Genomic DNA, 62628 nt, shown 5'->3' on the forward strand with positions numbered 1-62628 from the left:
ATTCTCAGCCATCCAGGTCTTGCTTGTCCCAAAGGTGCTTTTTCAAGAGGCAACTGGACCTTCTGGTTTTCCTTCAGCTTTTCTTCAGTTTCGCTTCAGCTCTGAAGAAGCTTCTTGGATGAGAAGCGAAACGTCTTCAAAGGAAAGCCAGAAAGTCCAGTTGCCTCTAGATTCAAACCTCTTTTCTCTCTCTATAAATCTTTCAACGCAATAGGTTAAAAGTCCTCACCAGCAAACAGGTTACCCTTCCAAAGCGAGCTGATCCCGCCACGTTTCGGCTGAGCCCAAAGCCTCGTGGGGACCATGGTCACGCTAGATCGGTTACAGTTGGCGGAGGATCGGGGCTTGAAGGTGTGCCTGCCGTTGATCGGGTGGCCCGCTCTTGCACGCCGCCGTTTCAGCCTTTTCTGTTTACGGTTGCTGTAGCTACAGAAGAGCCTCTCGGCGTCTTAAACTTCCGTCTTTTTAGCCATTTCGCTCAAGCTCGGGGTAATTTGCTTCCCTCATATACAAATCCTAAAGAAGCCCCGGAGGAGGACGGTCAAAGGCGTGTGGCATGGGTTTGTATAATATTTGCAGGGGTTTTTTCTTCTTCTTCTTCTTCTCCCCCACGCTCCCCTCCTTTTTTTAAAAAAGAGCTCGTTATTGCATCTTCTTTTTACTCTACTGCAAGGGTCCCCAGAGTTGGCAACTTGAAGATTTGTGGACTTCAACTCCCAGAATTCTCCAGCCAGCTATGCCAGCTATGCTGGCTGGAGAATTCTGGGAGTTGGAGTCCACAAGTCTTAAATCAAGTTGCCACGTTTGAAGACCTCTGCTCTAATGGAACCAAAGGATGAGCGCAGAAGAACGAACTGCGAACAGGATGAGCGCAGTGGCTGTAAATAACACGGGCCACCTAGCGTTTCTGATCGTTCCTGGTTTATTTGGGTGCATTCGCATTCCAGACGATAACTCTTGTTCAAACTAAATTCTAAAGCAAAGCCATGATATTGCGTCTTTCTGGGTTGACGGCTCGCGCTTTCAGAGACTACCTACGAAAGTTGGCTTTTAAATTTTGGAAACCACGCGTCTGTTGTAGCTGAACTGAACTGAATTGGACTTCTTTACATTGCACTGCATGCTTAGACCAGGGCTGCAAATAAAGCTGCCTTCGATTGGCAAGTAAGGAAGAACATGTGCGGTACTGCAGTGATTTTTAATCTATGAACACAGTGCCCGCTAACCACTGTTTGCTCAACGTGTAGACCCCTAGTTGCCTGCTTTGTACAAAGGTGTATCTGTATAGCAGCCAGAGAGAATGACTCCCCAAGTCTGCATATTTCAGAGAAGTCTTCTATGGCTCTTGAGATGCTGAAGAATAAAACAGAGGGGGAAAAGTTATTTTAATCCTCATACAAACAGTTTATTTCTTGAAAGTAATAACATAAGTCTGTTGGGGTGGTTTTCTTTTTCATCAGTTGATTCCATGCTGCCAACATTTGTCTTTAGTTTTTTTGTTCATGTTTTATTGATTTGTATCATAATTTCTTTCTTTGATTATCGAGGGCCTCTCAAAATTGTTGAGAGTCTGGCAGTTTACAAGATTAATAATTTATTATTATGACTGGTTGCCCAGGCAGCCAGCTGTTCAGACTGGATTTGGCCTTTTGATCCACTTATCAAGTCCTTCCCAAGGACCTGGAATAGGCAGAAGTTGTTGTTTGATGGTGTTAAAGGTGTTGTTGTACGGTATAAGCTGTTCCAAATAAAGTTGCCTTTTGAATTGATGGATAGATGGTGAATTTGTCAATGCCAATGGTATTCAAGTGGTACTCCAGTTGTCTTGGGATTACACCAAGGCACCTATTATCATTGGTACTATATTTGCCCCCTTTTTTTTTTAACAACAGTCGTTTTACTTCTTTTGCAGGTCTTTCTGTTTTGTAATTTTTTCCAGTTCTTTCTATTTTATTTTGCTATCCTCAAGTATTGTCCACATCCCTATATATTTTTTTCTTTTCAACAGTTATTAAGTCTGGGGTGTTATGTGGTAGGTATTTCTCTACTGGAATTCTAGAATCCCTGAACACTGTAGTTGTTCATTTTCTATGTGTTTATTTTGTGATCCTACCAGTTCTGGCTTGCAGGCAAATGTTATTTCTTGCAGATATTCCAATGCACCATTGTTGCCACTTTGTCCTGCCTTTCAATCATTTGATTTTTCTATTCTGACTTACATTAGTTTGAATAACTTGCTTTGGAGCAGCCAAAAGCAAGACTTCAGTTTCTTTTATTAAGGTTCCAGCTGTAAAGCCTTTGCTCGATTTTATCTTTATTCATTTTCCCCTTGAGGATTGTAGAAATTGGCATTGTAATGCAGTAGTTCATCACCTTTTCTTCACCAAGGACCCTTTAAATAACTTTTGTGGCCACAGAACATAGTCACGGACCACCAAGAATTAACTCAACATTTAAAGTAGTAGCCTGCATCAAATAATCACAGACCCTTATGACAGGGTCCATGGACCACAGGTAGAGAACCACTGATGTAATATTTTTCCTTGCCAGCATTTTGTTCTTTTTATTTTGATGCCCATGTTTTGTTTTCTGCACATTTAATGTTATTAGTTTGCATTAATGCTTTTTCTTTGCTGTCCTTTATGTAATCTGCTAATACAGGTCTTTCTTCTTCAGCAATTTGTTTGACATGAAATAAACCTCTGCCTCCATTTCTGCATGGCAAGTATAATCTATCAATATCACTACAGGGGTGTAATGCAAATGAAGAGTCACTAGCTTTCTCCTTTTTGCGTTTAAGTTGTCTACTTCAACTTGTGTCCAGTTAATAATTTCAGCAGTGTGCTGTATTGAGGGTATGGCCCAGGGTTTGATGGGTTTGATGGTATTTTCACCATTCAGTTTTGATTTTAGCATTGTCCTCACTCTTTGGGTGTGTTCTTTATTAATCACATTTTTAACTTGACCATGCTTGATGCTATCCAACTGTAAAACTGTAAAACGCTACTGAAGGTTTGGCCATTTGGCATTTCAAATTCATTCCTGTATGCCTTTTTATAACCAATCCAGACCATACAGTATGTAAATCAAGTTTTTGCCTTTTGCAACTCTCCAAAATCATTTTATCCATCAGAAGTTGATCTTTCATATCTCTGCTTTTCCTTATGTTCTACTAAGGATATTTTCTTCTAAATAATCTTGGAGGTTGTTTGCTCTTATGCTTGTGAATAAATTAAGCACTGTATGCAAGCATGTTACAGGCCCATAGATTCCTGCTGATGCCTCCTTTGCTGGATGTTTTTGAATCACTATGTTTTGCTGATTATTAACCAGTCCCTGGTTTTCCTTTATTCAATACTTCATTATCTGTTTAGCTATAATTGGATGTAAACCAGATATTTGTGCCAAAAGTCATGTAAGTGATCATTTTTAGAAGATTCCAATTGTAATCAGTTCCATTCAGTCTTAAACCATTTCTGCTGTTTTTATTAGTTCTTCCATTAGATTTTATTTTCTAAATTCATTTTTAAATTATTTTATCCATCAAGCATTTTTATTATAGTCTCTTTCGGTTCCCCATAGACCTTTTCAAACTGTGATTGTTTCCTTTGTGTTTGATTCTCCATTTGTTAGAATCATCTCTGGCTGGATTAAAATAGTTGACTTTTTAACTGTCTGGTAGAGGTAATAATAAACTTACATATCTGAATTATTTACATGTATTTCATCTCTTTAGAAAATCTGTTGCCTTTTAGCTGAGACAAGAAATTGATTCTCATGGGAGCTATAGCAAGGATGATTACATAAATGTACTGTATATAGAGCCGAGGTGGTGTGGTGCTTAGAATGCAGTATTGCAGGCTACTTCTGCTGACTGCCAGTTGCCTGCAATTTGGAGTTTGAATCTAACCAGGCTCAAGGTTGACTCATCCTTCCATCCTTCCGAGGTGGGTAAAATAAGAATCCAAATTGTTGGGGGCAATATGCTGACTCTGTAAACCGCTTAGAGAGGGCTGTAAAGCCCTATGAAGTGGTCTGTGCTATTGCTATATCAGAAATTTCTATACATATGTGGAATATTTAATCTTTACTGTTGAATTGCTCCTGATGTGACTGTTGAATGTTTTTCCAGTTCTTATGGAAGAAAGAAATTTCTTCATCCATGTCATAGACTTTTCTTTTTTAAACTCAAAAGAGATGACGTCAGAATAATTTCCTTGATCTTGGTGAGATGGGTGGCATAAATATCTCAAGCCTGCTGATTATGTATCCTTAATAAATGTTTTGAGAAATGGGAAAGGCAAAACTATAGCTTGGAGAATAAAAAAATGTCAATTCCCCTGGATTTCAAAAGAGTTCGCGGTGAAAGTATTACCTCCTGGAACAAGAGATCAGAAGAAGAGACCTATCATCGGGAAATAGCACTGGCATCCTTCATGGAGCAATTTATACTCCTCAATAATTCTGACAATAGTTGCATGCTGGGATGAGAAGTTGCTATACCTGAGGATCTAGGTAACACATCACTCTTCCTGGATATCAAGACTTTCAGAAACTCGATCAGCTGCATTTCTCCCAAGCATTTCATACCATAAATTGCAGCTGGACTTCTTTCTGCTGTGAAATTTTGGGAAAATCCAATTCTGCTGCTGCAGTTTTCTTCATGAGAATTCAAGAAGCCATATCTCTCAAGGGATGTAGGTAAGAGTCTTCTCTGTCTAAAGTAAGTTACATGTATATTATCACTCAACTACTCAAATAAATTGGGTGAAGTATTGCCAGGGTTTGTTGCAGAAATCACATCCAGAAAGCACACACAGATAACTGATTCAGCAGGATTCATTAAACTCTTTATATACCGTATTTTTCACCCTATAAGACGCTCCGGAATATAAGACGCACCCAATTTTAAAGGAGGAAAATCTAGAAAAAAAAAGATTCTGAACCAAATACTGTAGTAAAATATTTTATATCAACTGTATAAAGTTAACAGCAGTTTAAGAACAATTTTATGTCAACCATGTAACATATTAAGAACTATCTTTACTCTCATTAACAGTCAGTAAAGTCAGTAAACAGTGAAACAGTGACGTGCAGTCAGGTGAGGCAAGTGAGGCACAGCCTCACCACTCTCATCATGAAAAAAAAAAAGGAAAAGGAAAAAGCTGAGCTAGTTGCTGCCTCACCGTGGATGACTCTGCTTAACCTCACTGGTGCTCTCCCTCCCCAAGTGTAGTGACTTCCTCCCCAGGCCCCCATTCATTTCTCTCTCTCACACACACAGCTGGATAAAACTATATGAAAATCTAGCCCAGCTTCACTGATTACAAGTTTGAAAAGGCAACGTGGCTCCAACTGCAATCAAACTACACTTGGGGAGGGAGAGCACAAGCGAGCACTGAGGAGACCACAGGAGGAGGGAGGAAGCCAGGCAAAGAGCCATGCTGTAGTACACACACTTCCCCCCAGCCTCTTTCTTTTGGAAGGCTCCCCTCCGGCTTCTCTGCCTCTCCTCTCACCCCAGCCTGCCAGCAGGAGGTGGTAGGTGAGCTTTATTGTGTTCCAGGCATTTCCCACCCAGACAGCAGGCTGCAATTGCAATGGTGGAGGTGTTTGGGAAAGGCAGCAGAGGAATGGGGGGGATGGCAGAGGAGCTGCTTTCAAGCCACTGGAAAAGATATCCAATCCAACTTTTGTGTGTGTGTGGGGTTGTTTGAGAGTGGGTGAGAGAGGGAAGGGGTAGGAGAGATAGTCCAATCCAACTTCTGTGTGTGTGTGTGTGTGTGTGTGTGTGTGTGTGTGTGTGTGTTTGAGAGAGGGGGAGGAAGGGAGAGAGGGAGGAAGGAGGGGAAGGAGAAGAAAAAGAAAAAGAAAGGAGCAAAGGAGAAAAACAAATGCTGTCGCTTTAAATTGGAACTGACCATGCCTGGCTGTGGAATTCTGGGAGTTGAAGTCCACAAGTCTAAAAATATTTGAAACCCAGCACTGTGTCAGTGCCTCACCAGTCATAAACCTCACCGCACGTCACTGCAGTGAAAGTAACAAAAATAAGGCTGTAATGTTTTTATTCGAACCCCAAGAATTCCTCTTCTTCGCTGCTTTACCTGCCGCTTCTCGGGCGGTTACAGGCGGCAGAGATCGTAGTAATAGCATTTTGGATGGCAGTGCACCGATCTCAGGAGCCAAAGCCTTTGAATCAAGTTTGATTGTGTCCCATCTAGCGTTCTCCACCCCCAACCCCAAATCTCTCCGGATCTGCTTATTGCTATTGCTGCTATTGCGCCCAGCTACTGTATCTCTTTGCTGCATGACAGATCCAGGCGGATTGTGGGTGGGTGGGTGGAGAACGCTAGATTGGGAAGTTAAAAACCTAGAATGGGACACAATCAAACTTGGTTCTAGGTTTTTAACTTCCCAATCTAGCGTTCTCCACCCACCCACCCCCAATCCGCCCGGATCTGTCATGCAGCAAAGAGATACAGTAGCTGGGCGCAATAGCAGCAATAGCAATAAGCAGATCCTGAGAGATTTGGGGTTGGGGGTGGGGAACGCTAGATGGGACACAATCAAACTTGATTCAAAGGCTTTGGCTCCTGAGATCGGTGCGCTGCCATCCAAAATGCTATTACTACGATCTCTGCCGCCTGGAACCGCCCGAGAAGTGGCAGGTAAAGCGGGCGCTGCAGCGATCGTGGTACCAGCATTTTGGATGGCAGCGCACCGATCTCAGGAGCCAAAGCCTTGAGGCACCTTTCGTTTGCAGGAGGAGGGCAGCTTAAAGCAGCGCCCCAGCAATGTGCCACCACCGCCTAAGCCCTCTCGGGAGCCCAGCCAAGCGGGAGCTCTGAAAGCGAAACCTCTCTCCTTTCCAGCCATCACGATCTCTGCAGCCCCCTCTTTGCCTGCCCCATTTTCAGATGACCCAGTGGCTACATTCGGCTTGCAAGATGCACTCAGATTTTTACCCTCTTTTTTGGAGTAAAAAAGTGCGTCTTATAAGGCGAAAAATATGGTATATAATAACACACGAGTAAAGGTACAATACCAACAGTGGATTCTCCAACATGGTAGTAGTTACAGGCAGAGGAGTGATTGGTTTCAGTTCAGAGTTTAGAGGTTAATACAGCTAAGACATGCCCAGACTTTTTATTTAAGTTTCTGTTTCCAAATAAGCCTCATTGGCTGACCTGTTACCATGCTTATTCATTGGCAGACCTTGTTACCATGTCGCTGCTGGTTCATGAATATTCTGACAGGTATAACAGAATACAGACCTAAACAAGAAGGTACTTCTGTATTTTTAATTATTTATTTGCCTTTGGGTTTTGGGTGGATGTGTAAACTTACATTTTCTTGAAAATTGTTATTAATTACAGACACCCCAAAAAATGTTAAGTGGGCTTTTTTTTTTTAAAAAAAACAAGTATATATTTTCTTGCCTGGAGAAGAAGGGGTGTCAAAAAAGTTAAGGTTTTTATGTCCCATCACTGCCCCTGGTTTTTTAGGTTTTCAGGACAGTTGTGGAGGGAAATCTAAGGGCTCAAGGAAAAAAAGCAGATGTTCTAAGTAATTGTGGACAGTTCCTGCTACAAAATTGCACCTTTGTGAAGCAGCATTTTGATTTTGAATCCAGAGGCCTACACATCCTTCTTAGATGCTCTTTTCCCCATTATGCTATTGGTTGAGAACCAGTAGTGGGTTATGACTGGTACCCCCGGTACGGCGTACCAGTGCCTGCCGGGAGCACCGGGTACCATTCCAGTATGGTGTTCCGGAGGACCCGCCTGCCTGCCCGCGCTCCTTACCTGTATTTGAGCTCTTTGACGCTTCTGTTCATGCGCACGGAGCAAACGACACCTGTGTAATGTTCCGCCGAGCAGCTGGAGCGTCACAGGGGGTAAGGACACATCTGCGCGCATGTGCACTCATGCTGTGCGCGTTCATGTGGTGGACGCCGGGTCCCACTGCACCGTACCGGATCCGGAACCCACCACTGTTGAGAACAACAGCAGACTACTAAAGAGGATATCTCTGGTCCTGACACTACAAATCCTGAAACCTTTCATTTTCAAAATTTATTTTTACTTCTTTAAAAAAAACAAAAAAAGAAAAGAGTCAAAGCACAAAGATAATTATAATGCTTCAACAAAAAAAATAATACAACAAAAAAAATAAAGTATACATCATTTTGGCAATTAACAATTGCAATTCTATATGTACATTTATGTAATATAAATATTATTCAAGTACAGGCTCCCAAAACTGAGGAAGACATGCAGAGTCTTTTGCTTTTGTAGAAGAATACAAATGAATCCCCAGAAACAGAATGAACGGACACAAGAATTGAGTGTATCTCAGAATATTTCTAGCGCGCCCAGGATATCCTCTGTGGCTTGTAGCCAAATTTGATAAAAAGTTGCTTAAACCCAGTTTTTCCCATGTATAACTTCTGTAAATTGGAAAGGTCCCAAAAGCATTCAGAATTAATATTCATAGCTATTTCTGATTATTTTATTTTTAGTGTGAATATTTTATATACATATAGAAACAAACATGGATTCAATTCCCCAGAGTTATGAAACCAACACAGAAAACGCTTCTAGACATACTCCTGAAGAACAGAAAAATGGTAAGCACAGGCATATTTTATGTAATGTGTGTTTGTGGGTGCACTTTTCTTGGGAATTGCTGTTTCTGTTGTTCACTTTTTATAGAGAATCCAATAAGGCCACTTCCAAATTTCTGATTTCCAGTATTTTCTGTTCTATGGTTTCTTTCAACCTGATTTCCAATTACTTTTCCTTTTATTAATAAGAGTTTAAGTGCTACTGCAGCACCCTGCTGGCCAAAATAGGGCACATGGGGGGGGGGCATACCCCATTTTCGGCCTAGATGGCCTCTTGCAGCACTCTGCCAACCAAAACATGGGCCAGATTTAAGTACCTTGTGCCAGAGGTGAAATCCAGCAGGTTCTGACAGGTTCTGGAGAACCAGTAGTGGAAATTTTGAGTAGTTCATAGAACCAGCAAATGCCATCTGTGGCTGGCCCCAGAGAAGGGTGGGGATGGAGATTTTGCAGTATCATTCCCCTGGAATGGAGTGGGAATGGAGATTTTGCAATATTCTTCCCCTGCCACGCCCACCAAGCCACACCACACCCACCAAGCCATGCCCACAGAACAGGTAGTAAAAAAAATGAATTTCACCACTGCCTTGGGCCCCATTTTGGCTGCTATAGGCATTGGGGGCTGATCCGTTGCTATTTCCAGGCCAGCCCCAAGGGTCAGATTTAAGCATCCCATTGGCCGGATTCGGCCCACGGGCCTTGAGTTTGACACCCCTGGTCTAAGGCAATTAACTGGAGCAGAGAAAACAAAGAACTTATGTGAAACAATTGCCCTTTTAGGTATTCACATGTCAGAGAGGGAGTCTCAGCCTGTGTCTTTTCTGGATGATAACCTTGTCATCCATCTCTAACTGCTTCCACCAGAATAGGTGCTGATACTAGAGCTCTTTGCTTACTGAATCTTTGCAATTACTAAAGGAATGGAAAGTGAAATATACAATGTGGAAATTGAATAAAAAAGTTTTATTTAGTCTTCCTCCCCCCCCCTTTAAAGTCATGCAACTTATAATGACTCTCTTTCCACCACCACCCCTTTATAAAAACCAACTTACTTCTTGCTCTTTTTGCTTCTTTATTGAAGAATTTTGGCCTGAATGCTTGCCACATATTACAGAAGAAAGGGAAGAACAATCAATAGAGGAGAACATTCCTTTGTCTCCCTCTGGATTAGGAACAAATGTGAAGACTCAGATTGTAAATGACAGGTGAGAGCTTATGCACAAATCTTTTTATGCACAGGTATAAAACGGAGCTATGATTTAAACCAGTGGTAGTCAAACTTTTTCTACCTACCGCCCACTAATGGATCTTTCTTGATGGAAAAATTTCCTTACCACCCACCAATCTTTGCACAAGTGCGGAATATTTTTTAGAAAGGAGGGTGTTTTAAAAAAAAAAGAAGTGTACATACATTTATCTTTCTATTTCTACTTTATGCATGTTTATAATGTTTTTAACTTTATAAAATTTAATTAGAAAACAATAAAGTAAATTGAAATTAGCTTTCCTAGTGATTAATGAGATCTTTGAGGCTGATGCTGCGAGACTAAATATTTGATATCTGGTTTGATTTTCGTAAGGAACAAACAAAGGTCTCCTCTTTCGGTGATATTCAGACGGTTTCTCTGTTTGCTCATAATATGATTAACAGCACTAAAGCCTGATTCTACAAGATATGTGGTAGGGAAAGGTATCAATAAATTGAACATCATTTTCCACATATTTGGATATAACGCAGGCATTTTTTAATTTTGCCAGAGTTTTTGGTATCCACCACTGCCAAAATTACATTTACCCTCTTCGTCATATTTAAGTTCTAATAGTTCTTCTTGGCAAGTTATATCCACTTCAGCAACATTTGCTGTAAAAGGATTTATCATCCAGTCATGCAACTTTAAGTTCAAAATATCTTGAAATCGTTTTTCCATATCCAATTTGAGTTTGTTGAGGTGGCTACTGAACCTTTCAATATCCCCTGGAGTTACATCATTGTTTATAGAGGACAATTCAGGAAACTGATGAAATTCTCTCTTGAGAATATTATGACGGAGAAGATCAAGCTTTTCGATAAACAATGACACAATATTTTTGCAACTTATAAGAGTTATATTGGCTCCTTGAAGCTGTAAATTAATTTCATTAAATCTCTTGAAAATGTCTGCCAAATAAAAGGCATCAGTCTTTATGGTTTTTAACTGTTCATAGAGACCAGCCTCATTATCACTTTCTCCTATTTTACAACTGCACTGCTCCACTTCTGCCTGTCCCTGCTATCCGTTTCCACTCCTCCCCTTCCTCTTCCCACGTGTTTGCTTGTTTGCGTGCACACGCACATTAGTTCATTGATGTGTGCGCTTGCGCCCGCCTGCTCACTCACACAAAAGGAGGTTTTAACCTCCGAAATCCCTAACGCACACATTCTCGCGCACGTTAGTTCAAAAGGAGGTTTTAACCTCCAAAATCCCTACCGCCCACCTGGAATCCCAAAACGCCCACTAGTGGGCGGTAGGGACCAGGTTGATGACCTATGATTTAAACTGTGTTAATGCACGCTCTTGTCAAAGAAAAAGATGAAGTTGTCCTTTAATAATTAGCTGGCATTCCTGTTATCTTTGTAACTGTTGTAAGTAGAGATGGCTGAATTGTATCTAAAGCATGCAAATAATTAATTTTATGGTAAAATGTATAACACCATAGTTATTCAAGTACAGATCTAATAGAGCACTCTTGCCCTGTTACTGCCTGACAACTGGTTGTATGCAGGGGTTGGCTTCAAAAAGTTTAGCAAGAGGTTCTCTGCCCGGTTGCTGGGTGGCCGTGGCGGGCGTGGTCTTGTCGGCCTCCTTCACTACGGTGAGGGTGGGGTGGGGGTGGGGGTGGGGGTGGGTTGCCCTCCCCAGTCTCCGAAGGCTTTTCTTGAGCCTCCGAGAGGGTGAAAATGGCCTCCCCAGGCTCTGTAGGCCCTCTGGCCCTAACTTCCGGTAGGCCCATTTTTTTGCCCTCCCCGAGCCTGCACACACACCCTGTACTTACCTGCATCCAAAACGGGCCACATGGAGACTCCTGGGAGGAGGAGTGGGGTGGGCAGGGACAGTCAGGAGTGGAATTTGGGGGTTCTCTGAATTGCATAGAATCTTAGCTAGAGGTTCTCCCGAACCCCTGGAAACTCCCAGCAGCCCACCCCTGGTTGTATGCCACCCAAAGTCATTTTGTGGGAGATGGTGGACATATAAAATATAATTAATTAATTAATTAATTAACGGGGGGTGGGACAAAATAAGCTTGTTTTCTGAAATTTACTATAAAGCATGGGTGGGGAATGTCTTGTCAATAGGAATAATTTGATCTACTAGGTCAGCTCTTCTCTTCCCTGAGACCTTTCTGGACCTCCTTTCTGGAGGGGGTCAGGGGAAAAGATGGCAGAGAAGAGCATAACATGCCTGCAGTTAATTGGGAATCAACAAATTGCCCATTCATTTTGTTTAAATATGCTTTGTTATTCCTGTCTTAGATCAATCACACCTGGAATTGGAAAAAGACAGAAAAACATGGAAAAATCCTTTGAAGATCTGAAAGTAGATTCTTCAACAGTTGAGATGCAATACCAGGTACCATGAGCTAGGTGAAAAATAACGCTGTGGAGAATTTAATAGGGGAAAATGAATTGTGTTTTCTTAATTGTTGTAAAAAAATACTGTTTGCTTTACCAAAACATCTTATATTTTGCTGCTGAACAAATAATAATTTTCCTGCTTATTGACCATCTGTACTGCTATAAAGCAGTTTATTTATTTTATTTATATGCCACCCATCTTACTATCCAAAGTGACCTGCATTTCCTATTATACAAGAGAGTTTTAACGGATCCCTCAAATTAAGATCTTTGGGAAATAAGGAAGGAAAGGGAAATGATCTCTCTATAGAATGTCAAGCATACATTCTATGTCGGGTGGTCGGCTGGTCGGGCGAGAGGCGCCGAGCGCCGAGCGGAGAAGCGCGTGGAGACATGGAGGCTTGGAGACGCGCTGACCGAACAGCTGATGAATAGCCGTATTCTGTGGAATGGAGTCGGGTAGATCAAAAGGAAGCGGCTGGTGGAGGGTGGAGCTGAGCGAAGCAGACCGGAGGGAAGCAGGCCAGAGTGGCAAGCTTTGAAGAACAATGTCGGAGGTGAGGATTGCCCGGGTGGTGTGCACAGCTCAGGCGGCGAGGTTTTTGGCAATGGCGGCGGCGGGGGAGGCAGTCGGAGACGCCGAGCGCCACACCCTCTGGTCGCCATGACCCCTGGTTCTCCAGGGGAGTTGCAGAAGAAGAACGAGGCCCGGGGAGGCTAGAGAGAGTGCTGCCAACTCCAGGAGGCTTGGGAAAGCCTCAGGGAGCTATGGCGGTCTCGGATTTGAGAACAACACCCCCCGGGAAGATGAGCTTCAGGACCCCCGAGGAGGCAGATGGCCATCTCTCCCTGGGCCTGGACATGGAGGAGAGACACCGGGGGGATTGGTGGTCATCTGCTGAAGGCTTGACATTTCTCCTTCTACCCCTATGGACAATTGCCTCCCTTGCCAAAACTTGGATTTCCATCAATTTTCTTTATATCATGACTATGGCTCTCTCATTAACATCCTGCTTTAATCGGCTCCAATACCATCTTGAGCGCCTCCTTAGATAAATCTAGCTAGTTGGCTAGCCCACAAACTTACCCTTTCCATCTAGGGTAAGGACAATTTCACGACAAACTATGATTCCATCTTCAGCACTTGAAATAATCTTGCCCCGTGATTTTTGTATGATTCTCACGTACACAAGGTCTGACCTACTGCCACTGCGAGAGTCCCCCCTCTCGCAGGTATGGCCTCCTGCCCTTTCGAGGGCCCACCTTGAGGACGGGTTTATTAACCCAGAGAGGTGGCGGAAGCGCACATTGAGGGGTTTTTTAATTAAAAATCTTTTAAAAATTATAAGGGGTTCCAGGGATGGGGGGGGGAACAGGTCAGGAGGGATGGGAGAGCCAGGCGTCTAGGTGTGGTCGAAGGAGGAGGGAGCGGAGTGGGGGAGGAGAGGGAAGATAGCATTCCTGTGCAGGGCTCTTTGATACCAACGGTCATGGGGAGGGGCAGGTACGAGGACAGATCAAGAGCGCGTAGTCGGTTGGGAGACCGGGGTTTTTGGTCATTCCCGGTCGTTTGTACCAACCCCTGCATACTAGGTGGTCAGGATCTACAGACCCAAGGCCTGAGACTGCTGTTATGCAACGCGAGGTCCGTTGTCAATAAGGCCCCCCTCATCCACGATCTAATTTTGGAGGGGGAGCCGGACCTCGCAGGAATAACCGAGACCTGGTTGGGCCACGAGGGAGGTCTACCCCTCGTGGAAATGTGCCCACCAGGTTATCGAGCATTTCACCAGCCTCGGGCCCAGGGAAGGGGCGGTGGGGTAGCAGTGATTATCCGGGAAGACTTAGAGCCGAGAGAGTTCACTGTGCCACAGACATCCGGGTGTGAGTCCCTTGTCGTGAGATGGGGCCCAGGGAGGCAGTTGGGCCTGCTGATAGTATACCTGGCTCCTCGCTATACGTCAGCGGCCCTGCCTGAACTCCTCGAGCTGATCTCATCGGTGGCGGTTGAGACCCCCAAACTTTTAGTGATGGGGGATTTTAATCTGCCGTCGATGGGAGAAGCGTCTGAGGGGGTTCGGGAGTTCATGGCTTCCATGACAGCCATGGACCTGACCCAGTTAATTCAGGGCCCTACTCACGAGGGAGGCCACACGCTGGACCTTGTCTTTGTCTCTGGCCAGTGGATGAGTGATCTGGGAATAGGGGATCCTACTATTATTCCCCTGTCATGGTCGGATCACTCACTTCTCCGGCTGGACTTCCCTGGTGCTACCCCCCGCCGCGAGGAGGCGGAACTGGAAGGTATTAGATGGTTCCGCCCCAAGCGCCTGATGGAACCAGATAGGTTCCAGACGGAGCTTGGGCCACCTCCTGTGGACCTGACCCGCCCCCGAGTGGAGGACCTGGTAGACGCATGGAATAGTGCGACTGCCGGGGCCCTAGACCGGGTGGCGCCTTTGCGGCCTCTCCTGCGGCGACGAACCACCCTGGCCCCTTGGTTTACCGAGGAGCTAAGGGTGATGAAACGCCACAAGAGACGCCTAGAGAGTCGTTGGAGATCCTCCCGTTCCGAATTCGACCGAGCACAGGCACGAGCCTATTTGAGGACGTACCTCGTGGCATTAAGAGCGGCCAAACGTCAACATTGCGCCGCTCTTATTGCGTCCGCAGATAACCGCCCTGCCGCCCTGTTTCGGGTGACTCGCTCCCTCTTGTTTGAGAGACCGCGGGAAGCCCCTTTACAGGGCAGAGCAGAGGAGTTTGGGAAATATCTACAGGACAAAGTCGCTCAAATCCGGATGGGATGGGCCCCTTTCAGTAGTTCAGTAGAGACGCCCGTGGCGAGTCTTGAGGGACCGCTTTGGGAGGAGTTTGACTCGGTTGCCATCGAGGATTTGGACAGGTTGCGTGGACGTCTGCGACCCACCACATGTTTATTGGACCCGTGTCCCTCCTGGCTTGTACTGGCATCCTGGGAGGTTACGCGCGACTGGCTCCTGGGCCTAGTGAACGCCTCGTTGGGTGAGGGGTCTCTACCGGCCACCTTGAAAGAGGCGGTGGTGAGGCCCCTGCTCAAGAAGCCTTCCCTGGACCCAACGGACCTAGTTAATTATCGTCCAGTCTCCAACCTTCCTTTCTTAGCGAAGGTTGTAGAGAGTGTGGTGGTACAGCAGTTCCCACGTCACCTGGAGGAAAATGATTATCTAGACCCGCGCCAGTCCGGCTTCCGTCCCGGGCACAGCACCGAGACGGCCTTGGTCGCATTGGTTGATGATCTCTGGAGGGCCAGAGATAGGGGTTGTTCCTCTATCCTGGTCCTATTAGATCTCTCGGCGGCGTTCGATACCATCGACCATGGTATCCTGTTGCACCGGCTAGAGGGGTTGGGAGTCAGGGGCACCGTTTTACGGTGGTTTGGCTCCTACCTCTCGGACCGGACGCAACGTGTGTTGGCAGGGGAACAGAGATCGACCCGGAGGCCACTCACATGTGGAGTGCCACAGGGATCGGTGCTCTCGCCTCTCCTGTTCAACACATACATGAAACCGCTGGGCGAGATCATCCGTGGTTTTGGGGTGGGATATCATCTGTATGCTGATGATACTCAGCTATACATTTCCACCCCGAACCACCCCAATGAGGCCGTCGAAATGATGTCCCGGTGTTTGGAGGCCGTACGGGTCTGGATGGATGGCAACCGACTAAAACTCAACCCTTCCAAGACGGAGTGGCTGTGGCTTCCGGCCTCCCGGTTCAACCAGGTGCTTCCATCCCTGGCCATTGGGGGCGTGCAACTAGCCCCCATGGAACAGGTGCGCAATTTGGGCGTCCTCCTAGATGCCCGGCTGTCCATGGATGACCATGTAACAGCCGTGGCAAGGGGGGCGTTCCATCAGGTCCGCCTGATGCGCCAATTGCGCCCCTTATTGGACCGGGATGCCCTACGCACAGTCACCCATGCGCTAGTGACATCTCGCCTGGACTACTGCAATGCTCTCTACATGGGGCTTCCCTTGAGATGCACTCGGAGACTGCAGTTGGTCCAGAACGCGGCCGCGCGGGTGATTATGGGGAGGACTAGATACTCCCCGGTAACACCTCTCCTGCGCGAGCTGCACTGGCTTCCTGTGGTCTACCGAGTGCGTTTCAAGGTTTTGATTATGATCTTTAAAGCGCTTCATGGCACAGGGCCTAGTTACATGCAGGATCGCATCCTGCCCCACACATCCCTACGACCAATTCGTTCACACAGAGAGGGACTTCTCCGGGTGCCGTCCACCAAACAGTGTCGGGGGGCGACACCCAGGAGCAGAGCCTTCTCTGTGATGGGCCCAGCCCTGTGGAATGACCTCCCCCGTGACATCAGGATCACTTCCGATCTCCGCTCCTTCCGTGTACAGCTGAAGACCCACCTCTTTCAATTATCTGGCCTGGCTCAACCGTAATTTTTTCTCACTCCTCCTGACTGTCTTTTTAAATTTTAAATTTTAATTGTACATTGGGTTTTTTACAATTGGGTATTTTAATGGGGATTTTAACTGTCTAAATGTTGTAATTGGTTACCTCCTCCGTGCATGTGTGTCTCTGTATTTTTGTATGTTTATGTGTTTGTATACATGTTTTTATGTTCTATATGCCCATTGTACGCCGCCCCGAGTCCTGCCTGGAAAGGGAGCGGCTAATAAATTCAAATTTATTTATTTATTTATATTTATATTGATTAAGACAGGTAGAAAGACACAATGGAACTTCAGCTGAAAACCACTAGCTATAGGAACAGAGGTAGAAGAAATGTTGGATATTAAATAGCAAACATGGACATGGATGAAAAGAATTAAACTAAACAAGGAGCTGTTGGCTGAGTGAATGGGATTAAAAATAACAGCACTGAATTCCAGAAGGATTATTTGATAAATATGTATGGGAGTAGCAATGTTATGAAGAAGAATATGCAATGGAAACAAATGCTAGTGTCAAAGTAAAAAGCATGGAAAGGAGATAGTAAATGCTGTGAGAATGATGAAAAATTGTGAGATTTTGGATGCAGATGGCATGTTTAAATACACATGTGGTTTAATTATGGAATGATTATGTGAAGTTTCTATACAAATATACAGCAGTAAAGGTAATAAGAATGAATGTAAAAGAAGGATAAGACTAATAAGGATGCCTGGGAAAGGCAAACCTTAAAGGTTTTAAGTGGAGGCAATTAGCAAAATCTGGGAAATGTGATGAGACTTTATTCCATGTGGGCAATGTGCCAGCTAGATGCAAATTTCACTGAGAAGTTTATGAATATGAAAAAAATAGTGAAGAGTGCATACTTGCAGGCAAATGTTAGATTGCAAGAGGCAACAAGAAGGGTGGATCTGAAAATCATCAGTATCTAAGATCAATATTTGACCTTTTGCAGAATGTCTACTAATGATAGAAAAATCACCGGGAACATTTTAACAGACATAAATGCTGGTAGCAAAGTGGTACAAGGTTTATTGTAAGGAATGATTCCTGAGAGACCTGAAAATAGTAGCTTAGAAGAGACTGCTTTTACTCACTTTGGTATATGGAAATGAAGATTGAGTGATGATAGGAGAAATATTTTAAAATCAAACGGATGCATTCTAAATGGGTACTTGAGTTATTATTGATAAAACAAGGAGAGGCTCAAGAATGAATGGTTGCTAAAACAACATGGATTGAGTACAACTGCAAGATTGTATGAAAGACGTATGCTCAGTTAATTTGATCATATAGTCAGAATGAATATGAATCAAATTACAGAAGAAAAAGTGAATAGGGCTAGAGAAAGGGGAAAAAATCATCGTTGGATGGCACATTGAGATCCCCCCAAAAAAGAGAGGCGAGAAATTCAAAGAACGGAGTTAGTGGATGGGTTTGATGGAAGCAAAAATGGTTTGCCAAGATGGAAAAGTATGGAGAGACATTATGAATGCTCTTATTAGCTCAGATTTTTGCTTCTGCACATGTGCTACATTTCTGTTTCCTTTCTACTCTCATATCTTTAATTTCTTTGATTTAATGTTTGTTATTTCATTTTCTGTCGTTTGCATTATGCTGGCTACTCAGAGACTGCGTGATGTGTATATGTTTGTTATTTGCTTTCAGAGAAGAAAATAAGAAAGGGAAATATATTTGGGCATTGAATAGGTGGGTTCCTACTGGTTCGGATTAGTTCAGCCGAACCAGAGTAACTTGGCGGCCTGGGTCGCTGGAACCGGCAGCAATCCAGGCCTGCCAAGCCCCTGAACTGGTTCTCCCATAGGCACCGCCATCTCACTTTTTGCTTCTGCGCATACGCAGAGCAATTTTAGTGGTACTGCACATGTGCACCCAGCACACATCAAGCACATGTGCACATCCCTGAGCGAACTGGCAGTGGCACCTACAAGAACCCACCCCTGATAGCAACCTATATCGAGATGTAAAGTTTTGGATGCAAAACATAAATAAATAAATGAAAAGGAGATGAGCTATTTATTCTGGAATCGGATTTTATCTCTTTAAGAGGGCATGCTTTAATAATGATTAGTGCGAGTTAAAATGTTGACTTATCTTATCATTACATTATTTATATTGCCATATTGCTTGCAGGATTCTAGTGAGGCAGAGATGACGGATCCAAACTCATTTCTGGAATATTCAGAAGGCATTGGGAAGTGTGAAAACAATAGAGAAAGTCTTGCCATGAGCCCTACCAAACTGCTGGGAAGAGTCAGCTTTGATCAGCATAATCTCTTATCTCCTGATCAATGGAAAATAGGAAAACAACTGGGAAAATGCTTGCAATTAGAAAGGAAGGTTATTTTCCCAGATGATAAAAGTACAAATTGTTTTATTTCCAATGGTGCTGTAAAATATCAGTGTAATAAATATGAACCAAGGCCAGAAAGCCAAAAAGAAAGTAACTCTGATTATGATGATGAAGAGATGGTAAGTGAAAAAGAATCTGAACTACCATTTAATTGGTCCAAATATTCACAGCAGTGGCATGAACAACTAAGTGAAGTTAAGGCAAAAGTGGATGAAAAAAATGACTCTTCTTCTTCTTCTTCTGGTTCCAAAGAACATTCTGGCATATTTTTCAGTGGATCAACCGTTTCTAAAATTCCTGTATGGCTTATGGAAGGTTTAGATGATGATGTATCACAGGTAGCAGGGAAGTCAAGGAATTCTCCTCTAGATGTTTCTGACTTTCAGAACACAGAATGGAAACAGCCAGAGGACCATAGTTCCAAATTCAAGATTATTCAATGTACACAAAGGATTGGGCAGTGCAAAAATAAACGTAATGTTGAAGCAGATGAATGTTCAGACACCAAATTAGGAAGGAACCCTGAGTTTAAGAAGATCAATGATCAAATCAAAAATGTTACAATTGAACCAGAGAAAAATCAAGAGATCACACCTGCTAAATCACAAATGAAGCACCACAACAATGCAAACACTGGAAAGAGATTGAATGGAAAATCCTCATTCTGCATACCTACTGACAACAATTTGCTTTGTGCTCCCTATCTCACAAGGTATGGGCTCCATAGAGCATCCAGCAGAAACAAGGATGTGGAATTCTCTGATGCCGATTATGCCACAGATGAGCCCAGCGAAGCTGAAGATTATGTTTTAAAAAGCTGTGGAAAATCTTTTGCCAAGAAACTCAGTGCTCAGGAACTCATGAGCCAAAAGGAAACCCCACAGACCACAAGCAGCAGCAGCAGCAGCAGTGAATCCAGTCTCAGAGATGGCTGCTTGAAATATGAAAAGCCTTTCTCTTCCCATATGGCATCTTCTTTTCATCCCCCGGAAGCTACAAGAAATCAACGAGAGCCTGAAATACTGATCAAGAGTACTGCAAGCAATTATGGTGGAGAACTAAGTTGGCAGGCTCCTTCTCTGAGAAATGACCTTGTGGCTCGCCTCTTCCCTGTTTTCAAGAGCAAAGCAAATCCAGAACATAGGAAAGGCACTCAAGGTAATTTGAAAAATATATCCTCTACAATGCAGTCATCCTATAGGAGGCTGTCTGACAGTTGAAGTCCACACAGAACAAAGTTGCTTAGGTTGAGACATACCGCTTTATACTGAAGTTTAATGTTGGTAGAAGGTTATTGAATTAGGCTGTCACCATTCAGGCTGAGCTTTCTAACATAGTTTCCTCTAATCTGTGAGACAGGGAAGTTCTCGGCCTTTTGTCAAAAACATTTACCTTCAGCTTAGCTTTAGGGTGGGCAGGTGAGCATTGACTCTTCTTGTCCCAAAGAACAAGAGGACAGAGGACAGAACTTAGAAGATCTTAGGGCAGTCCCGGATTCACAAGAGGATAGCTGTGCTCCTGTACAGTTTTGCACATGAGAAGAGTTTTAATGTAAAATTCCAGTGTTTAATCTCTTTGAATGAAGAGATGAAGCCAAATCTCTTGGTATAAAAGGGAGTTTGTTAGGCATAAAAGGAAAGAAGGAAAACTCAATAATAAGGCATGTACAAGATTTCCAATAAATCAATATAGTTAGACTAATTTAATTAGTTACTAGCTATTTATTGTCTCCTTGAATAATAGATTTCAGCACATGGTCAGAGTTCATTGCAGAAGATAAAGTTGGAGGTCATCTGGGCCTTCTGATTGGATATTATCAGGGAGTTTCTCCTTGCTGTTACCTTTTTCTTGTGCATTATTCTTATCTTTATAGAAGGAAGAGGGTAATTAAAAGCTAAGACTTTTTGGAGAGGCAGCCTGTAACTTTGCCCTCTGAATGCACCAGCTTGGATAAGTCTAGTCTAGTAGCTAAACTGCCTTCCTGATGATCCTTAAAGCAGTGATGAAAATATATTCTGATTTTCATCAAGTGCATAAAAGGGATTATACGAGAGAGGACTTAAAAAAAATACACGGGAGCTGAATTCCATCTGCTTAGAACTTCCAGCATAATGCAATTTTAATGTGCTTCATTGTGTCATACCACAGGATTTGTTGTGGATGCTTTATAATTGTTAGAGATGCGGCTCTGGAAGCACTAATTCTTTGTACCTTTTATTCTATTAACCGTGGAGGACAAGAGGCGAGATAAAAAGAGAATTCTCTTTGTCTTTTCTTTTCTTTGTAAGTCTGATAACAGAAGGCTCCCCTTTTTAATTGTTTCCTAAAAAAAAAGTTGCTTCCATCCTTCCTTCTCCCCACTGTGTAGTGAGGGGAGGATCTCAGAGAGGCAGTCCTTCTGTCTAAGCATATAACCTCCTTAATAATAAAAGGGATTAAATTAAGCACTGGTTATTTTTGCTGATTTTTGCTGAGCTTGGTACTCCTCACCTATACCGTTATGGATACAGATCCATTGAATGAACTGGGAGATTAAGGTTTAAATCAGCATGTTCCCTTCAACAATCTTAATAAAGCTGAGATAAGAAGAACCATTGAAATGACATTTAAACTACAATTCCTCTGAAAGTTAATTCAAAATTGGGTGACTAAATTGAACTGCAATTTTGTGGCAGGGTGGGAAATTGAGGGGAAGATAAATTGATTATACAGATACAGGTTACATACAATACCAATTACAACAGAGGCGCGTTGCTCCCGGTTTGGCCCGGGTCGCAGAACCAGCAGCCACCCAGGCTGGCCACGCCCCTGAAACAGTTTCCTGGTTGCTGCTGCCGTTGCTGGCATGTTGTTTAGTAGTGTCTGTGCGTATGTGGTTCATTGTAAATGTTTCTGTGCATGCAAAGTGCGTGCGAAGCGAACCGGTAGTAAAACCGGGATCAACCCACTTTGAATTACAAGTATCTTACCAATTAACATGTATAATGTTGTAAAAACCCGCTGTGTTTGTTGAAACCTTTTCTGAAATTCTCTGGAAGATTTTGATTGTGTGAGTTTGACAATTTCTTTCTTAGTGGTTGTTAAATCTTGATGGAATTTGGTAACATTCCATGGCACGGTTCTATGATTAAGATGAACACCAAATGGTGGTAAAGAAATAGAGAAATCTAGTTGCCACCCCTGTACCCTCGGGTTTTTTTGGAGCCTAGTTCTGATATTCTTAATACTGATACAACGTGCCAGTACCACTGAAGTGCCCACACCTGCCAAGGTGGCTTGTGTCTGTACGCCACAAGTACAACTTCAGTTCTTCTTTCTAGAATGCAATTACCTGCTCTATGACTAATGGGCTGCACCTGAGAGGTTTGTTTTGGAGCCCAGAGAGCTTTATTTACAAGCCCTGATGCCAATTGAAACCATAAATTACATGTGGGCTTATTATGTTATATGTACTGAACCAGAATTTCAAATTTTACCCTCCCCCCCTCCATGTAATATTTTTTGGTCATTCCGATCCCGTGTTTCTCAACTTTAACAGGTGTGGGCTTCAACTTCCAGAATTGCCCAGCCAGCATGGGGAATGAAAAGGGTTTCATGATACTTCCATTACCTTACTTGACTATCTTGTTAATACACAGTAATATTATCACAAGAATTTCTTTCTAGAGCAAGCTCCAAAGAGGCAGATGGCCAAGCCAGAAGAACACAAATGGGAGGATCTTGTCAGCCACAGAGAAAACTCTCTGTTAGCTCAAATGAAAGACGAGCAAGCAAAAGCAATGGATTTTCTCAGGTAAGAAAATTAAGAAGATTTCTTTAGAAGTATAAAACCTTTGTGTTTCTCTGTCTCTGTCTATTTATGTATATTTGTATGTACGCATATGCATGTGTATGCATACATGTCTCTGTGTGTGAGAGAAATAGAGAGAGAGAGTGGTGTGATTCAAATTTCTTTACTACCGGTTCTATGGGTGTGGCATGGCGTGGTGGGCATGATAGGGGGAAGGATACTGTAAAAATCCCGATTGCCTCCCAATCATCTGGGATTCGAGAGGCAGAGAAAAATGGGGGCGAGGCCAGTCAGAGGTGGTTTTTACCGGTTCTCCGAACTACACAAAATTTCCACTACAGGTTCTCCAGAACTGGTCTGAACCTGCTGAATACCACTTCTGGTGTGTGTATGTGTGTGTGTGTGTACATACATGTATTTGCACTTTTATATTTATAAATTTATAAAAGAGATTACAGAACCATTTATCTGAAATGGTATAGCATCTCCTGCTTGAGCATGGAATTGAACTAGAAGACCTCTGAGGTCCTTTGCAACTCTGTTATTCTGTTACTTGTTCTAGCAAGGAAAAATAAATTAAAAAACACATAGTGGTGGAAATAATGAAGAATAAGAGAAAAGGTTAAAAATTGTAAAATGTTTCACATTTGCACTCCGGATTGGAATCTCATCAGACCTATTTCTAACTCTGAAATTAGTATTTGAAATATTTATCTGTTTGCATGTTTGTTGTTAAGCAAATGGATCAGATGGCAAAGGCTGAAAACATTAGGTGAATGCTGAGAATAATAGAAGAGTTTAATGTGTGATTAAGCATGTGAAATCTGAGTACATACCTTATTATTTACTTGTCAGAGTAGAGAGAGATAAAGGCAGATATATTTAACATTGAACAAAAATAAGAAGAAATTGCTGGATTGTATTTCTCCTCCTGGATCACAAGAATGCAATTTGAGGCCTAGTGAAATTGTTCTTTAATATTTCCTGAAAGTCAACTAATCTAGAATGATGGGTTAGAACAGAGTGACAACTGCAAATATGGAATCATTTCAGAGTTATTGTTTAGATATCTTTAGGCTGTGAACTGAGCATTTACAGTCTGCCGTTTAGAGATCCAGCTATCCAGCAGATGTGTAATTCAGAGACAGAAAACATTCTTGGTACTTAGACTGTCCCTGATTCACTTCTTGATATCTCCAAGAAAAGATCTGAAAGCAATTGTTGAGATCCTTATATAGATCCAACAAAGCCACTTCCAGTGTGCATAACAATAACAGTAACAGAGTTAGAAGGGACTTTGGAGGTCATCTAATCCAACTCCCTGCTCTCACAAGAGACCTATACTATTTCTGATAAATGGCTGACCAGTCTCTTCTTAAAAGCCTTCAGTGATGAGGCACACACATATTCCAAAGACAATTTCTTCCACTGGTTAATTGTTCTTGCTGTTAGGAGTTTTCTCCTTAGTTCTAGGTTGCTTCTGCCCTTGGTTAGCTTCCATCTATTATTTCTTGTCCTGCCTACAGGTGCTTTGGTAAATAAGTTGCCCCCCTCTTCCTTGTGGCAGTATAAGTGGCGCTGAGTGAATCAAATATTGGATTTATTAGTTTCATACATTGCTTTTGTGATATGGCAATCCCCAAATTTATCTGAGTTGTTGATCAAGGCCAAATTAAATTTCAAGACAAGGATGAATGTCCAAATTATTGTTTGTATCGTTGATATGCAGTTTTGTCTCTGATGGAAGAGAATACTTGTAGATCAAAGGACTGTGGGTCCAGGGTGTTGTCTGAGTTTGATTGTTTTTATTAGGTAACATTTAGGTAATAAACTAGGTAATATCATCAGTGCCAAAAGGGAGTGAAGCTGGCTGGTTCTCATTTTATATGCTAATGCATTGCCCTGTCAATGTGGGTGGGAGTGATCTTGGTGGTTCCTTGATTAGATTGTTGTTTACTGTTACCGTGTTTGTCTGACTTGGTAGTTTCTTGATTGGGGTATGGTTTACTTCTTATTGTTGGTCTAGTGTTAATCTAGTGTTATTCTCTGCTTACTGGGGATTGATTGCTAGTGAGGAGGTGTTTCGTTCTTTTTGTTTGACCTTTAGTGGTATCTTTTGTAGATGTATTTTGTAAATGATTGTGTGTAGATATTGTTTATCTATATGTGAATGTTGAGGGTCAATTTGTCTGAGCTTTGTCTGTCTTTATGTGTATACCTTATTACATTATCAGTGGATGGTGATTGGACATTTAAATGTTCTTGGAACTTTTTTTTTTTTAAAGCAAAGGGTATCTGATAACTTTTTGGCATTTGCCCTTATATCTTTTTTCTTGTGCTTTATTTTACATGGATGGTAAAATATTGCTGACCCCGTTCGTTCAAATCCCAGCCATTCATAATTAAATGGAGAGGGGGGGGGAAGAGCCACTGGTGAATGCTTGTTTTCCTGATCATATAATATTCCTATTCGTATAATTAGGGGGTGTGTTTTTCTCCCAGCAGAAGACAAATTATCCAGTATGATGCTGTCCAGGCTCAGTCATCACATCTCCTGGATGAATGTAAGAGTCAAGGAACTTTGAAACTTGACAGAGAAAATCCAGAATGTCAGATGCCCGTGCCAGCTATTAAAAAAGAGGAAGAGTCTGAACAAATAAGAGTAGGTGGCATCTTTTTGGTTGTAACTATATTGGAATCCTCAGTTCCCTTTTTCAAATGAACAGATAATTGGGGGATTTTCTTGATATGATGGCAGTTTGGTTTAAAGGAGAAAAGCAAAATGAATTGAGTGGAAAATATGATCCACAAAGCTAGTGGCTTTGTATATATATATTAAAATGAAACTATTATGCAAAATTCTGGATGCTATTACCACTAGAACACTCCTTGAGATGTGTCTACAGTACATGTGTATGGGGAATGTTTTTAAAGAGACTTTCTCTGCTTCCTATTTTCACTATTCTCCCTAAATCTTTTTTTAAGGTAGCCCTTGTTATCTCCAATTAGAATTGAAATGGCATAATCTGTGAATGAAATGTGAACATGTGGCTGCATACCTAGCCGCCAATAGAAAAAAAAACTGTTTGTTAAAGAATATCTAAAATCAGATATCTTATTGGACTGGCAAATCATAGAACTGAATGATGATATTACTAAGTGAGTTAATCTTATCTGCTTGACTTATAGGCCCGTACTGTCTGATAGGAGATCTTTACAAGTGCCCCAAAATAATGACTGAAACCACCATCATATCTTCTGAGATTTTGGAAAAAGTTCCTTCCAAATTTCATGAGACCATTTCTTCCAAAATTGTGTGAATGTCAAGATTTATATCTGTTATAAATCTGTTATAAAGATCTGTTATATCAAAATCAGTTACAATTTTGTGTACTGCATGTGTGTTTCAGTGATGGGATTCAAATTTTTTTACTACCGGTTCTCTGGGTGTGGCATGGCTTGGTGGGCATGGCAGGGGAAGGATACTGCAAAATCCCCATTTCCTCCCAATCAGCTGGGACTTGGGAGGCAGAGAATAGGTGGGGGCGGGGCCAGTCAGAGGTGGTATTTACCGGCTCTTTGAACTACTCAAAATTTCTGCTACTGGTTCTCCAGAACTGGTCAGAACCTGCTGAATACCATCTCTGATGTGTTTCTATGTATGCTCCTTAGACGTTAGCTGGAATTTCACCACAATATTGCTTAGTGCTGATTTCTCTGTTATCTGGCATTTTGTAGTTCTTTATATGTACACATGCAGTGATCAGATGGAGAAGGAAATGAGGAACAGCCAAGTAACCTTCAAAAAGATCCATTAGATTTTTTCTTCTTGCTATTCTATGTTTGGTGAGAAAAGATAACAATCACATTGCATTTTCAAAAGAATTTCCTTGCCAGATTTTGGGGTAAAGCTAATGTTTAATTGATTCCAGCCTTCTATCATTCCATCTTTAATATGTATCCCTACTGATTAAGTAAGATAATAGAATTTATAGTCCAATTCATCTGATAGATAAAAGGTTGGAATTCATTGGCCTTATTGCAATAATTATCACTGGAAGACCTGAATGTCCAGGTTAGGGACAGGTCATCTTGGAGAAGTCTTACCTATAGTTGACACTGACTTTTGGCACATAATCAATTGCAATAATTACAAATCGACAAGCTCTCAAGTTCCCATTGTTCTCTCTTTGTATTGTTACTCAGCTCTTTTTGGATCTGTTGATTTGGTGGATGGGGTGGTGGTTCAATAATATCCTTTAGGTGCCTGCCTAATCTTTCCCAGCTTGACACCTTCCTGATATGCCCATCCTCCATAATTTCCCATCTGATATGAATAAAGACTAAGATCTAATGTAAATACTTAGTCTTCAATTAGAAACGTATCAGTGTCTTTTTTTTCTCCTTGAAAACAATCTCTGCTTTCTAATAACAGATGTTGAAGAAGCAAATTGCAGGCCTACAGGAGGAGTTCAGGAGAAACAAGATCCACTGGCAAGCTGCCCACAGCAGACTAAGGAGTCAAGTGGAAGCACTGACCAAACGGAACCTGGATCTCCAGGATGAGCTTGGAATGTCTGAGCATCAGAAGATGGAAACCCAGAGAAAACATGGAGCAGTGGATATTATTAACAGAAGATCAGAAACACCGGTACTATAAGCAAGACTTTTATTTGTGTTTAATGCCTTGGCTTCCTTTCCCATGCTTTCTTCAGAGTAAAGACCAGGGGTCTTGCAAAATATTCTATTGGTAAGTGATTATTTTCTAGTATAGTGCTGTTCAGGTCAGCTTCAGAACTCTCCCTAATGAAATCTTGCAATTCATCTACCCAGCATATCAATTCATAGAGAGTTATTAGTGATATTGGAGCAAGTAATAAACTGGGATTTTTTTCCTTAGTGTGCAAGGAGAAGAAATATCCTGGAAGTTGGCGCTTTCTTTTCTCACCAAGGAATTGACTGCTCCATGGGTGACCTTAGTTTTGTTTGATTTTTTTTTTTCAAATTCAGGTGTACTGAGAATCACTACTGGCTGTATTTCATTCACTGAAACCATTTTTAAATTGTTAATGTATCATTTCCTTCCCAGCTTTCTGCTGCTATCTTGAGAGGGACATCCTCCCAAGAGACTGTAGAAGAGAGACCGTTGCAAGATAACCACAAGAGCCTCGTTGATGTCCATGTGAGAAGGAAAATATCATTTGATGATTTGGCTCATAATGATAGGAATGCCCAGGTAAATCATGTAATCATGATGATTGGCAAAAAGAAAGAAAGAGAGAGAGAGAGAGAGAGAGAAAGAAAGAAGAAAGAAAGAAAGAAAGAAAGAAAGAAAGAAAGAAAGAAGAAAGAAAGAAAGAAAGCCTTCAGCATATAAAGAACAGGCATAATTTGCATAGTACTGTAGCTGCGCTATGGAGACTGAGGATCACATTCCCATATGAAATGAAAGTTGATATGGTCGAAGGGTTAATATACTAAGGTAGTTGTAACAAGATCCTAATTGGAATCTGGTTGCTTCTATGACCTCAGTAAGCATCCTTGGCTATATGTTTCCTTCTTAGCTTTGGTCCAACCAACTTTCATATGGTTGTGTCTGTAATTCACAAAGGCCACTCTGGCTGTAGTTTTGGAAATTGTAGTCCTAGGATGCTTGGATGGCATAGGGTAGAATGTTTACTTCAGCGATTGTAAAGCTTCCAGTGTATGATTAAGGGCACTGAACTCTTAAAAACACAATATAAATAGACGGTCATCACTGCCGTTATGGATTTCTATTATGCATCTCAGCTGTTCTTTCTTAGTTGCAGTGGTGGGTTCCTACCTGTTTGGACCTGTTCAGTGGCCTGGGTTGCTGGAAGCAGCAGTGACCCATGCTTGCCACGCCCCCAAACCGGTTCTCCGGATGGCACTGTAGGCACCACCATCTTGTTTTTTGTTTCTATGCATGCACAGACCAATTTTTATTGCATTGTGCATGCACGCACGCGTGTACAATAGTGCCTGCCGGAACCCATCCCTGCGTAGTTGCATCTTTTTCTAATAGGGGCCACAAAAAGTAACTTCTCGTAAAAACTTCTAATGTCTTTTAGGCAGCCAGAAGGACATTGCTGGGGTCTGAGTCACTGAAAACTGCAAGAGGAGAACAAAGAACAAGGAGCCCATCTAAAATGCTGAATAATAGAAGTTTAACCCCTACTGGTCAGAGGACACCCCATCAAACACCATTTCAGATCCAGAAAGTAATGTGGATTCCCTGAATAGACCGTTTTCTTTAGCATTTCTTGCAAATAGTATAGATAGTCCTCAACTTGCAACCACTATAGAGCGCAGAATTTCGGTTGCTAAGTGAGACGTGTGTTAAGTGAATTTTGCCGCATTTTGCCACCTTTCTTGCCAAAGTCATTAAGTGAATATCGCTGCAGTTGTTAAATTAGTAACATGGTTGTTCAGCGAATCTAGCTTCCCCGTGGACTTGGCTTGTCAGAAGGTCGCAGAGAGAATCTCACCACCTCAAGCGATTTCAAATTAATTGCTTAATATCTCTGCAGATGATGGAAGATCTTGGCCATAAAAGTGCTCAGAGGTTCAAGAAGGCCCCTAGGCCAAAGAGTGTCCCTGCAAATGGAAGGAAAACTCCCGAAGGCAATCTTTCTACATTTGAGAAGACTGAAAAAAAGGTTTGGGCCCCTAAGGATTCATCTCTTATACTTCCTTCTTATGCATCTATGGTCAAATCAGCATCTTTCTTGGGATGATAAGATATAGTTGGGATCTCTGATGAATGGTTATTATTGGAGGATTACCTCTGTTCAGTGGCCGACATGGTGATTATCACCAGTTTAAGAAGAAAAGATTTCCCACTTGTTATCTTCCTTCACTATCAGCCCTACTATAAGTATACATTTCCACTAGCTCAACAGGGCGTAAGATATTTTGTTCAAAATTGACTTGATCCCTACATTAAAATGCTATTAACTGTGATTTAGTAATTTGATTTCACAATTTGTGAAATAATTTTGCCTGTCACAGTGGTATGAAAGTGGCATCTTACTATATTTAGTTTTCTCTAAATTGGAGGTTAAATTCTGCCAACCTAGCAGTTCAAAAGCATGTAAAAATGCAAGTAGAAAAATAGGAAGCACATTTGGTGGGAAGGTAACAGCGTTATGTGGGCCTTTGGTGTTTAGCTATGCCGGCCACATGACCACAGAGAGGTCTTCAGACAGCGCTGGCTTTTCAGGTTTGAAACGGAGATGAGCACCGCCCCCTAGAGTCGGGAATGACTAGCACATATGTGCGAGGGGAACCTTTACCTTTAAATTGGAGTGAGTAATACAATAATCCTAGGATTAATTTTTCTTCAAGTTTAATGTTTCTCAAGATGAATCTTATTTTCCCAGCTGTTTTACTTTTTTTCTTCTTCACTGCCACCATAAATTCTCAGATGCTTGTTGTGGAATAACAATTCCATACCCAATGAGTAGAGGAGGCCAACAGGTACAAAGAAAAGTTTACTCTGTAATAGTAGGTAAATTAGCCATGGAAAAGTCTCCATAAACATACATGGTGTGATGTGTCCATTTTTAATTGTTTTTGCCTGAAGTGGATAAACTATAATTTTTGCATACAATCCTTTAAAATGCTAATAAATATTACTTTATTACTTTGATTTTCTTATCTGTTTAGAGATAATAGATAATTTTCCTTGAAGGCTTTTCTTTTTCTTTTTGTATGTTCAATAAACATCAGGATAATCCTGCTCTATTTTTGAGGTATTTTTTTTACAAGATTCCTTGTGAATTATCATGTCTTCTAACATACTTAAATTCCCCCAAATTGCAGAAAAATCTGTGTTGGCCATTAGAAGAAATAGTTTTTCTGTGTTAGTCTTACATTAGGTTTGCCTATTCTTTATTGCCTTTATTTCATCCTCTTCCTTTTAGGTTCTTTGGTTATTGTCTTTGGTAAAATAAGTCATTCTTCCCAAATTCATTCATGTTTAATTGCCGATGATTTTTTCTCCCTCAAAGCCAACATTACTCAGAAGAGCATCATCCTGTACTGAAGGCAAGGTTGGTGGAGAAGTGAAAGAAGAAATTAAGTATCTAGATGGAAAGGTAAGGCAGTTTAGGTATGTATGTGTGTTTGTGTGTGTGTGTGTGTGTGTGTATGAGTGTGTGTGTGTGTGTGTGTGTGTGTGTGTTGTATTTGTGCTGATAAATAATTTGGGCATTCCAGGGGTTGAAACACAAATACATACATACATACATACATACATACATACATACATACATACATACATATATACACATACACATACACATACACATACACACACACACACACACACACACACACACACACACACACATATATATATATTTTCGTAGATTTTCACGGGTGTAGGTATGCTGGTTTTGTTGTATTCGGGTCTTTTCCCGTGTAAGGTTGAGATTGTCTTTGCAACGTTTCGGCAGGATCACACCTGCCATCTTCAAGCTGTGGGCTTAAAATGGGAACGGAGCTGCCGTCTTTCTGTAAGTCTTGGTGGGAGGGGATGGGGTGGTGGCTTTGTTTCAGTAAGTGGAATGATTGGTTGTGTGGTTGTATCATGACTGGTAGATTGGTGCTGATTGGTGCAGCTTGTGTGTGCATTGTTGTTTTGTATTTTAACGGCTTGGGTGGTGGGTGGTGTTCGTTTGTTGGCTAGGGCTGGATTCCAGATGTTTGGTAGGCGGGAGGTATCATCACGTTTGTTCATGCTGTGGGGGTGTTTCTCTATTTCGATGGCTTCCATGATTATTCTCTTGTGGAGGTGTTCTGTTTTGGAGATTAACCTGGCTCCTTCAAAGTTGATTTTGTGTCCTGTAGCTTTAAGGTGCTGGAAAAGGGAAGAAGTTTTTTCTTTTTTTCTTACTGCATTTTTGTGTTCTGTGATGCGTGCATTTATTCTCCTGTTTGTTTGCCCTATGTATATTGCTGGGCAGATTTTGCATGGTATTTCGTAGACTCCTTGGTTTTCTAGCTGGATTTTGTCTTTGGGGTTTCTTAAGATGTTGGCTATTTTTTGGTCAGTGGTGAAGGCTGTCCTGATATTGTGTTTGTGGAGAATTTTGCTGATTTTATCTGTGGTGCCTTTGATGTAGGGGAGGAGGGCGATGCCATTTTCCTGTTCTGTATCTTGGTTTTTTGGGGGAGTCTCCTTTTGGATTAGGTTGGTGATTGTTTTTCTTTGGAATCCATTGGAGATTAATACATTTGTGAGTTTGTGTAATTCAGTTTTCAGGTGGTCTTTGTCGGCTAGGCGTTTGGTTCTGGAGATGAGGGTCTTGGCTACAGAGTTGATCTGTGCAGGGTGGTGATGGGATTGTGCATTTAAGTAGCGGTTGGTGTGTGTTTTTTTCTGGTAGATGGTGTGTCCTAGAAAAAAACACACACCAACCGCTACTTAAATGCACAATCCCATCACCACCCTGCACAGATCAACTCTGTAGCCAAGACCCTCATCTCCAGAACCAAACGCCTAGCCGACAAAGACCACCTGAAAACTGAATTACAGGACTAGTGAGGTTGATTAGTGTTAGTGTAAATCACAGACTGAACTGTGAATTTTTTGTGTATGGTATTCCCAAAGGTGCTTTCAAAAAAGATAACTGGGCTCTCTTGATTTTTCTTGACAACATTGCACTCTTCATCCAAGAAGCTTCCTCAGTTCTAATTAACTGGTGGGTGGTGGAAAGAATCAAGATCAAATCAAGAAGGTCCAGTTGCCTTTTTGGAAGCACCTTTGGAACAATCATGACCTGGATGATTGAGAACCCCCATAGATGTGTGTATGGTAGATATATAGGTGTCCGTGTGTATGATTCATTTCCTGTCTTGATCGTCCCTGTTTCAAATGTCTCCACTGACTTTGCTCCTATATTGCTTTTGACTTTTAAGGTGGTTCAAAATGTGCCCCAGCCATTTTGAGCTGCAAACAAAGAAAAGCAGAGGGTACTTGTACACATATAATGTGGATCAGGGAAGCTGCAGATGAAGAAAGAGCTGATGCTGTTTTAAGATCAAAGATGTAGGAACTTTCAATTTGGGTATCATGGTTAGCTTTAGGACAATGCAATTTGCTGGATAAAATGGAACTGTCTTTTGTACATATCCTTAATTTGAGGTTGTACCGGGCATTCTGGGCAGTTAGTTTCATTTGGCACATGTTTTGAAAAATTTATTTGCTGGAAGTGTGTTCCCCATCTGCTCTCCGAGAGGTCTTGCATAATCTCCTAGGTGCTCCTTCTTCCCATACAGCTGGTTTGGGTACGATGGGGGTCACATAATGTGAAAATTAAACTATTACAGGCATATGTCTGTGCCATATGGCAATTCATCAAAGTGCAAATTAGAGCACCCCATGCAGGACTGACAGTCTCCAAGGAGATGCTGATTACGTTGACTTGTAGAGAAATTGAATTTATAATGCAATTTGTGCCAGACGTGAATCTCATAAAAACAGCATTTGTGACTGGCAGCAGGATGCTTTCTCTCTTTAAATAAACCTTGAGATTGCTGCTTGTAGATTAATTGAAAGATATTGAAATTTAGCTTTGCAGAATGTTGCATGTTACGTCTGTCCCAAAAACAGTTGGAGCAAGGAAGGAAATGCATCTGTAACACAGGGCAGCGTCAAAAAAGCAGCTCAAATATAACAGGAATAACAGGTCAAATGTAGCCCTTTATACAAAGCTTTATAATAAAAGTTACGTATAAATAATTATGATTATAGAACCTAATGGACTTGTGAATCTATATCGGCTTTATAATAACGTACATGTGTGTATGTGTGTGTGTGTATGTATGTATGTATGTATGTATGTATGTATGTATGTACGTATGTATATGTATGTGTGTATATGTATATCTATCTATCTATCTATCTATCTATCTATCTATCTATCTATTTCTCTCTCTCTCTCTCTCTCTCTATCTATCTATCCATCCATCCATCCATCCATCCATCCATCCATCCATCCATCTATATATCTATATATCTATATCTATATCTATATCTATATCTATATCTATATCTATCTATCTATCTATCTATCTATCTATCTATCTATCTATCTATCTATCTATCATCTATCTATCATCTATCTCCATCCCCTATAGAGTTTGTGGGAGTGTAGCCAATGTAGATGCTGAGATTTTATTACTATTTTTGGTTTTGTTTATATGTTTTAAGCAATTTACTGTATATAGCTGCACATCTTTCAAGAGTGACTCTAGAGAGCACACAGAATATTAAAACAGATAAGCCCTGCAAACCCCTTAACAACATAATATACATGATAAAGCAACCACAATAATAATCCAAAATAGTAATAAGCACCATCCATTTTCAATCAATCAAGAGCAAAGGAAACAGAGCCACTGACAGGGCAGGTTTAGCTTCATGACTCAAGGGGCTGAGGAAACATCTAGGTCTTTAGGCCCACTCCCCACCATCCTTTTTCTTGCTTTGTAGAAATACTCATAGGAAAATATTCAATGAGTTTGAGTTGAGTATTGCAGGTTTGAGCAAAATCCTTGAGCAGTGAGCAACCTACCATAGCTTCCATTCTCACAAGACTCTCTGGGAGTTGAGTGGCATATAAATTTAATAAATTATGATGAAAAATACATGATGATCGATTTGTGTCCCTTTCTTTATTCATTTTGCAAAGGGAAGATGTTTTCATGATAGAAATACTAGCAACTTTTTCCCACCCAGAAGTGTAATTTCAAAACATGTGAAATTATATTTAAAAAGGGCTCCCATATCATTTGATATTTTTTTAAAAGGTGGGGCTAAGAAAAGTTTATCCCAGTTTGAGTGGAATTCTATTTTCTTCCTTCTGCCATATTTTGTTCAGCCCCAAATAGTGCATTTTTAAAAACTTTGAGAATAGATGTAGGTAGCACAACATTAAAGCAGCCACTACTCTATCAGCTTCCAGATGGAGGGCTTCTGTTTTGCCAGTCACAAAGACTTGCACAAGAGTTACATTTTATTTTCCTCCTGGACAATTTTTTTAAATGGAAAGGAAAATGATAGAGGAATGTTGGAAACAGGTGATATAATTAGAGAAGGATACCTTCTTGGCCTTCCTGTAAAATTTTGTCAGAGTGATTGCAGCATAGAAATACTGTGAATGAATAAAAGAGAACTTATAAATGAATTTATGTACATGTGAATAAAGAGATAAACATATCCTAGCTTGCTTTTTCCAGCACTCAGGTGGAACTATTTAACAGCCAAATTTGTTTTCAAGAGACTCAGACACTACCTTCTAGTGGAGACATGAACTTTGAAAAGTGATGTTTGTTAAGTTGTGGCTGTCCATACGAAAAAGGATACTTGTGTATTCTCAAACATCTGATCTTTGCTTCAAAGGTGAAGCAGCTGTTCACCGATGGACGCAGAATTACTACATACCCCAATGGTACAAAGATGGAAATTAGTACTGATAAAAAGACAGCGACTGTTACTTTTTACAATGGCGATATTAAAAAGATCTTAGCAGATCAGACAGTGGTGAGTATGTTTGTTTCTATAGCTCTGCTTTAAAGCTACAGTTTTACCAATGGACTGCTGATTTCTGAATGATTAATATTGAGAAAAAGGAGGTAAATAAAGGCTGTGTCATTTTGTTGTAGCAAAATATGAACACATTTATTTCAGCATATAATTCCATAGTCTTTCCATTTTAATAATGCATAAGGCTAAAATATCTGAAGAACGGTTGCAGGAATTGGGCATGTCTAGTTTAATGAAATTAAGGACATGATATGATAGCAGTGTTCCAATATCTAAAGGGCTGCCACAAAGAAGAGGAGGGTCAACCTATTCCCCTAATCACCTGAAGGCAATATAAGAAGCAATGGATGGAAACTAATCAAGGAGAGAACCAACCTAGAACTAAGAAATTTCCTGACAGTTAGAATAATTAATCAATGGAATGACTTGCCTTCAGAAGTTGTGGGTGCTCTTAACAGTGGACATTTTAAAGAAGAGATTAGACAACCATTTGCCTGCAATGGTATGGGGTCTCCTACTTAAACAGGGGGTTGTTCCTGAAGACCTCCAAGGTCCCTTCCAACTCTGTTATTCTGTTATAACAAGAGTGTTACTGGAATATTATTTTGCCTTGGCTGCTCATGGAAAGGATCATAAAGAAGTTTAACTTAATGAAACCCTTGGACAACCTTGAATAATATAGTAAGGGAAGACCAATTTCAGGCTTGCAGAATGTGTGTTTTTTTAAATTTATTTAACACCAAACTGGAGCTTAGTGCAAGAGTCAAATAATTAAAATTAAGAAATTTCAAGAACCAGTAGCCCATGTATATAGGAATTTCTTTCGATTAGCAGACCTGAATGCAACTCATAGCACTTCCATGTTTGCCAGTCTATTTGGCATTCTGTAAGTCTTTTTAAAAAATATTTTGGTTAGTGCAGGTAGTCCTCACTTCATTACCATAAATGGGACTGGCAATTCTATTGCTAAGCTACATGGCCATTAAGTGAGATTTCATGTGACTGTGGTGCAATTTCATTGCTGGCTTCTCCACTGTTTCTACTTGTCAGAAGCTGACTGTGAAATCTGCAAATAGCGATCACATGACTACGGGACACTATGATGGTCTTAAACACCCATTGGTTTCAAAATGCCGGAATCTTGCTCCAATGACCATGAGTAGCTGCAATGTCATAAGTGCGAGGACCAGTCATCAAGTTACTTTTTCATTAGATTTGTAACTTTGAACAGTTGCTGATCAGGGCAGTCATCAAGCAAGGACTACCTGTGTAATGTTTGGGTCAGGATCATTTTGTGACTTCTCTTGTTAAGTCCTTTAAAATAGGAAATCCCTGCTGATTTCTTTTAAACAATCCAGAGATCTCCTGCTAGCATCAACTCGACCTCAGGGCCATCTTTGCTGTTCAAACCATCAGTCTTCCCAGAGTGCCTGAAGATAAATTTAAAAATGGAATTGCAGACATCAGCCCTAGCTACAGACAGTCTGTAGGGCCTGAGGTTGGGAAAATGTTCTTGAGGGATGCTATTACATACAGAGAAATAATTTTAGCAGCTGCATTTTGATTAGACTGCTGAGGAATACTGGGATCAGCTGCCGTATTAATATTGTATGTTATGTTTGCATATGCATACAAAGTACTTGAATTGAAAAACATAGTGGTTCCTTCTCTTCCTTCTCCACCCCACCCCCACACCTTAACATTGTTGAAGTCGTATCCGACCCATCGCAACCCCTTGGACAACGTTCCTCCAGGCCTTCCTGTCCTCTGCCATCCTCTGTAGTCCATTTAAGCTCATGCCTACTGCTTCGGGGACTTCATCCAGCCGCCTCATTCTCTGCCGTCCCCTTCTTCTTTTTCCCTCAATCTTTCCCAGCATTAGGCTCTTCTCCAGTGAGTTCTTCCTTCTCATTAGGTGGTCAAAGTATTTGAGATTTATCTTCAGGATCTGGCCTTCTAAAGAGCAGTCAGGGTTGATCTCCTCTAGGACTGACCAGTTTGATTGCCTTGCAGTCCAAGGGACTCGCAGGAGTCTTCTCCAGCACCATAGTTCAAAGACCTCAATTCTTTGGTGATTAGCCTTTCTTATGGTCCAACTTTCACAGCCATAGATTGCAACTGGGAAAACCATAGCCTTGACCAGTTTGATAGTCTTGCAGTCCAAAGGACTCCTAAACATACTGATGTATTAATAAAGGAGAATATTTGTAGCTCAGGGTTGACATGAGGGGTCCTTGATGCTCCCTGAGCTTACTTTTCTTGCAGACAATTCATTACCAAAACGAGGTAACATCAATCCTAGCACTGATGATGTTACCTATTGGGTAATGAAACATCTACAAGAAAGCTCCAGGAGCACCAAGGACCCCTCACACTGATGTATTCATGGGCTACCAATTCAGTGCAGTTTCTTTCCATTCCCAATCTTGATATCCCAATGGAAAGAAATCAGCACCATTGAAAACTAGCAAGTAATGCAGCTAGCTTTTATGTATTACCGTATTTTTTGGAGTATAAGATGCAACCCCCCCCCCCAAAGAGGGTGAAAGTATAGTCTGAAATGTAACACTGCAAACAGTGTATATTGTCTGTACTGTTTCCTCTTTGTTGCAAGGAAGCAAATTGCTGGGAGGCAGAAGCAGATAATAATAATAATAATAATAATAATAATAATAATAATAATAATAATAATAATAATAATAATAATAATAATAATAATAATAATAATATATTAAATTTCTAGACCGCCCCCTCTCCCCGGGGGGACTCGGGGCGGTGTACAGGAATAAATTTAAAAACATACAAACAATCATATACATAGCTAAAAATCAAATTAAACAACCCCTGTACGAATTTATAAAAATTAAAAACATTAAAAACAGAACCTAAAAAATTTAGAAATAAAACTGAGGTGGGAAGATGGAATTAGGCCAAGCCGGCTAGCTGGAATAGGTGGGTTTTAAGTTTCTGACGGAAGGAGCGGAGATCCGTAGTCATTCTAATGTCGGGGGGAAGGTCATTCCAGAGGGTCGGGCCCATCACGGAGAAGGCCCTTCCCCTAGGTGTCGCCCGCTGGCACAGCCTAGTGGACGGCACCTGGAGGATTCCCTCTCTGTGTGAGCGAATCGGCCGAAGGGATGTATGGGGCAGGATACGATCCCCCCCCTTGTTTTCCTCCCAAAAAGATAGGGTGTCTTATACCTTGGAGCATCTTATACTCTGAAAAATGTGATACTTTTGTCACAAAGATATTAAATAAAAGGAAAAGTTTTATTTAAAATATATCTGGGGGAAGAGATGGTAAGCAACCAAGATTTGTTCCCTCTTTTTCAGATTTATTACTATGGAGATGCACAGACAAGCAGGACTATTTATCCAGATGGCTTGGAGGTGCTGCAGTTTCCAAATGATCAGATTGGTATGTGATGTTGGCATATTAAGTTTTAAACCAACTTCTTCAGCAATGTTAGGTGGTATATAATAGACTACTCTTCCCTAATCAGATTTGTTGGACTACATCTTACATGATCCTAAACTACTTTGGCCATTGAAACTACACTTCAACACATCCACAGTTGATACAGATAGCAATATAACTTCAGATTAAAAAGTTACATGCTTTTGTACCACTTTCCTTATGAAATGGCCACCAAAATGGACTCTGAAGACCTGTGCAGACCAGGGGTGAAATCCTCCTGATTCAGCCTGGTTTGGCCGAAGCGGTAGGGATGATTGACATTGGTTCTGTGAACCAGTAGCAAAAAAAAAAAGCTTCCGACGATCGCGCAGATCAGCTGTGAGCCGCGCGATAGTCAGAACGTCTTTCCCCCCCACTTTGAAAAGCATTTTTATCCTACCTATTCACCCGAACTGGCAGGACAAAAATGCTTTAAAAAGTGAAAAGAAGTTGGTCACGCCCACCCAGTCACAAGACCCTCCCCACCACCACCAAGCCACGCCCACAGAACTGGTGGCAAAAAAATAGATTTCACCACTGGTGTAGACCATGAAACATACTGGCTTAATAGAGGCAACGTATTTTTCATTTATTATATTAACTTCCTTATTGCCCTTCAATAGAGATTTTTGGGCTGTTCACAGTAAGCAGATCTGTCTGGATCAGGAGACACAGTTTGTATTATCAATCCATAGTGGTATGCTAGCTGTATTAGAATCAGCAGAAACATTTTATTATAAACGAAGGTTATAATAACGCAGGCGGGCAGATTTTCTGCAGGTTTCTTTTATAGGAAAGTAAAAATTATGACATTATGTCAGAAACTGACATTTTTTTTAAAGTGGCTCATTGTTTCTTTTGTTTGAAGCAAATGATCACACACATTGTCACAACTGCAAAGTAGACAGGTCTATCTGGAATAAGATTATAGTTTGCATTATCAAGCCTTAGTGATATGCTGGCTGTATTAGAATCAGCAGAAATTTACTCATTGCCTTCAGAAAAAGAAAGCACATTTATAAGTCATTATATTTAAACAGAGACATGTCTAACAAGTAACAGAGTTGGAAGGGATATTGGAGGTCTTCTAGTCCAACTCCCTGCTGAAACAGAGAACCCTATAACCGGGATGGCGAATTTATGGAGCCGTTTGTCAGGGCACGAGAGGCATTGCCTGCTGGTCAGCTGAGTTCAGCCTTTTTTAAAGCCATTTTTCTCCCTCCCCAGGCTCCAGAGGCTTTATAGGAGCCTGGGGAGGGCGAAAACAGCCTCCTGCGCCCCCCGAAGGCCCTCCGGAGGCTTCAGGAGCTTCCCTGAAGCCTCTGGAGCACAAAAAAACGGCCCAAGGGCGAACCGGAAGTTCAGGAACGGACTTCCGGTTTGCTCGTAGGGCCGTTTTTAGTCCTCAACAGCCTTCAGGGAAGCTCCTGAAGCCTCCGGAGGGCCTCCAGGCGGGACGGGGGAGAGGCTTTTTTTGCCCTCCCCAGGCTCTTATAAAGCCTCTGGAGCCTGGTGAGGGCAAAAAAAGCATGCAAAAAATGGGGGGTGGCACTGTCAAGCATGCATGCGTACTGGGGGGTTGTGCATTGCATTATGGGTGTGGCACATCCGCGCACGCCCCCCCTGCGCTCTCCCCTTATGGCACACGAGCCAAAAAAGGTTTGCCATCGCTGCCCTATAACATTTCAGATGAATGGTTGCCCAATCTCGTCTTAAAACCACCAAAGTTGGAGCCCTCAACTATTGTATATGTGTGTGCGCACACGCGCGTGCGCGCACACACACACGGAGAGATTTTCTGTAGGTTATTTTATAGGAAGTAAAAAAGGCATTATGGCAGAAATTGGCATTTCTGTGAGGTGGCAGATTGCTTCTTTTGTATGTAGTAAATTATTTATGCATATTGTCTGACATAATTGCAAAGTAAGATATAATATTGTTCTTGAACTTTTATTGATTTAATAGAGGGAACTTCTTTTGATATCTGATGTTAATATTAGAGTTATTAGAGCTTGTATGGTAGCCTTACATTTGGAAGGCATTTTTTGGGGAAGTGTGATTGTAAAATATTATTAGGTTGTATTTTTTTTTCCCAGTGGAGAATTGCATTTTACATGGTTACATGCATTATGTATAATAGTGTGTACTATATTACAACATTTATTTTTTTGTACATATTCTACTCATCTGTTTTCTGTTTGGGAAATAAAATATGTAAACTACCTTCCCTTAATTAGGGAGATGAGGCCTCAGTAGGTTTAGAATTTAAATGGGCCACCATTCCAACACGCAAAATTGTTGTCTGCTATTGTTAGATCACTATACGTAACGGCCATCTGTGTATTTTATTCATAATACATCCATACTGGGAGACCAGGGCAATTTAGTTTACAAGGAATTTTGAATGATGCCCTTTTTGACAGAAAAGTATCATCCTGATGGTACTGAAGAGATCATCTTTCCGAACCACACAGTGAAACGTCGCTATGGCGGAGGTTTTGAGGAAACCATTTTCCCAGATGGCACAGTGGTTAAAGTAGAAAAGTAAGTAATTAAAGAGATCACACTGTTCTGCGCGCCTTCAGCATTTAGTCATGCTGACCATATGACCATGGAGATGTCTTTGTTCGGCTGGTTCTTCGGCTTTGAAACGGAGATGAACACTGCCCCCTAGAGTCGGGAAAGACTAGCACATATGTGCGAGGGGAACCTTTACCTTTACCTTACAGAGATATAGACTAGACACAGAAGACAATGCTGCTGACTTGAAATGAATGTGGACATTGGTAAGCAAATCCATTGTATGTTATGGGGTGTTTTTTGCTGGAAATTGGAGCAAATGGTGCTTTCTGGCAAAAGCGTTTTGTAAATCACAGTCATCTGATCAGAGGGCTCTTCAAATGGCTTGTAAATGCAGGCTGGTTGCTGAGCACCCAAAATGCAGTCCTGTGACCTCAGGGAGTCGATGTCAGAATTTCAAAATGGTGTCATAAGTAGTTTTGGGGAAGGGTTTGTTATAATTTCAAACAGTCATTAAGAGACCTGTCATAGATTGAGACTACATGTATAAACTATTCTTGACTTTAAGGCTAGGTAGAACCTGTGCTTTGTTTCTGTTATACTTTTTCTGAGGAACCCTAGTTAATCTCTGTTAAATAAAGTATCCTTGTCTGAGAGCTATCTGGCTTACTGGCTTTCTTACTTATTCCCGGGATCAGGAATTCCTTGTATTTGTACTGGGCAAGTGCTTTGACTCTTAAGCACTTTAGTTTACTTTAGTTTAAGTTTAGTTTAGTTTATTGTCGTTGCACATCATACAACGAAATTAAATGCCGTCTTCACTGTACATTATAACTATAAAAATAAAAACAGAAACACACATCCTTCACGTTCTGTTTAATTAAAATTGAAAACCCGACATGAACCCATATCATTTTGAGGATATTAGTTTGAGCACATATTATTTATTTTCTTTACAGAAATGGAGATAAAACCATTCACTTTCATAATGGGCAAAAGGAGATCCAAACTGCTCGGTCGAAAAGGAGAGAGTACCCTGATGGTACTATAAGGACTGTGTACGCTAATGGCCAGTGGGAAACCAAGAACATTGCTGAACAGATCCAAATGCAGAATGACAAGGAAGCGCTTATTCTCAAAGAATGACTCATTCCCCTAAATGGTGGCCTTACAACCCTGCTGGGTTGTAAGCCAAAAACCTTGCAGTTTTTCCGAAAGCCTTCTATCAGCATTATAATTCAAAATGTAAGCGATGCAAATAGAATACGGGTTCGCTGCAAATTAATGTAAACAGTGACATAATCAGCATTTCTTTTTTAAAAAAAAACCTTATAGTGATGTTCAAAATGAATTTATTTTGGAAAGAGTGGTGAAAAAAAAAAGTTGCTCCCATCTGCCTGGAGTAGAAAGGAATTCTGGAATCATGGCGAAAGACTGCAGACCCTATTAGCTTTTGTTTGAGCTGTGAGAAGTTGTGAGGAAGAATCAAGAACCTCTATAACTCCAAAACCATAGAAGTAATATGGTATATTCTAAATGGACCACCATAGTGCCCTAGAAGTGGAGCCCTCCCCTCATAATCTAGAGGCTGTGAGTTCGGTCCTAGATAGTGGCAGATATTTCTCTCTTTGGGCACAATGAATCTGCTGTGAACTCTGCAGACGCATCAGGAGGGCCATCCAGCTGTTAAACGCTCAGCTCCAGTCAGTTGCTCCAAGTCTACTCCAATGTAAAGGATTACAGGGTCGTTAAAAGGAAAAAAAAACAGTATATTCTAATTAATCAGTCACAATGACCTCTAGCATGTAGAACTCATTGTGGTGATGTCAGAAATTGACACAGGTGCAATAATGTCATCACACATAGCTGCACCCAGAGGCCTGATGGAAATTCATAAGCTGTAGTGTTTTGGGTGAAGGTGTTGCAAATCTTTTGTCATTTGTTGCACTCCTGTGTGGATCATCATAATTTTTTATCATGCAAGTTTGAATGCTTGTACTCACCTGTAGCCTTTTGTATGTGGCAAAGGAAAATGTCTTTCTTTTTTAATGTAAACTGTCTTTTCTAAAATATCACCAGTTTTGAGCTGATCAACATTACCTCCCCAGGATCTGAGTTTTGAGATTTCTGTGATTAGCTAAGCCAGGGTTTGTTGAATTAGTTATAACTGACTGGATTCTCACAACATGCCAAGCCATAAACAGTGATTTACAAATCACAATGAGATCAAGCTAACATCCATACTATATTGTTGTGGGCAACGAGGCCAGAAAATACATCCTTTAGCCAGGGAGGCTGAGGCAATGCCTTTTAAAACTTGTGAAAAGACAGCAATAAAGATAGATATTTCTGGAGCTAGAAGGGCTAGTAGTTAGGTGGAAATGACTACACACACCAATCAAGTAGTTGCTGAATGAAAAAGCTGTTTTGTATACAACAGGAAGGTAAAGGTCATCCTTGAATTGCAACCATTTGTTTAGCGACTGTTTAAAGAGAAATGGCAGTAAAAAAAGTGAGTCACAATCTGTCCTTGCACTTATGTCTGTCATAGAATCCTCACAGTCGTGTGATCTAAATTTGGGTGCTTGTAGCATCCCTGGGTCTTTCAATTGCCATTTGCAACCTTCCCAGCCAACAACTGATGACCAAAGTCAATGGGGGAAGTTGAACTCACCTAATAACTTCACGATTCACTTAACACTTGCAGGGATTCACTTAATCGTGGCAAAATAAATTGTATAATCAGGCACAAATGACTTACCAACTGCCTTGCCTAGCAATATGCTGTGGCCCGCCGGCAGCCAGTGGAGCTGGCAGCAATCAGACAGTGAGGAGGTTGGGGAGGAACATGGGCCAAGCTCAGACGAGGGCTCTGCGTCGGAGGCAGAGAGGGAGCTAGACAGCAATGAGGCAGAGGAACAGCTGGAGCCTGTTCCCAGTGTGCCCATGCACGGAGCTGCCCGAAGATAAGAACAACTAAGAAAGCAGAGTTGACTTTGGAATAAAGGCATACCTTGGAGGTGATTGGCCCCTCCCATAGGAAACAAAAGAGGGGTGAATAGGAAGTGGGCTTTTGCAGGAAACAATTTGTTTCTTTGGTCGTTTCAAGAGTAGAAAGTTCTGTTTGTGACTATATGAGACTCTGTGCCAAGCGTTGCCTTGCCCTGCATTTGGAAACTAGTTATCTGGCAGCTCGCCAAGCGAGATAAGGTTCGTGTTGATAAACATTCATCTGAAAGACTGTTTGCCAAGCCTTGCTGACTGTGAATGAAAGGAATTCAGTCATGTAAATAAGAGGTTTTGCAGGGATCAAGACACTGATTCATGCTTTTTAAGGAAGCCTAGGTCAGACCACAATGGAAATTCTGTCCCAGTGGTGTCATACATCAAGGTCTATCTATAGTTTCTACCTTCCCCTCTTTCCAAATGGTAGTAAAAAAATTGAATTTCACCACTGGTTTTAATGTTATGGGCTTTCATTTTATACTCAGCTTGTAAGTGTGTATGTGAAAAGAAACCCTATGTTACAGAAAATGTAAGTGCTCCAGCGAAATGAAATCTGGATAAACATTTGCATCCAGATAGGTTTCACTCATCAGGAGTGCATATCTGTAATATTTTTCAGCTGTGTGAAGAAATTCAGGTACTAAGATGTGTAAATTTCAGGAGCTCTGTGTCCAACTCTCCCTGTCACTCAACTGTCTTTGTATTTGTTTGTTTCCCTAGTATACATCTTTTTCCAAGTTGGTGATTTTTAGAAGTGTTGGAGTATAATGAGTATTATCTCTGTTTGCATGGCTAAGAATCGGTGCTTTGTAGTCCAAGTCATATAGAGGGTGCTGAGTTTGGGAAGGCTCACCTGGTGTCACATCTTGTATTTGGATCCTTTGTGGGTCCTTCAGTGACAGGATGAATATGTGGATGAGCATGTCTATGTTAGACCACAGAAAAGACTTCTGTATTTTTGACATGTTCATGGGAAACAGGCTATTTGACCTTGTTTTTACTTTTGTAATTTTGATGCTGAACTTGAATGCAAATTGAAAGTGGCCAAAAGTCTTTTTACAATTAAACACTGATATGTCAATACAACCAATACTACTTGTTTGTACTGTTTATTGATTCAAATGCCACAATCTGAATAAATTGGTTAATATTGTATCTCTGTTGTTTCCATTATTTGTATAACTATAATAACAATATTTTGAAAGAGGTCATTGCAATTTTCCCAACATTTGCACTTATATTGAGAAGAGAATTGTTTCAAAGGAAGAAAAAGGGAAGAAAATTTGGAAGTGTATAGGAGAGACTTCCAAAATTTCCCTCCTGCTAGATGTATTGGATTCTACTGATTTTATTGTCTGAGAAATTATAGGTCTTGGTCTGGCACATCTGGTGGTCACCAGGTTGAGGAAGTCTAGTATAGGAATGGCACACATTATATTTTTGTAATCAGCTTTCAAGCTCTTTCATCAAAAAGAGTATAGAATTGCTCAAACCATTTGTCTACTGGTTAACTAAAGCTTTATTTAATTTTTGATATTCTGGTTGTAATTCTTTACTCATTAATTTATGGATTTCCTGTATTACACTTTTGACATTCATTCCATTCTTCGACGCTTCAAGTGCTGCATCATTGAAAGGAAATATAAGGATAAAATCACCTACACGGGGGAATGGCCGTCTGTCTTTATCTGAGAGAAAATAAGGAGGAATAGTTGGCTTGTGGGTGTAGAACTCTAGTGAGTTAAACCAATGTGTGGACTGCACAGACTCACATAGAGAATGGCTAGTTCTTAACATCTGTCTGCTTTTGGATAATGGCTTTGATTGGATAGGAGTTTGGGGCATGTTCAACTTTTCACGTAATTGTGAAGTCAACGTTTTACGAGGGTATGCACTAGCTGTTCTGCCATAGGTGGGTGTTCTTTTATTGATCTGTAAACACGATGGAGAAGGGGAAGTTGTTGCTGATTTGATTCCTTTGCCACAAGCCAGGAAATCCAGTGGGACCTCTGACTGGGTTGTCAGCATATATTGTGATTGGCTGAAGCACGAAAGCCTCCGATTGGTCCCTCTGCTTTTTCTTAGAGTATCAGCTTCCTTGTAGTTCAGCAAGTCGACAATGTCATGGAGCAGCTTCCTTTTGACAATGACGTCACTGGCACAGTCTAAACGCAGGCCTGGGCTGTGGTTTACTTCTAGAAGCCAGGGTTTCATTTTCTCATCAACCAAAATGTCAAACCCGAAGAGCTCAAAGCAGTTGGAAGTGAATGGTACTGAAGTGGTGATGGCCAACAAAGTTAGAATGACTATATGGTTGATCCTTTTCCACAGGAGTAGGTCATCAAAACCGCAGCTCCGTAAATAGGCCCGAAATCTGCTAAAAGTCCACTTGCATCCAGAGCCAATGACTTCTTTGTCCTTTCTGTATGATGGCCCAAACTTGTTGATGCTTGTGTTTGTCAAGTGAGCATAAACGTTGTCAAGGGATCTAAGGTCAAACTTTTCTGTTGCAAACCTCACCAGTCCTTCTTCGTATATATAAATTGTAAGGGGATAAAAACTTGTAACGCAAACATAAATACGGAGGTCCCATTTGTATCCGGAAATAAGCAAAGGGTTGCTGATATACTTTTGCACAATTACCATGCAGTCATAAACAAAATCTTTAATGTCTTGAAAAATGAGGATGCCTCTCCCGCGAGACCTGTCAACTGGCTTGCAAATCCAGTAACTCAACTTTTTGCCTGGAATTTGCCTTTCCTTGGAGTACTCAGTTATAAATTTTATATAGTCATTGGGCATGATGAAAGCCACTGGACTGAACTCATAAAGGGTGGTTCCATAAATTCCCTTCATGCGTTTCAGATGTCTTGCCAAATAATCTTTCCGAGTGATTCTGATGGTTTCTGGATGGTGATTGAGCCTCTGCCATGGTTTAATGCTCTGGTGTTCTGTCATCCGGAAAGGGCAATTCCTCCAGTACAAGTTCCAGTCTTCATTATCTTGCTCATGCTCATCATATTCAATCCAACCACGTTCCAACAAAATTTCACGGACTAGTGAAGGTACACTAGAATGGAGCCGGAACACTAGTGGCCTGGTGGTGCCTCCAGGCTCAACTTGTTTTGCTGTTGTAGAACTCTTACTTCCTAAAAAATAAATAGGGGCAGGTAGCAGGGCAACGACAATTCATTCAATTATGTGAATGATGATATCTCTAAAGAAATGCTATGGCTATCTATTGCTAGCTCATATTTCTAGGCCAGGGGTCTGCAACTTTAAGACTTTGTGGACTTCAACTCCCAGAATTCCTCAGATGATCGAGAGTTAAAAGTCCACAAGTCTTGAAAAATGCCAAGTTTGGATCCCCTGGTCTAGGCTAAAAAATAACAATAGATGCTCTATAAACTAATCTCAGAACAAGTTCTTTCAATCCATATAGAAAATTAACGTGTATCTTTAACATGAAGTGGGATAAAGGAAACAATTTGACAATTTGAAATCAGAATAAATTGTGAGCAACTTAAGTCCACATTTTGTTCTTAAACTCTGATTTTTCCCCCCAGCCTAACCGGCTTTAATTGGATAATTGAAACATGAGGCATATTTATAAACCAGGTCACTTATTCAGATTCCTCTCCTAGCTGTCTGTGCCAAACGGAAGTCCAAATAGTTTACTGTTGTTACAATGTGAGATCTCTATTAATTGAAATCAAAAGAATATCTTGTCCAATATTCTAATATATAGTCAGCATTCAATATAGTCAGCCAAATGCATACAAACAGGACATGTCTTCATTAGGCCATTCTGTTAATATTCCCCAGAGGCCTACTGCTCCTAATCCTGTTAATTTATCACATGCCTATCATGACCATAACAATAACTTTTGATTTAAGAACATGAATCATAAGCTTTACTTGTCTTCATCAAGTTTTGAGTAGTTTGGAGAACTGGCAAATACCACCTCTAACTGGCCCAGAGTGGGAATGGAGATTTTGCAATATCCTTCCCCTCTCACGCCCACTAAGCCATGCCCACAGAACTGGTAGTTAAAATTTTTACTGGTCCTCACTTAGTTATCACAATTGGGACTGATAATTCTATTGCTAAGCAACATGATTCTTAAATGAGACACCACATGACTTCAGTTTTGATTTTACTGCTAGCTTCTCCATTGACTCTGTTTGTAGGAAACTGGATCGTGAATTCACGAGGACAGTGTGGCAGTTGTAAGTGTGAGGGCCTCTGGTAAAGTTACCTTTTCAATACACTTGTAATTTCAGATAGTTGCTAAATAGTTGCTGATTAAGTGAGGACTAGTTGTACCTATATTATTGTTCAGACAAGACTTTTCTTAAGAAAATACTATTGCCGTATTTCAAATAATGGCTCCTATTGACTAGTTCATTAAAAGCAATATTTGGCGGGGGGAGGGGGGAGACATAATTTCCCAGACTTGTGTCCTATAAGTATAATTTGACTTCATGTCCATAATTCCCAGCCATAGTTACTGGAATTTGGGGTCGGCTACATTGAGAACTAAAGTTTGCCTGGTCATGAATATTGAACATGTCAATAAGCGCACCAATTCCATTTCATTAAGTGAAAGGCATAAGAAGAAACCCAGAATTTAAAACTCCAGAAAATGTGGCTTCTTCTGTTGACATAAAACAACAAGCTGGGTAAAGCGGCTTCATCTTGGCTGACATAAAGATGCTAATTGGTCTAATATTTTAGTAGTTTTCTGCTGGGGTCAATTATGGAAGCTCAATACAACCAGAAGGGAAGATTACAACAAGATAGGGAAGATTTACTTCTATCTATTGCTATAATCTATCCTTGATTTAAACTATAATTTGAATCATAACTGTTACATCCAGTGATATTATCCGAAGTGTGAAGTTTGCTCTAAGGGTACATCTATATTACACAGTGAAACAAAAATATTCTATTATTAAACCATTCCAGTAGTAGTCCTGGTTGTCAGAGCAGGTGCAGCAGCCTACTATAGGTTATTCAACAGCAAAACAAAACATCTCTACCAGCTTCTACATTTGCTCTTGGTGTTGTGTACCGAGGCCGTCCACCAGCAGGTGGTGCTGTCCCGGTCTTCACTAATTGGCTCCTCCGTTCGGCGGGAGAATCCCAGTTACCCCATTGGTTCCCCGACTGACAACTATCAGTATAAATAGCTGTCAGCCGGGGTTTTTGTTGCTCTGTTCTGTCAAGTTACTGTTACTAATAAAAGGTTAATCGTTCATCAGCCTCCTCGTACTTCATTACCTCAGAACTTAAAACTTGGAATCCTCAGGGTTTAAAGTGCTTGCAACTGATGCTTGCATATTTACTCACATCACATGAATGTTCAGCTGAGTTCATTTTTGTAAGAATTCCTATGTAAGCCTAGGATTGAAACTTTAGGATAACGTGTCAGCAGGCTGACTGGTATCTTTCAGTCATATCTGTCAGAACTACATTAGCGTATGACGCCACCGATCGACAAAAATAAATATACTGTATGTGTACTATCTAGGTCAGTTTTCTTGCTACTATATAGGTAATCCTTGCTTGATCACCATTCCTTTAGCAACCATTTGAAGTTACAACAGTGCTGGATGAGGAGACGTATGGCCAGTCCTTGAATAGCACCACAACCATTACAAAATTTGCAGCATCTTGCAGTCATGCGAGCACCATTTGTGACTTTTTACTACTGACTTCCAGGAACAAAATCAATGGGGAAGACAGCAAGAATTTGCCAATGGCAACTGCATAATGTTTTGTCTATCCCAGGGGTGTCAAACTCATGTTGTCATGAGGCAAAAGGGGGAAAAGTCCCAGTAGGTCACTTGACATATCGGGACTTTCGCTCCTTTTGCTAAACCAGCCATGGGTGTGGCCGGTGTGTGATGCATCTGGTCTGCAGGCTGGAAGTTTGAAAGCCCTGGGTCTAACTACTCATGATTCACCTAACAACCCACAACTGAAGCTGCAGTGACATCACATTTTATGACCATGCTGCTTAACATCAGATTTGCTGATTTCAATTACTGTTGTTAACTGAGGACTACCTGTCCATCTACATTAGATACAAAACAGATGCTCTGTCTATAGGCGTAACTTGTTATGTGTTTTTGTGTCAAATATTTGTTTGATAGAAATGAAATGTTAAAACTAAATAAATCAAAAATACCTTTCCTTGGGCTTATTGGTTCAGCAGGATTTTCAGTACTGTAAATATGTAAAAGTAAATGATTATCTGTCAATATCTGATAGTAAAAAATGTGTAACATATTCAGATCAACCTAATAAATGGGAATGACCTGGTACCTTATGGGGACTGAAAGAGCTTTATGTGTAGTGGAGATATATCGCTATTATATCTCTGCTCTGAAGGTAGGAAACATCAAATTGTATAAAACAAAAACAACTTTATTAACATCAATAATTAATTGACTGATTATGTGCCATTAAATAGTTTTCAACTTCCAAGGATTACATGGATAGATTTTCTCCATGAACAACAATAGTAGAAAAATCATTATAAAATTAATGAAAGTTCATAAATAACACAGCAATTCAAGACAGAGTAGAAACTAGTTAGCAATTACTCCTCTCTTTGGAATTCACTTAATTCCATTTGAGGTTACTAGATCAACCTGGTATGTTTTCAATTGCTGAGGAGAGGCTGATTTTTAAAAAAATCTCACCGGGGCCAGTAAGCAGAGTTTGGCATTCATGTTTCTTACATTTCTGTTCTGAATTTCCCACATCGTTGGTAATTCTGACAATGTGGTTACAAAGTCTTCTATGCTGATCATTAATGCTTTCATTTGTATTAAGTCTTGTTTTGCTTTGCCCTCCCCTGATCTTCTCCATCTAAATTTAGATTGTAAATTCCTTGGGAGAAAAATACTGTCTTTTACTTAAGTCATGCCATAACCTCATTTACTGACAGCAGGAGATGAAATGACCATTTCATTACAGGGCTGCTGACTTCTTTATTGATCCTTATTAGAACGCTTTTCTTCATCCTATGAAACTTTCACCCTTAAACTCTTTTTCATCTGATAGTTTCTGTAGTGAAATCAATGTCACTGCAGGGCAAAGAAGCAGGTTAAGTTATATTTCTCTGATGAATTGGAAAGCCTCTATCACCATCACCATCACCATCACCATCAAAACATAGTTTTCAGAAATAGTTCTACATTTACAACCATAAAGATTGGACATCTTAGTGATAACCGGATTTTTCTTATCCATTATCTATCTATCTATCTATCTATCTATCTATCTATCTATCTATCTATCTATCTATCTATCTATCATCTATCCATCCATCCATCCATCCATCCATCCATCCATCCTCATCTCTGTTTTCTAAGAAATTATTGGAAGTCTAAATATCAGTATTTTAGCTAGGAGACAAATATCTGTAAGAAAACATTGCAAACCATATTTCCTCCGTAGTTGTGCAAATTTTATCTTTTCCATGGTTGGAGTCTTCCTTTTCCCAGAGTGTCATCTTGACCATCTCATGCCAATTTGAAGCTTTCTTTCTTCCATTCTAATTGCCCACCTTTTGAGGAAAATCCTCCTTTTGAATGTATTGTTTACAAGTTCCCAATCGCCATAGAAACTCGTGATGTGGTTCAGGTTGCCCATTCCAACATTCTGTTTCCTTGTTCTTTTGTTCTCCTCAGCAGAATATTCAGTGATATTCCATAACACTCACTAGATGATTGCCAAATCTCCATTATCTGTTTCTGACATATACTTGTATAGAGTGGGCAGCAAACACTATGTCATATTTGATTCCCACAGATATATGAACAAAAATGACAAAAGTTGAAATCAATATCTGTTGCACGTTTGTTTTCCTTGTGGTTCTTTTTGCGTTTAATTAAGCAGCTATATTTAAGTAAGAGCCATGATGGCACAGTGGTTAGAATGCGGTATTGCAGGCTAATTCTTTTCACGTTGCCAAGAGTTTGATTCCCTCAATCCTAACTCAGCCTTCCATCCTTCCGAGGTGGGTAAAATGAGGACCCAGATTGTTGGGGGAAATATGCTGACTCTGTAAATTGCTTAGACAGTGATGTAAACCACCATGAAGTGGTATATAAGTCTAAGTGCTATTGCTATACTGTAATGCAGAATCTTTGATGTTGTAGTGTCTAGCATTTGAAATAGTTGTTTATTAGCTGTAAACTTTAAGGTAAGATGCACTTTTAATTCCTTTGTTATTGTAGAAAGTCATCACCCACCTCCCAGAAGTATGAAATATTTTGGGAAATATTAAAAAGGCAGAATATTGTACTTTCCTAATGGAGAAACATGTTTTTTAGAGGTAGGAAGCAGTCTCCCTGCCTTCAAGCAGAAACTGAGGAGATGCCTTTTAGAAATGCAGACTTGGTAATCCATTCAAGACAAGATATTTTGAAACACTCTGCAGCAAAGTCTGAACAAAGTCAGAATGGTAGGATTATATGTAGCACCCTCTCTCAAGATCCAAAACAGGACAAAGCCATTAAGCCACAATAGGAATTGCCCAACACCCTTTCAGAATACAAGCACCTTCATTGCACCATCCCAGGGCAGTCCAAACTTCACCTGGGAACTCAGATAAACAATAAGCCAGAGGCTGACCAGAAAAGCTCAAACACTTAGGATTTGCATTTCCTCTTTTGCCTATAGCTATGATCCCTATGTAACTCCTACATGACCCCATCATGTAGGCTGACAACAGCCAATAGAAGGAAGCTCAAGTGCAAAGGCTAAAAGAAGGTATAAAAAAAACCCACTCTCAATTCAATTTTTGTCAGCTGCACCAGAGCCATAAATGCTGATGGTTCTGTTCATCATTAAGAGCCGAGGTGGCGCAGTGGTTAGAATGCAGTACTGCAGGCTACTTCAGCTGACTGCTAGCTGCAGTTCAGCAGTTCAAATCTCACCGGCTCAAGGTTGACTCAGCCTTGGTGGGTAAAATGTGGAGCCAGATTGTTGGGAGCAATAAACCACTTAGAGAGGGCTGTAAAAGCACTATGAAGCGGTATATAAGTCTAAGTGCATTTGCTATTAAACCATCGTTTTAATCAGCCTCCATGTTTTCAGTGTCTTTCTCCCAGATTGGAACTGAACCAGATGGATATTTCTTCCAACATTATATGCATTTAGCCTTTCGTGCTATACATACAGCATAGTTTGTTGTCCAGGAACTCCCTATGCATGGATAACTTCATGGCCATAGCTTCTTGATCTTGGACTGGAAGGCTTTCTAGTAAAATATATCTTCCAGCAGATCTGTCATCTGGCAATCTTTCAAAAATAAGTCGGTCCTCTGGGAAGCAGGTAAATCCTCGTGCTCCCAAGCTTGTCTCCAGCCATCTAATTTCTAATTGGGGTTTTGTTTTTATTGGGGGGGAGGTTACCCATTTTATTCCTGTTGCTTTCAACTCAGTTTTTCTTCTGGAAGTGAGCTATGATCTATACTTCTTTGGGAGTGGTTCACATACCTTTCCCCTTGGGTGAGTTTGGATGATAGTGCCGGTGCTCTTGGGGCATAGCAATTATCCTCATGGTCTTCAGCACAACCCATCTGTCCAGCCATGACTCAGGGAGAAGGCATCATTTAAATTTGCATCTCTACTTTTTTGGTTGACTTTTTAAGCTTCAGGTGAAAATTCAGAAGCTATCGAAATTCAGAAGCTTCTTACCTGGATCTTTCATGGAGCAAATAAGTCACAAAGATTTGAACAGTTGCCTAGCAATGTGAAACAGATCTTATGAACACAAGCAAATATTGCCATCATCAACCCTCAGCTACCCTTTCTTTTCTTTAGCGCATTTACTTCCCTGTCTCAAGCAGGAGCAGAGAGATCTTAGATGACCAATGACTTGGCCAGCTCTTGTTCTTGCTGGACCCCTGCAAAGCTCATCAGTTAAGTTTTCTTAACAAGAGTAGAAACAAGAGTAGCTTGGAGCAGAGATGTTTGCAGCCATTAAATGCCCCAGAAGGATCGCTGCAGAAGTTGATAAAAAAAAATACGAATGTTATTTTATTCTTTCTTCGCTTTGGTATATTAATAGTAAACCTTTTTGTCTTTTGCAGTTTAAAAAAAATCATTGTAATTTGTGATTTCATAATGTTACTATATGATTATAGACCATGTCATTTGTTATTCCCAATAGTTATATTCTGCAATTTTTAAGAGTGACTTTGGGGAATCAAAGATAAAAAAAGGGGAAAAAATGTAGAAGTTGCTAAAGCACATCTCCCAGATAAAGTGGTATTCATACAGGAATTGACTTGCAACAATTCATTTAGTGACCATTCAAAGTTACAACATCAAAATATGACTTATGGCCATTTTTCACAGTTATGACCGTTGCAGCATCCATATGTTTATGTGACCAAAATTCAGATGCATGGCAACTGACACATATTTATGATGGATGCACTGTTCTAGGGCCATGTGGTCACCTTTTGTGAACTTCTGAAAAGCAAAGACAATGGGAAAGCCCTGTTCACTTAACAACCATGTTAATAACTTAATAACTGCAGTGACTCACTTAACAACCATGGCAAAAATGGTTGTAAAATGGGACAAAACTGACTTAACCACTGTCTCAGTTAGCAATGGAAATTTTGGGCTCAATTGTGGTTGCAAATTGTTAGATTTGGGCAACGAGAGGACAGACTCCAGACGATAGTGACATAACAGCTCTTTATTAGTCAGGTGGTAGTGATCCAGCTGAATACGGGGTCGTGCAGCTCCCCTTTTATGGGGAGCTGGCAGACCTCCCGTCCAATCAGAACATCCCCTTGTTCCCGCCCTAGTGGCGGACCTGAGTGGAGACTACAGCGGTTTATGTAAATATCTAACACCCCTCCCCTCTTAGATGGAGTGTTCTGGTTAGTGACAAAGTCCTGTAAGTATGCGGGTTTCTGCCTCGTTCGGGTAGACCTGCGTAGTTCTGGTTGTGCCGGAACGGGCGCAGAATCGGAGTGTCCTTTTTGTTCCACTCTCCTGGCTGGGGATTATAGATTCCCTTCGATCGGGGACTGCTCCGTTCTTTCGTCGGTCTCAGGTTCCACCCCTGGCTCCACTGTGCCGTAGTCGTCTGCGATGTGCAGGTCGGGTTGTTGTGTTGGCAATCTTCCCGATGGTATGAGTTCCTCATTCGATGATCATAGGTCGGAGTGTGTCAGGCGGCCTCGGAGTTGGTCGATGTGTCTTTTCCAGTTCCTACCGTCTTCCAATTCTAACAAGTAGGAACGAGGTCCGGTGATGCCTATTACCCTTGCTGGAATCCACAGTGTCCCCCCTGCATAGTTGTGGGTGTATACGGAATCCCCTATGCTAAAGTTCCGAATTTTGCTTGTGGAGTCTGGGGGCGATGTGGCAGAGTAATTTGAGTGTAGACGGTCTAGGTGAGACCTTAGCCGGCGACCCATGAGGAGTTCAGCGGGACTCCTCCCCGTCGTGGCGCTAGGGGTAATGTGTTGGATTAACAGGTAGTGATCGATTCGTGTTTGCCAATCACCAGTACCAGTTTGTAGTAATACGCAGCCAGGAAAACAGTCCACCTGGTCATGCGCGGGGAGAGGGAGACCGATGTGGGACGGTTTCCCGCCAGTAGACCCAGCAATGGTTTGTGGTCCGTTATAAGTTCGAAATCACGGCCGTAGAGATATTCGTGAAATCGCTTGACTCCAGCCACAGCGGCTAACGCTTCCCTGTCCAGTTGGCTGTAGTTGCGTTCCGCCGAAGACAATGTTCTTGAGTAGAAGGCGATGGGGGCTTCATTTCTGTTTGGCATTCTGTGGCTGAGTACTGCGCCGACGCCGAAGGGTGAGGCATCGCAGGTCAACACCAGTGGTAGGGTTTGGCTGTACTGGATTAGCAGAGAGTCGGCCATCAGCAGGCGCTTGACTGTGGCGAAAGCGGCCGCTTCGGAACGTCCCCAGGTCCATTTTGCATTCTTTGCTAGAAGTCGGTGCAACGGCTCAGCGACGGTAGCTTTCTGTCTGAGAAAGACGCTGTAGAAGTTAAGAAGTCCGAGGAAGGCCTGCAACTCGGTCTGATTTTGTGGTGTGGGGGCGTCCTGAATTGCCTTAATTTTTTTCGATGTTGGGTGTATCCCCAGTCCATCGATCCTGTAACCCAGGAATTCTATGCTGGGCACGTTAATTTGGCATTTTTCCTTTTTCAGGCGGAGACCCTTTTCTCGAATTCTGGCCAAAACAGTCCTAACACGCTTTAATAATTGCTCCTCATTTGCAGCCGATACCAAGATGTCGTCGAAATACGGGACGACTCCTGGTATGCCCTGCAAAAGTCGTTCCATGACACTTTGGAACAATCCCGGAGCGATGCTTACGCCGAATTGTAAACGGTTGCATTTAAAAGCACCCCTGTGTGTCACTATAGTTTGGGCCTCCGCCGTGGCGCTATCCACTGGCAGCTGCTGATAAGCCTGTGCCATGTCTAGTTTCGCAAAAAATTTTCCTGGCCCCAACGAGTGCAATAGGTGCTGTACTACGGGCACAGGATATGCGCTTTGTTGTAGGGCGACATTAATTGTGCATTTATAGTCTGCGCAGATGCAGACTGACCCATCTGGCTTAACCGGGGTCACGATTGGGGTTTCCCAGTGAGCGTGATTCACTGGTTTGAGGATTCCTTGCTCTACCAGCTTATCAATTTCCTTATCTATTTTTGGACGGAGTGCAAAAGGCACTCTCCTAGGTTTGAGTCTGATAGGCGCCACATTTGGATCCAAATTAAATGAGATTGGTTTGCCCACATACTTACCAAGGCCGGGGCTGAACACATCCTCGAACTCCTTAAAAATCCCTTCAGCGCTGCTGTTACCCACGGCGTTGATTCCGGTAACTTCCAGCCCCAGGGCTTCGAACCAATCCAGTCCCAGGAGGCTTTGCAATGGCGCGCTGGCTACGGTCACGGGCAGCTGGGCTGTGATGTCTTTGAACTGGACTTGGAACGTGCTTTGACCCACGATGGGGACCCTGTTCCCCTGGTAGTCTCGAAGCAGGATGTCTGGTGTTCGTAGTTGGTGCTTCTTTAGGCTCAGAATCGCCTTTTTCATTGCTGACCACGAGATTATCGTCAGTGATGATCCCGTGTCGACTTCAAGCTCGCAAGGGGAGTCCTCCAGGAGGACAGTGAGTTTCAGCTTTTTAGGTCGCTTTGTGCGGACCTGTCCTATCGTTGTGAGATAGGTTCTTAGCGGTTCTCTCTGGGAATACTCTCTCTCTGCTCTCTGGGAATACTCTCTCTCGGTTCTCTGGGAATACTCTCTCTCGGCTGACTCCCTTGGTTCTCTCTCTGGGCGCCCTTTGTTTTTTCGCCAAGCCCCTGGGGTGGGCTTCTGTCGGCGATACGATGGCGGTTGCCATGTTGTAGCAGGGACTTCGCTCCGACACACCTTTGCAATGTGTCCAATCTTGTCGCAACGCTGGCAAACGACGTCTCTAAAACGGCAGGTAGACCGGGGATGATTCCCTCCACAGCTTGTGCAGGGCGGCAAACGGGATTTGAATTTTCGCGCCGGGTTTGAGCGGCTGCTGCGCATGCGATGGCTGTCTTCGCACTTGCTGTCCTCGGTCTCCTGGTCGGTGGCCTCGTGATGCACCCGGGTCTGTCTGGTTCCGGATTGGGGTGCGTTGTACCCGCGTTGCAGCGTTTTTGTAGATCTGTCCGCTGATTCCGAAGCTCTCGCCTCATCCAGTGCTATTTGCAGGTTTAAGTTGGGTTTGGCCAACAACCGTTTCTGCAACCCAATGTCCCGTAGTCCGCATATGAGGCGTGCTAGGATGTGTTCATCCAAATCCCTGAATTCGCAATGCGTTGCTGCTTTTCGGAGCGCTGCAACGTACTGGTTGATGGATTCGTCTGCCTTCTGGTTCCTCATGTTGAATTCGTGGCGGGAAGGTTTTGTCGCGAAATGCGTCTGCAGCGTTTGTTGTAGCACCGTCCATGTTACCGCCTGGATGGGGGTTGGCTCCGATAGATCCCCTGCCGTTTCGAAGACCTCTTGACCGCAGTAGCTCAGGAACATATTCTTTTTCCGGGAGTCCGGTACTCCCATGAGATCGTTTGCCTCGAGGAAGCATTCGAATCTCAGCATGTAGGATTCCCAATGTTCAGCTACTGGGTTGTATGGGGTTGGTGGAGCGTGCATCGCCATCTTGTCTTGCGTTTGAATTTGCCGCGCTGAGATGGCTGCCGGAATTTCCGCCGAAATCCGGGGCTGGATCGAATCCGTGGATTCTTGCTAGTAGATCTTCGTCCTATCTGCCTCTCGATCCCACCTTCATCGCCAGTGTTAGATTCGGGCAACGAGAGGACAGACTCCAGACGATAGTGACATAACAGCTCTTTATTAGTCAGGTGGTAGTGATCCAGCTGAATACGGGGTCGTGCAGCTCCCCTTTTATGGGGAGCTGGCAGACCTCCCGTCCAATCAGAACATCCCCTTATTCCCGCCCTAGTGGCGGACCTGAGTGGAGACTACAGCAGTTTATGTAAATATCTAACATAAATCAAGAACATTGATCAGCAATGTCTAGCTGCCCAGTCACCAGGAAGAAGGCAAAAAGGAAATAATTAGGAAATCCTACTAATATCCTAATTATCTTCAAAGGGAACTCAGACCGTCTCTCTCTGCTGAGCTCCATTTTCCCCTGTTCCACACCTTGAAGGCACTCAATTGGCCAGAGTGATTCAGCCAATAGAAATTAACTTTAGCAGTTCATTGGCTGCTTGGTGAAGAAGGACCCTCCCCCCCCATTTCAAATGGGGAAATGCTTCTTATGCACTGTGATAATTTCTATACTTCATTTTATTGGGATTCATGAAGTAGTGAAGTTTTTATTTCTTTATTTATTTTTTTAAAATAGTGCAATAGACAAAAAAAAGTCACCAGCAGAGAAAAAGGGTAGAGGTTATACATTTTTTTTAAAAAAGAAAGTCTAGGAATATTTTAGTGGATAAAGTATACAAGACAAAGAAAAAAGTAGAGCGAAAAACCTCTATGCAATGGCCCACTATGTGGATACAGAGCGTAAATCAGGGGTGTGCACTGTAGAGTTAACTTCATCCTTATTGTTATCATTTAATTTAGACATTGTTGTATGCAATGTAAGCAACTTTAAGACTTGTGGACTTCAACTTCCATGGCTGGCTGGGGAATTCTGGGAGTTGAAGTCCACAAGTCTTAAAGTTGCTCACATTGCATACAACAATGTCTAAATTAAATGATAACATCAATTAAATGATAACATCAAAGATTAGGTTAACTCTACAGTTATACTGTATATTGTTACCATCTGAATATTGTTCTGTTAATAGTTTTTTTGTTCTTGTTAAGGTACCATTTCTTTAGCATAGAGAAGTTCGCAGGTTGACGTTTACAACTTGACAGAAATTGTGATTGTTTAAATTGCAGTTGTCCCCCCATCCCCCCTGCTGAGTGCTTAGTTTTGCTCTGGAAGTTTTTTTTTTAAAATAGTCTATGGAATTACTCTTTTACCATTTGGTGAGTGACATGAGATATTAAAGTTGTACATCTAGTTCAGTGGTGGGTTTCCAAATATTTTACTATTGGTTTGCTCGCACACTCTCTCGCGCTCGCGCACCTGCATGACGCTTTTGCGCATGCACAGGTGCAGAAGCATCCGGGCGGGTGGGCAGAGCCTCCTGCTACCGCTACTACCAGTTTGCCTGATCCAGGCTGAACTGGGAGCAACCCACCTCTGCTCCAGCTCCCCATAAGCAATAGATTCTGAACTATAGCTCCGGACCTCCGTGATTCCACAGTATCAACATTGCTTGAAAGCTGAGCCAATTTATTTCCGGCTCGCTTGCAGCATGTTGGAAGCCAGAGAAAAAAATGATTGCTTTTCTTTGAAACTCTGTTGTCATGCAGAACCGTCATGCAGTTGGCTTTTTCATTTGTAATTTTTTTTTTTTGCCACACCTCATTCCCAAGTCCTGAGGTTCAGCTTCAGTGTGACCTGATGGATTCATAGTTCCTTCAGTGTCAGACATAGATTTATTTAAGCGGAGGAAGTTTTTATTTCTGTCAACCTTGCAAGTTTGGAGGAAGCGTCGGTGATTGTAGAATTCTTTCATTCCTAACTCTGCCGAGTCTGGGATTCAGCAAAGAGAATTTTTCCAGTGTTGGAAGAAATGTCCATCTGGGTTCAGTTCCAAGTGGGGAGAAAGACACTGGAAACATGGAGGCTGCTTGGAAAGATGATTGAATGTGTGATTCTGGGTAGCTGACCACATGGGGTGAAGAGTGAGTGTTATTTATACCCTCTCTTGGGGTTTGATTTTGACCTTCCTCTTCCTGTGGCAAAGTCTCCTATTGGCTGTCAGATTCCCAGGGGATGGGGATCTTAGCTAACTTTGTAGGCTGTCTGTGTCCCAGGCTTGGCTGAATCTTGCTGGACGATGTGATGAAGAGGCTTTGGGCAATTCCTATTATGGCTGAGGGCTAATCCTACCTTTGTTAGATCTTGGGTGAGGGTATTTGCTTATGAATAGACCTAGCCATCTCTTTGTCTCTTAAGTGCTGACATCTGCTGTGGGCTATTGACGAGGATGGGGACTATTAAGAGTGAGTCTGCTTCCTGCCTCAAAAAACATGTTTCTCCATTTGTCATCCTGGGAAATATAATATTCTGCCTTTTTAATATTTCCTAGAATATTTCATTCTTCTAGGAGAGGGGTAGGTTAAATTATAATTACCGTATTTTTCGGAGTATAAGACGCACCTTTTTTCCTCAAGAAAGAAGCTGAAAATCTGGATGCGTCTTATACACCGAATACAGCATTTTTTGCTTCCCAAAGCCCCACCCCTTCACCAAAATGGCTGTGCATAGCCTTATGGAGGCTTTTAGAGAGCTCCTGGTGGCTGGGGAGGGCAGAAATGAGCAAAAAATGACTCATTTTTGCCCCCCAACCCCCAGCAGCACTCTATAAGCCTCCATAAGGCTATGCATGCAATTTTTTTGACAAAAAACGGGCACCCTTTCTGCAAAAAACAGGCCATTTTTTGCTCACCCCCCCCCCAGGAATACTCTGCAAGCCCCCCCCCCCGGCTATTCATGCCTTTAAAAAATAACGGGCCGTTTTTGCGAAAAATGGGTTGTTTTAGGGAGGTTTGCAGAGTGCAAAAACTTTTTTCCCCCTTTTGGAAAGCTCTTTAACTGATTGATGAGAATTACATTGATCAAGTGCTATGCCAGCAGAAACACCTACCTAACTACTCTATTACTCTCTATCTCTATTTCTCTCTCTCTCTCCCTATCTATCTACCTACACACATACTCTCTCTCCCTACTTACCTACTGTATTTCCCTCTCTCTCTATTTCTCTCTCTCTCTATCCCTTTATCTACTTACCTACCTACCTAACTACTCTCTCTCTCTCCCTACCTATCTACTGTATTTCTCTCTCTATATATATATATATTTCTCTCTTTCTATCCCTCTACCTACCAACCTATCTACTCTCTCTCTCTTCCTACCTATCTACTGTATTTCTCTCTCTCTTTCTATTTCTCTCTCTCTATCCCTTTATCTACCTACCTACCTAACTACTCTCTCTCTATCCTTATTTACCTACTGTATTTCTCTCTCTTTCTATCCCTCTCTATCCCTCTATCTACATACCTACTTTTTAAAATTTGCCTCTTCAAAACCTTGGTGTGTCTTATACTCCAGTGCATCTTATACTCTGAAAAATACGGTAACTGTATAACTAACTGTAATCTTGGAACTGGATTATGTAGAAAGGTGGAAATTTGAAGAATTACATGAAATTATAAAAAATATGCACAAATAATTAAACTTAAGTTTAAATAGAATCTTGAAGTTAGAAACTGAGGAGAGGCAGGAAATGAGGGAAAAAGAGGGAGAAGGTAATGAAATGGTAATGGTGGCAAATAAAAAGCAGACAAAATATTTCACTGGATTTGACAGTGGCAGATGGAAAATTGAAAAGGGGGGAATATGTCCCAACAAAGAAAAGGGAAGAGACAGGAATAGAGAAGAAAGAAAAGAAAGAAAGGAGTGATAAGAGAAAAGAGGAAGAGAAGACAGGGAGACAGAGGATATGCCAAAAGATGCAGCAGTGGGTGGAAAAGAAAAAAGATATACCCAGTAGAAAGAA

General features: G+C 41.6%; 2 protein-coding genes across 2 annotated transcripts; one reads left to right on the forward strand and one right to left on the reverse strand.

Moving 5' to 3' along the window:
• The first annotated feature begins 4216 nt into the window (after positions 1-4216).
• On the forward strand, positions 4217-42679 carry LOC309387311 (uncharacterized protein). The gene is made up of 16 exons (XM_081943760.1): positions 4217-4701; positions 8522-8629; positions 9708-9831; positions 12138-12234; positions 18855-20232; positions 22741-22867; positions 25370-25526; positions 27300-27515; positions 27954-28100; positions 28957-29106; positions 29416-29544; positions 30898-30984; positions 35295-35435; positions 38772-38856; positions 41319-41439; positions 42375-42679. The coding sequence occupies exons 2-16, from the start codon at positions 8554-8556 to the stop codon at positions 42559-42561; spliced, it is 3222 nt and encodes a 1073-aa protein (XP_081799886.1). The 5' UTR covers positions 4217-4701; positions 8522-8553; the 3' UTR covers positions 42562-42679.
• A 3242-nt stretch (positions 42680-45921) lies between these two features.
• On the reverse strand, positions 45922-54001 carry TTLL2 (tubulin tyrosine ligase like 2; the record flags this gene model as incomplete). Its single annotated transcript, XM_081943915.1, has 2 exons — positions 45922-47570; positions 53938-54001. The coding sequence occupies 2 exons, from the start codon at positions 53999-54001 to the stop codon at positions 45922-45924; spliced, it is 1713 nt and encodes a 570-aa protein (XP_081800041.1).
• Positions 54002-62628: the final 8627 nt, after the last annotated feature.

This window comes from Natrix helvetica (assembly GCF_964273705.1).
Source record: "Natrix helvetica genome assembly, chromosome: 2".
NCBI classification, from domain to species: domain Eukaryota; kingdom Metazoa; phylum Chordata; class Lepidosauria; order Squamata; family Natricidae; genus Natrix; species Natrix helvetica.

Excerpts from the sequence above, each read along its gene's own strand:
- LOC309387311 (XM_081943760.1), top strand. The coding sequence starts at position 8,554 with ATGGATTCAATTCCCCAGAGTTATGAAACCAACACAGAAAACGCTTCT. Across the intron at positions 8,630-9,707 it reads TCCTGAAGAACAGAAAAATG|AATTTTGGCCTGAATGCTTG; the intron begins GTAAGCACAGGC and ends TCTTTATTGAAG. Across the intron at positions 27,516-27,953 it reads ACAGAAGATCAGAAACACCG|CTTTCTGCTGCTATCTTGAG; the intron begins GTACTATAAGCA and ends TTTCCTTCCCAG.